This window comes from Phocoena phocoena, chromosome 10, assembly GCF_963924675.1.
Source record: "Phocoena phocoena chromosome 10, mPhoPho1.1, whole genome shotgun sequence".
Taxonomy (NCBI): Eukaryota; Metazoa; Chordata; class Mammalia; order Artiodactyla; family Phocoenidae; genus Phocoena; species Phocoena phocoena.
This window is the reverse complement of record NC_089228.1, coordinates 57,922,645-57,993,246: the sequence shown is the minus strand read 5'-3', so window position 1 is coordinate 57,993,246 and position 70,602 is coordinate 57,922,645.

Genomic DNA, 70,602 nt, shown 5'->3' with positions numbered 1-70,602 from the left:
CAGGCAGCGTTCGTCACAGCGGTGCTTTAAGTGTGGGAAGCATTTCTGGTGCCTTAGGGCAAAGAGGTCTGCACTGGGATCCAAGATGTACAGGGCGGACCGCCCGTCGCTTCTGGGACCTGAGAGCAGTGTTCGGCTGAGGACAACCGCATGCCGAAAGAAGGGCAGTAAAGGCCTTCTTTTCCTAAGCATCCAGCATGCGGCAAGTGAAACAACTCAAGTATCTCCCTTCTAACGCACCTTGGAAGTGCAAACTAGAGAAAGACACACAGCAGGGTGAATGCTCTGTGTGGTCCCTTTTGAAAGTAAGGCTGCGAGGGAAACTTTATTTTCCTCATCGGGATTTACAGAGCTGCGGGCTCAGTTCTCCCCAAGAGACACAGTGGCTGCACAGCTTCTCTCCGTAACACAATTGCCAACGTGACGACGTGCGTTTCTAGGAAAGAAACTGGGAGGCTGCCGTTCCTTGGTAGGTGGTCATCCTTCAGTCTTCGTCGTCAGGGAATGGGCCCGCCACAGGGGGCCTCTAGCCTCAAGCTAACGTCCAGGTCTCCTCATGACAGAGTTAGGGAAGCAACGGATTGCACAGAGCCTTAGTCCCTGTGGTTCTTGAACTCTAGGAAACACATCAGCTCTCTTTTCGACTCGCGGGTCTGCACTAGGTTCCGAAACGTACTGCAAAAGGGGCTGCCTGTGTCTTCGGGGAGCCGTGAGCCATCCAGCGTCGGGAACAGCTAGACGCCGACCGATGGGCACTGAAAGGGCTTCGTTGTTTAGACACCAACTAGGTTTCAACAAGCTACTTGCGGTAGCTTGAAAGCAACCCAGTCATCACCGTTCCATGCCCTCCTTCGCGCCAAGGGTGTCTGCACTCTGGAGGAACCCTGAGCTGCACTGGAAAATACAGTTAGCCTACCACTGCTCCTGGGAACTACTCCGTGACGTCTGTGTACCTCAAGCGGCCACTACACTTTAAGTCCCGCTTCAAAACCTACAGGGTTTTCCTGAACTGGGGGAGCGTCTAGAGAAGTATTGTCACCTAGGCCTACCTAAGCCATCACCTTGATATCCTTACACCACAGTCAGGACTCCCAGCATGGCAATGGTTACTAGTGTCACGATCCACTGTGTCCACTGGATGTACAAGAGAGAGTCAGATACGACTTGGTAATATGCTGCTTTGTCCTGCTGGAAACGGAGGCTTCCTGGGAAAGGTGATTTTCCTCATTGGAAAGTGGAGATCGTCTGCGGCCCCAGGGTTACCTGGTAAACACTGTTGTTGCCCACCTTCTCTTTGCTGCACAATCGTCTTTGGGAGGCCAAGTTACCTTCCACGAAAGAACACTTGGCTTTCAATTCCTGCCGCGTCCTCATCCCTCAAACATGGTTCGTGAGTACGCCCACAGCCCTGGACGACTGGCCTTAAGCCCACCTTCTACTTCTCTCGGCACAGACGTAGGTGGGCCGCAGGCTCACGGCAGCGTTTTTTCAAAGCGGTGCTTTAAACCTAGGAAGCGTTTCTGGCGTCTTAGGACGCGGGGGTCTGCACTAGGATCCAAGATGTAAACGACGGACTGCCCGTCCTTTCTGGGCCTTGTGGGCAACGCTCAGTTGAGGGCAACTATAGGCCGAAAGGAGGGCTGTGAAGGGCGTCCTTTGTCAAAGGGCTAGCATGCGGCAAGTTGAAACAAGTGTAGTAGCTCCGTCCTATGCGCGCCTTGGACGCGCAACGGAGAGACGGAAACAGCAGGGTAACGGCTCTGGGGTCCATTTGGAAACGGAGGCTTGAAGCGGAACTTGATTTTCCTCGTTGGGAGTTAGAGAGCTGCGGGCTCAGTTCTCCCTGGGAAACAGTGTTGTTGCACAGTTGCCGTTGGGATGACAAGTGAGTTTCCTGGAAGGGGGTTGGATGTTGCCGTTCCTCGGTGAGTGCTCATGCTGCGGTGGTCCTCGGGGAAGGGGAGAACCGCACGGGGCCTCTAGCCTTAAGCTAATGTTCAGGTTCTCTCATGAAAGAGGTAGGCATGCAACAGACTCCATGCAGCCTTGGTCCCTGGCTTTCTTGAACTCTAGGAAGCATATCAGGTCTCTCTTGAGTCGCGGGTCTGCACTAGGATCCGAAACGGACGGAAAGGGCCTCCTGTTGTCTTCAGGGAGTTGTGAGCAAGGCACCGCCGGGAGCAGCTAGATGCCGAGTCATGGGCAGTGAAGGGCTTCGTCGGAGAAACACCTAGGTTGGGATAGCTTGGAAACAGCCAGCTCTCAGCGTTCTGTTCATTCCTTCGTGCCAAACGTGTCTGCTTTTCTGCCAAACCCAGAGCGCACGAAACGTACGATGAGTCGACCCCGCCTTCAGGGAACTCGCACGTGACGGAATTTACCCCAGGCGGCCCCTGGAATTTAAGTAAGTGTAGCCTGAAAAATTTTCAGGGTCTCCCTTGAAAGCCAGGTATTCCGGAGATACATCGCACACCCAGGCCTCACTCACCCAGGACTTGCTAATCCTTTCACCACAATCACGCCCCCCCCCCCGGTATCACAGAGTTGTTTACTCACTAAACTGCAGCGTGAGACGCTGTGCCCTCGCCTTGGAAACTGAAGCGTGATGGGAAGTTTATTCGGCACCCTGGAATGTCGACACGCGGCCTCAAGGTTACCGGATGAACAGTGTAGCGTAGGCCTATCTTTTCTTCATTGCAGAACTGCCCTTGTGAGGACTAGCGATGTTTGGTTTTTTGTTTTTTTTTTTTTCTTTCCGTGAGGCAAACGTTGCCTTTCAGTCCCTGCTACGTGCTCATCCCTCAGCAATCGTCGGTGAGTAAGCCAAACATACAGGAGGACTGGCCCCAAGCTAAGGTACTGTTTTGTTCGTCACACAGATAGGCAGGCAGCAGGTTCCAGGCAGCGTTCGTCACAGCGGTGCTTTAAGTGTGGGAAGCATTTCTGGTGCCTTAGGGCAAAGAGGTCTGCACTGGGATCCAAGATGTACAGGGCGGACCGCCCGTCGCTTCTGGGACCTGAGAGCAGTGTTCGGCTGAGGACAACCGCATGCCGAAAGAAGGGCAGTAAAGGCCTTCTTTTGCTAAGCATCCAGCATGCGGCAAGTGAAACAACTCAAGTATCTCCCTTCTAACGCACCTTGGAAGTGCAAACTAGAGAAAGACACACAGCAGGGTGAATGCTCTGTGTGGTCCCTTTTGAAAGTAAGGCTGCGAGGGAAACTTTATTTTCCTCATCGGGATTTACAGAGCTGCGGGCTCAGTTCTCCCCAAGAGACACAGTGGCTGCACAGCTTCTCTCCGTAACACAATTGCCAACGTGATGACGTGCGTTTCTAGGAAAGAAACTGGGAGGCTGCCGTTCCTTGGTAGGTGGTCATCCTTCAGTCTTCGTCGTCAGGGAATGGGCCCGCCACAGGGGGCCTCTAGCCTCAAGCTAACGTCCAGGTCTCTTCATGACAGAGTTAGGGAAGCAACGGATTGCACAGAGCCTTAGTCCCTGTGGTTCTTGAACTCTAGGAAACACATCAGCTCTCTTTTCGACTCGCGGGTCTGCACTAGGTTCCGAAACGTACTGCAAAAGGGGCTGCCTGTGTCTTCGGGGAGCCGTGAGCCATCCAGCGTCGGGAACAGCTAGACGCCGACCGATGGGCACTGAAAGGGCTTCGTTGTTTAGACACCAACTAGGTTTCAACAAGCTACTTGCGGTAGCTTGAAAGCAACCCAGTCATCACCGTTCCATGCCCTCCTTCGCGCCAAGGGTGTCTGCACTCTGGAGGAACCCTGAGATGCACTGGAAAATACAGTTAGCCTATCACTGCTCCTGGGAACTACTCTGTGACGTCTGTGTGCCTCAAGCGACCACTACACTTTAAGTCCCGCTTCAAAACCTACAGGGTTTTCCTGAACTGGTGGAGCGTCTAGAGAAGTATTGTCACCTAGGCCTACCTAAGCCATCACCTTGATATCCTTACACCACAGTCAGGACTCCAAGCATGGCAATGGTTACTAGTGTCACGATCCACTGTGTCCACTGGATGTACAAGAGAGAGTCAGATACGACTTGGTAATATGCTGCTTTGTCCTGCTGGAAACGGAGGCTTCCTGGGAAAGGTGATTTTCCTCATTGGAAAGTGGAGATCGTCTGCGGCCCCAGGGTTACCTGGTAAACACTGTTGTTGCCCACCTTCTCTTTGCTGCACAATCGTCTTTGGGAGGCCTAGTTACCTTCCACGAAAGAACACTTGGCTTTCAATTCCTGCCGCGTCCTCATCCCTCAAACATGGTTCGTGAGTACGCCCACAGCCCTGGACGACTGGCCTCAAGCCCACCTTCTACTTCTCTCGGCACAGACGTAGGCGGGCCGCAGGCTCACGGCAGCGTTTTTTCAAAGCGGTGCTTTAAACCTAGGAAGCGTTTCTGGCGTCTTAGGACGCGGGGGTCTGCACTAGGATCCAAGATGTAAACGACGGACTGCCCGTCCTTTCTGGGCCTTGTGGGCAACGCTCAGTTGAGGGCAACTATAGGCCGAAAGGAGGGCTGTGAAGGGCGTCCTTTGTCAAAGGGCTAGCATGCGGCAAGTTGAAACAAGTGTAGTAGCTCCGTCCTATGTGCGCCTTGGACGCGCAACGGAGAGACGGAAACAGCAGGGTAACGGCTCTGCGGTCCATTTGGAAACGGAGGCTTGAAGCGGAACTTGATTTTCCTCGTTGGGAGTTAGAGAGCTGCGGGCTCAGTTCTCCCTGGGAAACAGTGTTGTCGCACAGTTGCCGTTGGGATGACAAGTGAGTTTCCTGGAAGGGAGTTGGATGTTGCCGTTCCTCGGTGAGTGCTCATGCTGCGGTGGTCCTCGGGGAAGGGGAGAACCGCACGGGGCCTCTAGCCTTAAGCTAATGTTCAGGTTCTCTCATGAAAGAGGTAGGCATGCAACAGACTCCATGCAGCCTTGGTCCCTGGCTTTCTTGAACTCTAGGAAGCATATCAGGTCTCTCTTGAGTCGCGGGTCTGCACTAGGATCCGAAACGGACGGAAAGGGCCTCCTGTTGTCTTCAGGGAGTTGTGAGCAAGGCACCGCCGGGAGCAGCTAGATGCCGAGTCATGGGCAGTGAAGGGCTTCGTCGGAGAAACACCTAGGTTGGGATAGCTTGGAAACAGCCAGCTCTCAGCGTTCTGTTCATTCCTTCGTGCCAAACGTGTCTGCTTTTCTGCCAAACCCAGAGCGCACGAAACGTACGATGAGTCGACCCCGCCTTCAGGGAACTCGCACGTGACGGAATTTACCCCAGGCGGCCCCTGGAATTTAAGTAAGTGTAGCCTGAAAAATTTTCAGGATCTCCCTTGAAAGCCAGGTATTCCGGAGATACATCGCACACCCAGGCCTCACTCACCCAGGACTTGCTAATCCTTTCACCACAATCACGACCCCCCCCCCCGTATCACAGAGTTGTTTACTCACTAAACTGCAGCGTGAGACGCTGTGCCCTCGCCTTGGAAACTGAAGCGTGATGGGAAGTTTATTCGGCACCCTGGAATGTCGACACGCGGCCTCAAGGTTACCGGATGAACAGTGTAGCGTAGGCCTATCTTTTCTTCATTGCAGAACTGCCCTTGTGAGGACTAGCGATGTTTGGTTTTTTGTTTTTTTCTTTCCGTGAGGCAAACGTTGCCTTTCAGTCCCTGCTATGTGCTCATCCCTCAGCAATCGTCGGTGAGTAAGCCAAACATACTGGAGGACTGGCCCCAAGCTAAGGTACTGTTTTGTTCGTCACACAGATAGGCAGGCAGCAGGTTCCAGGCAGCGTTCGTCACAGCGGTGCTTTAAGTGTGGGAAGCATTTCTGGTGCCTTAGGGCAAAGAGGTCTGCACTGGGATCCAAGAAGTACAGGGCGGACCGCCCGTCGCTTCTGGGACCTGAGAGCAGTGTTCGGCTGAGGACAACCGCATGCTGAAAGAAGGGCAGTAAAGGCCTTCTTTTGCTAAGCATCCAGCATGCGGCAAGTGAAACAACTCAAGTATCTCCCTTCTAACGCACCTTGGAAGTGCAAACTAGAGAAAGACACACAGCAGGGTGAATGCTCTGTGTGGTCCCTTTTGAAAGTAAGGCTGCGAGGGAAACTTTATTTTCCTCATCGGGATTTACAGAGCTGCGGGCTCAGTTCTCCCCAAGAGACACAGTGGCTGCACAGCTTCTCTCCGTAACACAATTGCCAACGTGAAGACGTGCGTTTCTAGGAAAGAAACTGGGAGGCTGCCGTTCCTTGGTAGGTGGTCATCCTTCAGTCTTCGTCGTCAGGGAATGGGCCCGCCACAGGGGGCCTCTAGCCTCAAGCTAACGTCCAGGTCTCCTCATGACAGAGTTAGGGAAGCAACGGATTGCACAGAGCCTTAGTCCCTGTGGTTCTTGAACTCTAGGAAACACATCAGCTCTCTTTTCGACTCGCGGGTCTGCACTAGGTTCCGAAACGTACTGCAAAAGGGGCTGCCTGTGTCTTCGGGGAGCCGTGAGCCATCCAGCGTCGGGAACAGCTAGACGCCGACCGATGGGCACTGAAAGGGCTTCGTTGTTTAGACACCAACTAGGTTTCAACAAGCTACTTGCGGTAGCTTGAAAGCAACCCAGTCATCACCGTTCCATGCCCTCCTTCGTGCCAAGGGTGTCTGCACTCTGGAGGAACCCTGAGCTGCACTGGAAAATACAGTTAGCCTACCACTGCTCCTGGGAACTACTCCGTGACGTCTGTGTACCTCAAGCGGCCACTACACTTTAAGTCCCGCTTCAAAACCTACAGGGTTTTCCTGAACTGGTGGAGCGTCTAGAGAAGTATTGTCACCTAGGCCTACCTAAGCCATCACCTTGATATCCTTACACCACAGTCAGGACTCCCAGCATGGCAATGGTTACTAGTGTCACGATCCACTGTGTCCACTGGATGTACAAGAGAGAGTCAGATACGACTTGGTAATATGCTGCTTTGTCCTGCTGGAAACGGAGGCTTCCTGGGAAAGGTGATTTTCCTCATTGGAAAGTGGAGATCGTCTGCGGCCCCAGGGTTACCTGGTAAACACTGTTGTTGCCCACCTTCTCTTTGCTGCACAAGCGTCTTTGGGAGGCCAAGTTACCTTCCACGAAAGAACACTTGGCTTTCAATTCCTGCCGCGTCCTCATCCCTCAAACATGGTTCGTGAGTACGCCCACAGCCCTGGACGACTGGCCTCAAGCCCACCTTCTACTTCTCTCGGCACAGACATAGGCGGGCCGCAGGCTCACGGCAGCGTTTTTTCAAAGCGGTGCTTTAAACCTAGGAAGCGTTTCTGGCGTCTTAGGACGCGGGGGTCTGCACTAGGATCCAAGATGTAAACGACGGACTGCCCGTCCTTTCTGGGCCTTGTGGGCAACGCTCAGTTGAGGGCAACTATAGGCCGAAAGGAGGGCTGTGAAGGGCGTCCTTTGTCAAAGGGCTAGCATGCGGCAAGTTGAAACAAGTGTAGTAGCTCCGTCCTATGCGCGCCTTGGACGCGCAACGGAGAGACGGAAACAGCAGGGTAACGGCTCTGCGGTCCATTTGGAAACGGAGGCTTGAAGCGGAACTTGATTTTCCTCGTTGGGAGTTAGAGAGCTGCGGGCTCAGTTCTCCCTGGGAAACAGTGTTGTCGCACAGTTGCCGTTGGGATGACAAGTGAGTTTCCTGGAAGGGAGTTGGATGTTGCCGTTCCTCGGTGAGTGCTCATGCTGCGGTGGTCCTCGGGGAAGGGGAGAACCGCACGGGGCCTCTAGCCTTAAGCTAATGTTCAGGTTCTCTCATGAAAGAGGTAGGCATGCAACAGACTCCATGCAGCCTTGGTCCCTGGCTTTCTTGAACTCTAGGAAGCATATCAGGTCTCTCTTGAGTCGCGGGTCTGCACTAGGATCCGAAACGGACGGAAAGGGCCTCCTGTTGTCTTCAGGGAGTTGTGAGCAAGGCACCGCCGGGAGCAGCTAGATGCCGAGTCATGGGCAGTGAAGGGCTTCGTCGGAGAAACACCTAGGTTGGGATAGCTTGGAAACAGCCAGCTCTCAGCGTTCTGTTCATTCCTTCGTGCCAAACGTGTCTGCTTTTCTGCCAAACCCAGAGCGCACGAAACGTACGATGAGTCGACCCCGCCTTCAGGGAACTCGCACGTGACGGAATTTACCCCAGGCGGCCCCTGGATTTTAAGTAAGTGTAGCCTGAAAATTTTTCAGGGTCTCCCTTGAAAGCCAGGTATTCCAGAGATACATCGCACACCCAGGCCTCACTCACCCAGGACTTGCTAATCCTTTCACCACAATCACGACCACCCCCCCCCGCCCCGTATCACAGAGTTCTTTACTCACTAAACTGCAGCGTGAGACGCTGTGCCCTCGCCTTGGAAACTGAAGCGTGATGGGAAGTTTATTCGGCACCCTGGAATGTCGACACGCGGCCTCAAGGTTACCGGATGAACAGTGTAGCGTAGGCCTATCTTTTCTTCATTGCAGAACTGCCCTTGTGAGGACTAGCGATGTTTGGTTTTTTGTTTTTTTTTTTTTTTCTTTCCGTGAGGCAAACGTTGCCTTTCAGTCCCTGCTATGTGCTCATCCCTCAGCAATCGTCGGTGAGTAAGCCAAACATACAGGAGGACTGGCCCCAAGCTAAGGTACTGTTTTGTTCGTCACACAGATAGGCAGGCAGCAGGTTCCAGGCAGCGTTCGTCACAGCGGTGCTTTAAGTGTGGGAAGCATTTCTGGTGCCTTAGGGCAAAGAGGTCTGCACTGGGATCCAAGATGTACAGGGCGGACCGCCCGTCGCTTCTGGGACCTGAGAGCAGTGTTCGGCTGAGGACAACCGCATGCCGAAAGAAGGGCAGTAAAGGCCTTCTTTTGCTAAGCATCCAGCATGCGGCAAGTGAAACAACTCAAGTATCTCCCTTCTAACGCACCTTGGAAGTGCAAACTAGAGAAAGACACACAGCAGGGTGAATGCTCTGTGTGGTCCCTTTTGAAAGTAAGGCTGCGAGGGAAACTTTATTTTCCTCATCGGGATTTACAGAGCTGCGGGCTCAGTTCTCCCCAAGAGACACAGTGGCTGCACAGCTTCTCTCCGTAACACAATTGCCAACGTGATGACGTGCGTTTCTAGGAAAGAAACTGGGAGGCTGCCGTTCCTTGGTAGGTGGTCATCCTTCAGTCTTCGTCGTCAGGGAATGGGCCCGCCACAGGGGGCCTCTAGCCTCAAGCTAACGTCCAGGTCTCTTCATGACAGAGTTAGGGAAGCAACGGATTGCACAGAGCCTTAGTCCCTGTGGTTCTTGAACTCTAGGAAACACATCAGCTCTCTTTTCGACTCGCGGGTCTGCACTAGGTTCCGAAACGTACTGCAAAAGGGGCTGCCTGTGTCTTCGGGGAGCCGTGAGCCATCCAGCGTCGGGAACAGCTAGACGCCGACCGATGGGCACTGAAAGGGCTTCGTTGTTTAGACACCAACTAGGTTTCAACAAGCTACTTGCGGTAGCTTGAAAGCAACCCAGTCATCACCGTTCCATGCCCTCCTTCGCGCCAAGGGTGTCTGCACTCTGGAGGAACCCTGAGATGCACTGGAAAATACAGTTAGCCTATCACTGCTCCTGGGAACTACTCTGTGACGTCTGTGTGCCTCAAGCGACCACTACACTTTAAGTCCCGCTTCAAAACCTACAGGGTTTTCCTGAACTGGTGGAGCGTCTAGAGAAGTATTGTCACCTAGGCCTACCTAAGCCATCACCTTGATATCCTTACACCACAGTCAGGACTCCAAGCATGGCAATGGTTACTAGTGTCATGATCCACTGTGTCCACTGGATGTACAAGAGAGAGTCAGATACGACTTGGTAATATGCTGCTTTGTCCTGCTGGAAACGGAGGCTTCCTGGGAAAGGTGATTTTCCTCATTGGAAAGTGGAGATCGTCTGCGGCCCCAGGGTTACCTGGTAAACACTGTTGTTGCCCACCTTCTCTTTGCTGCACAATCGTCTTTGGGAGGCCTAGTTACCTTCCACGAAAGAACACTTGGCTTTCAATTCCTGCCGCGTCCTCATCCCTCAAACATGGTTCGTGAGTACGCCCACAGCCCTGGACGACTGGCCTCAAGCCCACCTTCTACTTCTCTCGGCACAGACGTAGGCGGGCCGCAGGCTCACGGCAGCGTTTTTTCAAAGCGGTGCTTTAAACCTAGGAAGCGTTTCTGGCGTCTTAGGACGCGGGGGTCTGCACTAGGATCCAAGATGTAAACGACGGACTGCCCGTCCTTTCTGGGCCTTGTGGGCAACGCTCAGTTGAGGGCAACTATAGGCCGAAAGGAGGGCTGTGAAGGGCGTCCTTTGTCAAAGGGCTAGCATGCGGCAAGTTGAAACAAGTGTAGTAGCTCCGTCCTATGTGCGCCTTGGACGCGCAACGGAGAGACGGAAACAGCAGGGTAACGGCTCTGCGGTCCATTTGGAAACGGAGGCTTGAAGCGGAACTTGATTTTCCTCGTTGGGAGTTAGAGAGCTGCGGGCTCAGTTCTCCCTGGGAAACAGTGTTGTCGCACAGTTGCCGTTGGGATGACAAGTGAGTTTCCTGGAAGGGAGTTGGATGTTGCCGTTCCTCGGTGAGTGCTCATGCTGCGGTGGTCCTCGGGGAAGGGGAGAACCGCACGGGGCCTCTAGCCTTAAGCTAATGTTCAGGTTCTCTCATGAAAGAGGTAGGCATGCAACAGACTCCATGCAGCCTTGGTCCCTGGCTTTCTTGAACTCTAGGAAGCATATCAGGTCTCTCTTGAGTCGCGGGTCTGCACTAGGATCCGAAACGGACGGAAAGGGCCTCCTGTTGTCTTCAGGGAGTTGTGAGCAAGGCACCGCCGGGAGCAGCTAGATGCCGAGTCATGGGCAGTGAAGGGCTTCGTCGGAGAAACACCTAGGTTGGGATAGCTTGGAAACAGCCAGCTCTCAGCGTTCTGTTCATTCCTTCGTGCCAAACGTGTCTGCTTTTCTGCCAAACCCAGAGCGCACGAAACGTACGATGAGTCGACCCCGCCTTCAGGGAACTCGCACGTGACGGAATTTACCCCAGGCGGCCCCTGGAATTTAAGTAAGTGTAGCCTGAAAAATTTTCAGGATCTCCCTTGAAAGCCAGGTATTCCGGAGATACATCGCACACCCAGGCCTCACTCACCCAGGACTTGCTAATCCTTTCACCACAATCACGACCCCCCCCCCCGTATCACAGAGTTGTTTACTCACTAAACTGCAGCGTGAGACGCTGTGCCCTCGCCTTGGAAACTGAAGCGTGATGGGAAGTTTATTCGGCACCCTGGAATGTCGACACGCGGCCTCAAGGTTACCGGATGAACAGTGTAGCGTAGGCCTATCTTTTCTTCATTGCAGAACTGCCCTTGTGAGGACTAGCGATGTTTGGTTTTTTGTTTTTTTCTTTCCGTGAGGCAAACGTTGCCTTTCAGTCCCTGCTATGTGCTCATCCCTCAGCAATCGTCGGTGAGTAAGCCAAACATACTGGAGGACTGGCCCCAAGCTAAGGTACTGTTTTGTTCGTCACACAGATAGGCAGGCAGCAGGTTCCAGGCAGCGTTCGTCACAGCGGTGCTTTAAGTGTGGGAAGCATTTCTGGTGCCTTAGGGCAAAGAGGTCTGCACTGGGATCCAAGAAGTACAGGGCGGACCGCCCGTCGCTTCTGGGACCTGAGAGCAGTGTTCGGCTGAGGACAACCGCATGCTGAAAGAAGGGCAGTAAAGGCCTTCTTTTGCTAAGCATCCAGCATGCGGCAAGTGAAACAACTCAAGTATCTCCCTTCTAACGCACCTTGGAAGTGCAAACTAGAGAAAGACACACAGCAGGGTGAATGCTCTGTGTGGTCCCTTTTGAAAGTAAGGCTGCGAGGGAAACTTTATTTTCCTCATCGGGATTTACAGAGCTGCGGGCTCAGTTCTCCCCAAGAGACACAGTGGCTGCACAGCTTCTCTCCGTAACACAATTGCCAACGTGAAGACGTGCGTTTCTAGGAAAGAAACTGGGAGGCTGCCGTTCCTTGGTAGGTGGTCATCCTTCAGTCTTCGTCGTCAGGGAATGGGCCCGCCACAGGGGGCCTCTAGCCTCAAGCTAACGTCCAGGTCTCCTCATGACAGAGTTAGGGAAGCAACGGATTGCACAGAGCCTTAGTCCCTGTGGTTCTTGAACTCTAGGAAACACATCAGCTCTCTTTTCGACTCGCGGGTCTGCACTAGGTTCCGAAACGTACTGCAAAAGGGGCTGCCTGTGTCTTCGGGGAGCCGTGAGCCATCCAGCGTCGGGAACAGCTAGACGCCGACCGATGGGCACTGAAAGGGCTTCGTTGTTTAGACACCAACTAGGTTTCAACAAGCTACTTGCGGTAGCTTGAAAGCAACCCAGTCATCACCGTTCCATGCCCTCCTTCGTGCCAAGGGTGTCTGCACTCTGGAGGAACCCTGAGCTGCACTGGAAAATACAGTTAGCCTACCACTGCTCCTGGGAACTACTCCGTGACGTCTGTGTACCTCAAGCGGCCACTACACTTTAAGTCCCGCTTCAAAACCTACAGGGTTTTCCTGAACTGGTGGAGCGTCTAGAGAAGTATTGTCACCTAGGCCTACCTAAGCCATCACCTTGATATCCTTACACCACAGTCAGGACTCCCAGCATGGCAATGGTTACTAGTGTCACGATCCACTGTGTCCACTGGATGTACAAGAGAGAGTCAGATACGACTTGGTAATATGCTGCTTTGTCCTGCTGGAAACGGAGGCTTCCTGGGAAAGGTGATTTTCCTCATTGGAAAGTGGAGATCGTCTGCGGCCCCAGGGTTACCTGGTAAACACTGTTGTTGCCCACCTTCTCTTTGCTGCACAAGCGTCTTTGGGAGGCCAAGTTACCTTCCACGAAAGAACACTTGGCTTTCAATTCCTGCCGCGTCCTCATCCCTCAAACATGGTTCGTGAGTACGCCCACAGCCCTGGACGACTGGCCTCAAGCCCACCTTCTACTTCTCTCGGCACAGACATAGGCGGGCCGCAGGCTCACGGCAGCGTTTTTTCAAAGCGGTGCTTTAAACCTAGGAAGCGTTTCTGGCGTCTTAGGACGCGGGGGTCTGCACTAGGATCCAAGATGTAAACGACGGACTGCCCGTCCTTTCTGGGCCTTGTGGGCAACGCTCAGTTGAGGGCAACTATAGGCCGAAAGGAGGGCTGTGAAGGGCGTCCTTTGTCAAAGGGCTAGCATGCGGCAAGTTGAAACAAGTGTAGTAGCTCCGTCCTATGCGCGCCTTGGACGCGCAACGGAGAGACGGAAACAGCAGGGTAACGGCTCTGCGGTCCATTTGGAAACGGAGGCTTGAAGCGGAACTTGATTTTCCTCGTTGGGAGTTAGAGAGCTGCGGGCTCAGTTCTCCCTGGGAAACAGTGTTGTCGCACAGTTGCCGTTGGGATGACAAGTGAGTTTCCTGGAAGGGAGTTGGATGTTGCCGTTCCTCGGTGAGTGCTCATGCTGCGGTGGTCCTCGGGGAAGGGGAGAACCGCACGGGGCCTCTAGCCTTAAGCTAATGTTCAGGTTCTCTCATGAAAGAGGTAGGCATGCAACAGACTCCATGCAGCCTTGGTCCCTGGCTTTCTTGAACTCTAGGAAGCATATCAGGTCTCTCTTGAGTCGCGGGTCTGCACTAGGATCCGAAACGGACGGAAAGGGCCTCCTGTTGTCTTCAGGGAGTTGTGAGCAAGGCACCGCCGGGAGCAGCTAGATGCCGAGTCATGGGCAGTGAAGGGCTTCGTCGGAGAAACACCTAGGTTGGGATAGCTTGGAAACAGCCAGCTCTCAGCGTTCTGTTCATTCCTTCGTGCCAAACGTGTCTGCTTTTCTGCCAAACCCAGAGCGCACGAAACGTACGATGAGTCGACCCCGCCTTCAGGGAACTCGCACGTGACGGAATTTACCCCAGGCGGCCCCTGGATTTTAAGTAAGTGTAGCCTGAAAATTTTTCAGGGTCTCCCTTGAAAGCCAGGTATTCCAGAGATACATCGCACACCCAGGCCTCACTCACCCAGGACTTGCTAATCCTTTCACCACAATCACGACCACCCCCCCCCGCCCCGTATCACAGAGTTCTTTACTCACTAAACTGCAGCGTGAGACGCTGTGCCCTCGCCTTGGAAACTGAAGCGTGATGGGAAGTTTATTCGGCACCCTGGAATGTCGACACGCGGCCTCAAGGTTACCGGATGAACAGTGTAGCGTAGGCCTATCTTTTCTTCATTGCAGAACTGCCCTTGTGAGGACTAGCGATGTTTGGTTTTTTGTTTTTTTTTTTTTTTCTTTCCGTGAGGCAAACGTTGCCTTTCAGTCCCTGCTATGTGCTCATCCCTCAGCAATCGTCGGTGAGTAAGCCAAACATACAGGAGGACTGGCCCCAAGCTAAGGTACTGTTTTGTTCGTCACACAGATAGGCAGGCAGCAGGTTCCAGGCAGCGTTCGTCACAGCGGTGCTTTAAGTGTGGGAAGCATTTCTGGTGCCTTAGGGCAAAGAGGTCTGCACTGGGATCCAAGATGTACAGGGCGGACCGCCCGTCGCTTCTGGGACCTGAGAGCAGTGTTCGGCTGAGGACAACCGCATGCCGAAAGAAGGGCAGTAAAGGCCTTCTTTTGCTAAGCATCCAGCATGCGGCAAGTGAAACAACTCAAGTATCTCCCTTCTAACGCACCTTGGAAGTGCAAACTAGAGAAAGACACACAGCAGGGTGAATGCTCTGTGTGGTCCCTTTTGAAAGTAAGGCTGCGAGGGAAACTTTATTTTCCTCATCGGGATTTACAGAGCTGCGGGCTCAGTTCTCCCCAAGAGACACAGTGGCTGCACAGCTTCTCTCCGTAACACAATTGCCAACGTGATGACGTGCGTTTCTAGGAAAGAAACTGGGAGGCTGCCGTTCCTTGGTAGGTGGTCATCCTTCAGTCTTCGTCGTCAGGGAATGGGCCCGCCACAGGGGGCCTCTAGCCTCAAGCTAACGTCCAGGTCTCTTCATGACAGAGTTAGGGAAGCAACGGATTGCACAGAGCCTTAGTCCCTGTGGTTCTTGAACTCTAGGAAACACATCAGCTCTCTTTTCGACTCGCGGGTCTGCACTAGGTTCCGAAACGTACTGCAAAAGGGGCTGCCTGTGTCTTCGGGGAGCCGTGAGCCATCCAGCGTCGGGAACAGCTAGACGCCGACCGATGGGCACTGAAAGGGCTTCGTTGTTTAGACACCAACTAGGTTTCAACAAGCTACTTGCGGTAGCTTGAAAGCAACCCAGTCATCACCGTTCCATGCCCTCCTTCGCGCCAAGGGTGTCTGCACTCTGGAGGAACCCTGAGATGCACTGGAAAATACAGTTAGCCTATCACTGCTCCTGGGAACTACTCTGTGACGTCTGTGTGCCTCAAGCGACCACTACACTTTAAGTCCCGCTTCAAAACCTACAGGGTTTTCCTGAACTGGTGGAGCGTCTAGAGAAGTATTGTCACCTAGGCCTACCTAAGCCATCACCTTGATATCCTTACACCACAGTCAGGACTCCAAGCATGGCAATGGTTACTAGTGTCATGATCCACTGTGTCCACTGGATGTACAAGAGAGAGTCAGATACGACTTGGTAATATGCTGCTTTGTCCTGCTGGAAACGGAGGCTTCCTGGGAAAGGTGATTTTCCTCATTGGAAAGTGGAGATCGTCTGCGGCCCCAGGGTTACCTGGTAAACACTGTTGTTGCCCACCTTCTCTTTGCTGCACAATCGTCTTTGGGAGGCCTAGTTACCTTCCACGAAAGAACACTTGGCTTTCAATTCCTGCCGCGTCCTCATCCCTCAAACATGGTTCGTGAGTACGCCCACAGCCCTGGACGACTGGCCTCAAGCCCACCTTCTACTTCTCTCGGCACAGACGTAGGCGGGCCGCAGGCTCACGGCAGCGTTTTTTCAAAGCGGTGCTTTAAACCTAGGAAGCGTTTCTGGCGTCTTAGGACGCGGGGGTCTGCACTAGGATCCAAGATGTAAACGACGGACTGCCCGTCCTTTCTGGGCCTTGTGGGCAACGCTCAGTTGAGGGCAACTATAGGCCGAAAGGAGGGCTGTGAAGGGCGTCCTTTGTCAAAGGGCTAGCATGCGGCAAGTTGAAACAAGTGTAGTAGCTCCGTCCTATGTGCGCCTTGGACGCGCAACGGAGAGACGGAAACAGCAGGGTAACGGCTCTGCGGTCCATTTGGAAACGGAGGCTTGAAGCGGAACTTGATTTTCCTCGTTGGGAGTTAGAGAGCTGCGGGCTCAGTTCTCCCTGGGAAACAGTGTTGTCGCACAGTTGCCGTTGGGATGACAAGTGAGTTTCCTGGAAGGGAGTTGGATGTTGCCGTTCCTCGGTGAGTGCTCATGCTGCGGTGGTCCTCGGGGAAGGGGAGAACCGCACGGGGCCTCTAGCCTTAAGCTAATGTTCAGGTTCTCTCATGAAAGAGGTAGGCATGCAACAGACTCCATGCAGCCTTGGTCCCTGGCTTTCTTGAACTCTAGGAAGCATATCAGGTCTCTCTTGAGTCGCGGGTCTGCACTAGGATCCGAAACGGACGGAAAGGGCCTCCTGTTGTCTTCAGGGAGTTGTGAGCAAGGCACCGCCGGGAGCAGCTAGATGCCGAGTCATGGGCAGTGAAGGGCTTCGTCGGAGAAACACCTAGGTTGGGATAGCTTGGAAACAGCCAGCTCTCAGCGTTCTGTTCATTCCTTCGTGCCAAACGTGTCTGCTTTTCTGCCAAACCCAGAGCGCACGAAACGTACGATGAGTCGACCCCGCCTTCAGGGAACTCGCACGTGACGGAATTTACCCCAGGCGGCCCCTGGAATTTAAGTAAGTGTAGCCTGAAAAATTTTCAGGATCTCCCTTGAAAGCCAGGTATTCCGGAGATACATCGCACACCCAGGCCTCACTCACCCAGGACTTGCTAATCCTTTCACCACAATCACGACCCCCCCCCCCGTATCACAGAGTTGTTTACTCACTAAACTGCAGCGTGAGACGCTGTGCCCTCGCCTTGGAAACTGAAGCGTGATGGGAAGTTTATTCGGCACCCTGGAATGTCGACACGCGGCCTCAAGGTTACCGGATGAACAGTGTAGCGTAGGCCTATCTTTTCTTCATTGCAGAACTGCCCTTGTGAGGACTAGCGATGTTTGGTTTTTTGTTTTTTTCTTTCCGTGAGGCAAACGTTGCCTTTCAGTCCCTGCTATGTGCTCATCCCTCAGCAATCGTCGGTGAGTAAGCCAAACATACTGGAGGACTGGCCCCAAGCTAAGGTACTGTTTTGTTCGTCACACAGATAGGCAGGCAGCAGGTTCCAGGCAGCGTTCGTCACAGCGGTGCTTTAAGTGTGGGAAGCATTTCTGGTGCCTTAGGGCAAAGAGGTCTGCACTGGGATCCAAGAAGTACAGGGCGGACCGCCCGTCGCTTCTGGGACCTGAGAGCAGTGTTCGGCTGAGGACAACCGCATGCTGAAAGAAGGGCAGTAAAGGCCTTCTTTTGCTAAGCATCCAGCATGCGGCAAGTGAAACAACTCAAGTATCTCCCTTCTAACGCACCTTGGAAGTGCAAACTAGAGAAAGACACACAGCAGGGTGAATGCTCTGTGTGGTCCCTTTTGAAAGTAAGGCTGCGAGGGAAACTTTATTTTCCTCATCGGGATTTACAGAGCTGCGGGCTCAGTTCTCCCCAAGAGACACAGTGGCTGCACAGCTTCTCTCCGTAACACAATTGCCAACGTGAAGACGTGCGTTTCTAGGAAAGAAACTGGGAGGCTGCCGTTCCTTGGTAGGTGGTCATCCTTCAGTCTTCGTCGTCAGGGAATGGGCCCGCCACAGGGGGCCTCTAGCCTCAAGCTAACGTCCAGGTCTCCTCATGACAGAGTTAGGGAAGCAACGGATTGCACAGAGCCTTAGTCCCTGTGGTTCTTGAACTCTAGGAAACACATCAGCTCTCTTTTCGACTCGCGGGTCTGCACTAGGTTCCGAAACGTACTGCAAAAGGGGCTGCCTGTGTCTTCGGGGAGCCGTGAGCCATCCAGCGTCGGGAACAGCTAGACGCCGACCGATGGGCACTGAAAGGGCTTCGTTGTTTAGACACCAACTAGGTTTCAACAAGCTACTTGCGGTAGCTTGAAAGCAACCCAGTCATCACCGTTCCATGCCCTCCTTCGTGCCAAGGGTGTCTGCACTCTGGAGGAACCCTGAGCTGCACTGGAAAATACAGTTAGCCTACCACTGCTCCTGGGAACTACTCCGTGACGTCTGTGTACCTCAAGCGGCCACTACACTTTAAGTCCCGCTTCAAAACCTACAGGGTTTTCCTGAACTGGTGGAGCGTCTAGAGAAGTATTGTCACCTAGGCCTACCTAAGCCATCACCTTGATATCCTTACACCACAGTCAGGACTCCCAGCATGGCAATGGTTACTAGTGTCACGATCCACTGTGTCCACTGGATGTACAAGAGAGAGTCAGATACGACTTGGTAATATGCTGCTTTGTCCTGCTGGAAACGGAGGCTTCCTGGGAAAGGTGATTTTCCTCATTGGAAAGTGGAGATCGTCTGCGGCCCCAGGGTTACCTGGTAAACACTGTTGTTGCCCACCTTCTCTTTGCTGCACAAGCGTCTTTGGGAGGCCAAGTTACCTTCCACGAAAGAACACTTGGCTTTCAATTCCTGCCGCGTCCTCATCCCTCAAACATGGTTCGTGAGTACGCCCACAGCCCTGGACGACTGGCCTCAAGCCCACCTTCTACTTCTCTCGGCACAGACATAGGCGGGCCGCAGGCTCACGGCAGCGTTTTTTCAAAGCGGTGCTTTAAACCTAGGAAGCGTTTCTGGCGTCTTAGGACGCGGGGGTCTGCACTAGGATCCAAGATGTAAACGACGGACTGCCCGTCCTTTCTGGGCCTTGTGGGCAACGCTCAGTTGAGGGCAACTATAGGCCGAAAGGAGGGCTGTGAAGGGCGTCCTTTGTCAAAGGGCTAGCATGCGGCAAGTTGAAACAAGTGTAGTAGCTCCGTCCTATGCGCGCCTTGGACGCGCAACGGAGAGACGGAAACAGCAGGGTAACGGCTCTGCGGTCCATTTGGAAACGGAGGCTTGAAGCGGAACTTGATTTTCCTCGTTGGGAGTTAGAGAGCTGCGGGCTCAGTTCTCCCTGGGAAACAGTGTTGTCGCACAGTTGCCGTTGGGATGACAAGTGAGTTTCCTGGAAGGGAGTTGGATGTTGCCGTTCCTCGGTGAGTGCTCATGCTGCGGTGGTCCTCGGGGAAGGGGAGAACCGCACGGGGCCTCTAGCCTTAAGCTAATGTTCAGGTTCTCTCATGAAAGAGGTAGGCATGCAACAGACTCCATGCAGCCTTGGTCCCTGGCTTTCTTGAACTCTAGGAAGCATATCAGGTCTCTCTTGAGTCGCGGGTCTGCACTAGGATCCGAAACGGACGGAAAGGGCCTCCTGTTGTCTTCAGGGAGTTGTGAGCAAGGCACCGCCGGGAGCAGCTAGATGCCGAGTCATGGGCAGTGAAGGGCTTCGTCGGAGAAACACCTAGGTTGGGATAGCTTGGAAACAGCCAGCTCTCAGCGTTCTGCTCATTCCTTCGTGCCAAACGTGTCTGCTTTTCTGCCAAACCCAGAGCGCACGAAACGTACGATGAGTCGACCCCGCCTTCAGGGAACTCGCACGTGACGGAATTTACCCCAGGCGGCCCCTGGATTTTAAGTAAGTGTAGCCTGAAAATTATTCAGGGTCTCCCTTGAAAGCCAGGTATTCCGGAGATACATCGCACACCCAGGCCTCACTCACCCAGGACTTGCTAATCCTTTCACCACAATCACGACCACCCCCCCCCGCCCCGTATCACAGAGTTCTTTACTCACTAAACTGCAGCGTGAGACGCTGTGCCCTCGCCTTGGAAACTGAAGCGTGATGGGAAGTTTATTCGGCACCCTGGAATGTCGACACGCGGCCTCAAGGTTACCGGATGAACAGTGTAGCGTAGGCCTATCTTTTCTTCATTGCAGAACTGCACTTGTGAGGACTAGCGATGTTTGGTTTTTTGTTTTTTTTTTTTTTTCTTTCCGTGAGGCAAAAACGTTGCCTTTCAGTCCCTGCTATGTGCTCATCCCTCAGCAATCGTCGGTGAGTAAGCCAAACATACAGGAGGACTGGCCCCAAGCTAAGGTACTGTTTTGTTCGTCACACAGATAGGCAGGCAGCAGGTTCCAGGCAGCGTTCGTCACAGCGGTGCTTTAAGTGTGGGAAGCATTTCTGGTGCCTTAGGGCAAAGAGGTCTGCACTGGGATCCAAGATGTACAGGGCGGACCGCCCGTCGCTTCTGGGACCTGAGAGCAGTGTTCGGCTGAGGACAACCGCATGCCGAAAGAAGGGCAGTAAAGGCCTTCTTTTCCTAAGCATCCAGCATGCGGCAAGTGAAACAACTCAAGTATCTCCCTTCTAACGCACCTTGGAAGTGCAAACTAGAGAAAGACACACAGCAGGGTGAATGCTCTGTGTGGTCCCTTTTGAAAGTAAGGCTGCGAGGGAAACTTTATTTTCCTCATCGGGATTTACAGAGCTGCGGGCTCAGTTCTCCCCAAGAGACACAGTGGCTGCACAGCTTCTCTCCGTAACACAATTGCCAACGTGACGACGTGCGTTTCTAGGAAAGAAACTGGGAGGCTGCCGTTCCTTGGTAGGTGGTCATCCTTCAGTCTTCGTCGTCAGGGAATGGGCCCGCCACAGGGGGCCTCTAGCCTCAAGCTAACGTCCAGGTCTCCTCATGACAGAGTTAGGGAAGCAACGGATTGCACAGAGCCTTAGTCCCTGTGGTTCTTGAACTCTAGGAAACACATCAGCTCTCTTTTCGACTCGCGGGTCTGCACTAGGTTCCGAAACGTACTGCAAAAGGGGCTGCCTGTGTCTTCGGGGAGCCGTGAGCCATCCAGCGTCGGGAACAGCTAGACGCCGACCGATGGGCACTGAAAGGGCTTCGTTGTTTAGACACCAACTAGGTTTCAACAAGCTACTTGCGGTAGCTTGAAAGCAACCCAGTCATCACCGTTCCATGCCCTCCTTCGCGCCAAGGGTGTCTGCACTCTGGAGGAACCCTGAGCTGCACTGGAAAATACAGTTAGCCTACCACTGCTCCTGGGAACTACTCCGTGACGTCTGTGTACCTCAAGCGGCCACTACACTTTAAGTCCCGCTTCAAAACCTACAGGGTTTTCCTGAACTGGGGGAGCGTCTAGAGAAGTATTGTCACCTAGGCCTACCTAAGCCATCACCTTGATATCCTTACACCACAGTCAGGACTCCCAGCATGGCAATGGTTACTAGTGTCACGATCCACTGTGTCCACTGGATGTACAAGAGAGAGTCAGATACGACTTGGTAATATGCTGCTTTGTCCTGCTGGAAACGGAGGCTTCCTGGGAAAGGTGATTTTCCTCATTGGAAAGTGGAGATCGTCTGCGGCCCCAGGGTTACCTGGTAAACACTGTTGTTGCCCACCTTCTCTTTGCTGCACAATCGTCTTTGGGAGGCCAAGTTACCTTCCACGAAAGAACACTTGGCTTTCAATTCCTGCCGCGTCCTCATCCCTCAAACATGGTTCGTGAGTACGCCCACAGCCCTGGACGACTGGCCTTAAGCCCACCTTCTACTTCTCTCGGCACAGACGTAGGTGGGCCGCAGGCTCACGGCAGCGTTTTTTCAAAGCGGTGCTTTAAACCTAGGAAGCGTTTCTGGCGTCTTAGGACGCGGGGGTCTGCACTAGGATCCAAGATGTAAACGACGGACTGCCCGTCCTTTCTGGGCCTTGTGGGCAACGCTCAGTTGAGGGCAACTATAGGCCGAAAGGAGGGCTGTGAAGGGCGTCCTTTGTCAAAGGGCTAGCATGCGGCAAGTTGAAACAAGTGTAGTAGCTCCGTCCTATGCGCGCCTTGGACGCGCAACGGAGAGACGGAAACAGCAGGGTAACGGCTCTGGGGTCCATTTGGAAACGGAGGCTTGAAGCGGAACTTGATTTTCCTCGTTGGGAGTTAGAGAGCTGCGGGCTCAGTTCTCCCTGGGAAACAGTGTTGTTGCACAGTTGCCGTTGGGATGACAAGTGAGTTTCCTGGAAGGGGGTTGGATGTTGCCGTTCCTCGGTGAGTGCTCATGCTGCGGTGGTCCTCGGGGAAGGGGAGAACCGCACGGGGCCTCTAGCCTTAAGCTAATGTTCAGGTTCTCTCATGAAAGAGGTAGGCATGCAACAGACTCCATGCAGCCTTGGTCCCTGGCTTTCTTGAACTCTAGGAAGCATATCAGGTCTCTCTTGAGTCGCGGGTCTGCACTAGGATCCGAAACGGACGGAAAGGGCCTCCTGTTGTCTTCAGGGAGTTGTGAGCAAGGCACCGCCGGGAGCAGCTAGATGCCGAGTCATGGGCAGTGAAGGGCTTCGTCGGAGAAACACCTAGGTTGGGATAGCTTGGAAACAGCCAGCTCTCAGCGTTCTGTTCATTCCTTCGTGCCAAACGTGTCTGCTTTTCTGCCAAACCCAGAGCGCACGAAACGTACGATGAGTCGACCCCGCCTTCAGGGAACTCGCACGTGACGGAATTTACCCCAGGCGGCCCCTGGATTTTAAGTAAGTGTAGCCTGAAAATTATTCAGGGTCTCCCTTGAAAGCCAGGTATTCCGGAGATACATCGCACACCCAGGCCTCACTCACCCAGGACTTGCTAATCCTTTCACCACAATCACGACCACCCCCCCCCGCCCCGTATCACAGAGTTCTTTACTCACTAAACTGCAGCGTGAGACGCTGTGCCCTCGCCTTGGAAACTGAAGCGTGATGGGAAGTTTATTCGGCACCCTGGAATGTCGACACGCGGCCTCAAGGTTACCGGATGAACAGTGTAGCGTAGGCCTATCTTTTCTTCATTGCAGAACTGCACTTGTGAGGACTAGCGATGTTTGGTTTTTTGTTTTTTTTTTTTTTTCTTTCCGTGAGGCAAAAACGTTGCCTTTCAGTCCCTGCTATGTGCTCATCCCTCAGCAATCGTCGGTGAGTAAGCCAAACATACAGGAGGACTGGCCCCAAGCTAAGGTACTGTTTTGTTCGTCACACAGATAGGCAGGCAGCAGGTTCCAGGCAGCGTTCGTCACAGCGGTGCTTTAAGTGTGGGAAGCATTTCTGGTGCCTTAGGGCAAAGAGGTCTGCACTGGGATCCAAGATGTACAGGGCGGACCGCCCGTCGCTTCTGGGACCTGAGAGCAGTGTTCGGCTGAGGACAACCGCATGCCGAAAGAAGGGCAGTAAAGGCCTTCTTTTCCTAAGCATCCAGCATGCGGCAAGTGAAACAACTCAAGTATCTCCCTTCTAACGCACCTTGGAAGTGCAAACTAGAGAAAGACACACAGCAGGGTGAATGCTCTGTGTGGTCCCTTTTGAAAGTAAGGCTGCGAGGGAAACTTTATTTTCCTCATCGGGATTTACAGAGCTGCGGGCTCAGTTCTCCCCAAGAGACACAGTGGCTGCACAGCTTCTCTCCGTAACACAATTGCCAACGTGACGACGTGCGTTTCTAGGAAAGAAACTGGGAGGCTGCCGTTCCTTGGTAGGTGGTCATCCTTCAGTCTTCGTCGTCAGGGAATGGGCCCGCCACAGGGGGCCTCTAGCCTCAAGCTAACGTCCAGGTCTCCTCATGACAGAGTTAGGGAAGCAACGGATTGCACAGAGCCTTAGTCCCTGTGGTTCTTGAACTCTAGGAAACACATCAGCTCTCTTTTCGACTCGCGGGTCTGCACTAGGTTCCGAAACGTACTGCAAAAGGGGCTGCCTGTGTCTTCGGGGAGCCGTGAGCCATCCAGCGTCGGGAACAGCTAGACGCCGACCGATGGGCACTGAAAGGGCTTCGTTGTTTAGACACCAACTAGGTTTCAACAAGCTACTTGCGGTAGCTTGAAAGCAACCCAGTCATCACCGTTCCATGCCCTCCTTCGCGCCAAGGGTGTCTGCACTCTGGAGGAACCCTGAGCTGCACTGGAAAATACAGTTAGCCTACCACTGCTCCTGGGAACTACTCCGTGACGTCTGTGTACCTCAAGCGGCCACTACACTTTAAGTCCCGCTTCAAAACCTACAGGGTTTTCCTGAACTGGGGGAGCGTCTAGAGAAGTATTGTCACCTAGGCCTACCTAAGCCATCACCTTGATATCCTTACACCACAGTCAGGACTCCCAGCATGGCAATGGTTACTAGTGTCACGATCCACTGTGTCCACTGGATGTACAAGAGAGAGTCAGATACGACTTGGTAATATGCTGCTTTGTCCTGCTGGAAACGGAGGCTTCCTGGGAAAGGTGATTTTCCTCATTGGAAAGTGGAGATCGTCTGCGGCCCCAGGGTTACCTGGTAAACACTGTTGTTGCCCACCTTCTCTTTGCTGCACAATCGTCTTTGGGAGGCCAAGTTACCTTCCACGAAAGAACACTTGGCTTTCAATTCCTGCCGCGTCCTCATCCCTCAAACATGGTTCGTGAGTACGCCCACAGCCCTGGACGACTGGCCTTAAGCCCACCTTCTACTTCTCTCGGCACAGACGTAGGTGGGCCGCAGGCTCACGGCAGCGTTTTTTCAAAGCGGTGCTTTAAACCTAGGAAGCGTTTCTGGCGTCTTAGGACGCGGGGGTCTGCACTAGGATCCAAGATGTAAACGACGGACTGCCCGTCCTTTCTGGGCCTTGTGGGCAACGCTCAGTTGAGGGCAACTATAGGCCGAAAGGAGGGCTGTGAAGGGCGTCCTTTGTCAAAGGGCTAGCATGCGGCAAGTTGAAACAAGTGTAGTAGCTCCGTCCTATGCGCGCCTTGGACGCGCAACGGAGAGACGGAAACAGCAGGGTAACGGCTCTGGGGTCCATTTGGAAACGGAGGCTTGAAGCGGAACTTGATTTTCCTCGTTGGGAGTTAGAGAGCTGCGGGCTCAGTTCTCCCTGGGAAACAGTGTTGTTGCACAGTTGCCGTTGGGATGACAAGTGAGTTTCCTGGAAGGGGGTTGGATGTTGCCGTTCCTCGGTGAGTGCTCATGCTGCGGTGGTCCTCGGGGAAGGGGAGAACCGCACGGGGCCTCTAGCCTTAAGCTAATGTTCAGGTTCTCTCATGAAAGAGGTAGGCATGCAACAGACTCCATGCAGCCTTGGTCCCTGGCTTTCTTGAACTCTAGGAAGCATATCAGGTCTCTCTTGAGTCGCGGGTCTGCACTAGGATCCGAAACGGACGGAAAGGGCCTCCTGTTGTCTTCAGGGAGTTGTGAGCAAGGCACCGCCGGGAGCAGCTAGATGCCGAGTCATGGGCAGTGAAGGGCTTCGTCGGAGAAACACCTAGGTTGGGATAGCTTGGAAACAGCCAGCTCTCAGCGTTCTGTTCATTCCTTCGTGCCAAACGTGTCTGCTTTTCTGCCAAACCCAGAGCGCACGAAACGTACGATGAGTCGACCCCGCCTTCAGGGAACTCGCACGTGACGGAATTTACCCCAGGCGGCCCCTGGAATTTAAGTAAGTGTAGCCTGAAAAATTTTCAGGGTCTCCCTTGAAAGCCAGGTATTCCGGAGATACATCGCACACCCAGGCCTCACTCACCCAGGACTTGCTAATCCTTTCACCACAATCACGCCCCCCCCCCCGGTATCACAGAGTTGTTTACTCACTAAACTGCAGCGTGAGACGCTGTGCCCTCGCCTTGGAAACTGAAGCGTGATGGGAAGTTTATTCGGCACCCTGGAATGTCGACACGCGGCCTCAAGGTTACCGGATGAACAGTGTAGCGTAGGCCTATCTTTTCTTCATTGCAGAACTGCCCTTGTGAGGACTAGCGATGTTTGGTTTTTTGTTTTTTTTTTTTTCTTTCCGTGAGGCAAACGTTGCCTTTCAGTCCCTGCTACGTGCTCATCCCTCAGCAATCGTCGGTGAGTAAGCCAAACATACAGGAGGACTGGCCCCAAGCTAAGGTACTGTTTTGTTCGTCACACAGATAGGCAGGCAGCAGGTTCCAGGCAGCGTTCGTCACAGCGGTGCTTTAAGTGTGGGAAGCATTTCTGGTGCCTTAGGGCAAAGAGGTCTGCACTGGGATCCAAGATGTACAGGGCGGACCGCCCGTCGCTTCTGGGACCTGAGAGCAGTGTTCGGCTGAGGACAACCGCATGCCGAAAGAAGGGCAGTAAAGGCCTTCTTTTGCTAAGCATCCAGCATGCGGCAAGTGAAACAACTCAAGTATCTCCCTTCTAACGCACTTGGAAGTGCAAACTAGAGAAAGACACACAGCAGGGTGAATGCTCTGTGTGGTCCCTTTTGAAAGTAAGGCTGCGAGGGAAACTTTATTTTCCTCATCGGGATTTACAGAGCTGCGGGCTCAGTTCTCCCCAAGAGACACAGTGGCTGCACAGCTTCTCTCCGTAACACAATTGCCAACGTGATGACGTGCGTTTCTAGGAAAGAAACTGGGAGGCTGCCGTTCCTTGGTAGGTGGTCATCCTTCAGTCTTCGTCGTCAGGGAATGGGCCCGCCACAGGGGGCCTCTAGCCTCAAGCTAACGTCCAGGTCTCTTCATGACAGAGTTAGGGAAGCAACGGATTGCACAGAGCCTTAGTCCCTGTGGTTCTTGAACTCTAGGAAACACATCAGCTCTCTTTTCGACTCGCGGGTCTGCACTAGGTTCCGAAACGTACTGCAAAAGGGGCTGCCTGTGTCTTCGGGGAGCCGTGAGCCATCCAGCGTCGGGAACAGCTAGACGCCGACCGATGGGCACTGAAAGGGCTTCGTTGTTTAGACACCAACTAGGTTTCAACAAGCTACTTGCGGTAGCTTGAAAGCAACCCAGTCATCACCGTTCCATGCCCTCCTTCGCGCCAAGGGTGTCTGCACTCTGGAGGAACCCTGAGATGCACTGGAAAATACAGTTAGCCTATCACTGCTCCTGGGAACTACTCTGTGACGTCTGTGTGCCTCAAGCGACCACTACACTTTAAGTCCCGCTTCAAAACCTACAGGGTTTTCCTGAACTGGTGGAGCGTCTAGAGAAGTATTGTCACCTAGGCCTACCTAAGCCATCACCTTGATATCCTTACACCACAGTCAGGACTCCAAGCATGGCAATGGTTACTAGTGTCACGATCCACTGTGTCCACTGGATGTACAAGAGAGAGTCAGATACGACTTGGTAATATGCTGCTTTGTCCTGCTGGAAACGGAGGCTTCCTGGGAAAGGTGATTTTCCTCATTGGAAAGTGGAGATCGTCTGCGGCCCCAGGGTTACCTGGTAAACACTGTTGTTGCCCACCTTCTCTTTGCTGCACAATCGTCTTTGGGAGGCCTAGTTACCTTCCACGAAAGAACACTTGGCTTTCAATTCCTGCCGCGTCCTCATCCCTCAAACATGGTTCGTGAGTACGCCCACAGCCCTGGACGACTGGCCTCAAGCCCACCTTCTACTTCTCTCGGCACAGACGTAGGCGGGCCGCAGGCTCACGGCAGCGTTTTTTCAAAGCGGTGCTTTAAACCTAGGAAGCGTTTCTGGCGTCTTAGGACGCGGGGGTCTGCACTAGGATCCAAGATGTAAACGACGGACTGCCCGTCCTTTCTGGGCCTTGTGGGCAACGCTCAGTTGAGGGCAACTATAGGCCGAAAGGAGGGCTGTGAAGGGCGTCCTTTGTCAAAGGGCTAGCATGCGGCAAGTTGAAACAAGTGTAGTAGCTCCGTCCTATGTGCGCCTTGGACGCGCAACGGAGAGACGGAAACAGCAGGGTAACGGCTCTGCGGTCCATTTGGAAACGGAGGCTTGAAGCGGAACTTGATTTTCCTCGTTGGGAGTTAGAGAGCTGCGGGCTCAGTTCTCCCTGGGAAACAGTGTTGTCGCACAGTTGCCGTTGGGATGACAAGTGAGTTTCCTGGAAGGGAGTTGGATGTTGCCGTTCCTCGGTGAGTGCTCATGCTGCGGTGGTCCTCGGGGAAGGGGAGAACCGCACGGGGCCTCTAGCCTTAAGCTAATGTTCAGGTTCTCTCATGAAAGAGGTAGGCATGCAACAGACTCCATGCAGCCTTGGTCCCTGGCTTTCTTGAACTCTAGGAAGCATATCAGGTCTCTCTTGAGTCGCGGGTCTGCACTAGGATCCGAAACGGACGGAAAGGGCCTCCTGTTGTCTTCAGGGAGTTGTGAGCAAGGCACCGCCGGGAGCAGCTAGATGCCGAGTCATGGGCAGTGAAGGGCTTCGTCGGAGAAACACCTAGGTTGGGATAGCTTGGAAACAGCCAGCTCTCAGCGTTCTGTTCATTCCTTCGTGCCAAACGTGTCTGCTTTTCTGCCAAACCCAGAGCGCACGAAACGTACGATGAGTCGACCCCGCCTTCAGGGAACTCGCACGTGACGGAATTTACCCCAGGCGGCCCCTGGAATTTAAGTAAGTGTAGCCTGAAAAATTTTCAGGATCTCCCTTGAAAGCCAGGTATTCCGGAGATACATCGCACACCCAGGCCTCACTCACCCAGGACTTGCTAATCCTTTCACCACAATCACGACCCCCCCCCCCGTATCACAGAGTTGTTTACTCACTAAACTGCAGCGTGAGACGCTGTGCCCTCGCCTTGGAAACTGAAGCGTGATGGGAAGTTTATTCGGCACCCTGGAATGTCGACACGCGGCCTCAAGGTTACCGGATGAACAGTGTAGCGTAGGCCTATCTTTTCTTCATTGCAGAACTGCCCTTGTGAGGACTAGCGATGTTTGGTTTTTTGTTTTTTTCTTTCCGTGAGGCAAACGTTGCCTTTCAGTCCCTGCTATGTGCTCATCCCTCAGCAATCGTCGGTGAGTAAGCCAAACATACTGGAGGACTGGCCCCAAGCTAAGGTACTGTTTTGTTCGTCACACAGATAGGCAGGCAGCAGGTTCCAGGCAGCGTTCGTCACAGCGGTGCTTTAAGTGTGGGAAGCATTTCTGGTGCCTTAGGGCAAAGAGGTCTGCACTGGGATCCAAGAAGTACAGGGCGGACCGCCCGTCGCTTCTGGGACCTGAGAGCAGTGTTCGGCTGAGGACAACCGCATGCTGAAAGAAGGGCAGTAAAGGCCTTCTTTTGCTAAGCATCCAGCATGCGGCAAGTGAAACAACTCAAGTATCTCCCTTCTAACGCACCTTGGAAGTGCAAACTAGAGAAAGACACACAGCAGGGTGAATGCTCTGTGTGGTCCCTTTTGAAAGTAAGGCTGCGAGGGAAACTTTATTTTCCTCATCGGGATTTACAGAGCTGCGGGCTCAGTTCTCCCCAAGAGACACAGTGGCTGCACAGCTTCTCTCCGTAACACAATTGCCAACGTGAAGACGTGCGTTTCTAGGAAAGAAACTGGGAGGCTGCCGTTCCTTGGTAGGTGGTCATCCTTCAGTCTTCGTCGTCAGGGAATGGGCCCGCCACAGGGGGCCTCTAGCCTCAAGCTAACGTCCAGGTCTCCTCATGACAGAGTTAGGGAAGCAACGGATTGCACAGAGCCTTAGTCCCTGTGGTTCTTGAACTCTAGGAAACACATCAGCTCTCTTTTCGACTCGCGGGTCTGCACTAGGTTCCGAAACGTACTGCAAAAGGGGCTGCCTGTGTCTTCGGGGAGCCGTGAGCCATCCAGCGTCGGGAACAGCTAGACGCCGACCGATGGGCACTGAAAGGGCTTCGTTGTTTAGACACCAACTAGGTTTCAACAAGCTACTTGCGGTAGCTTGAAAGCAACCCAGTCATCACCGTTCCATGCCCTCCTTCGTGCCAAGGGTGTCTGCACTCTGGAGGAACCCTGAGCTGCACTGGAAAATACAGTTAGCCTACCACTGCTCCTGGGAACTACTCCGTGACGTCTGTGTACCTCAAGCGGCCACTACACTTTAAGTCCCGCTTCAAAACCTACAGGGTTTTCCTGAACTGGTGGAGCGTCTAGAGAAGTATTGTCACCTAGGCCTACCTAAGCCATCACCTTGATATCCTTACACCACAGTCAGGACTCCCAGCATGGCAATGGTTACTAGTGTCACGATCCACTGTGTCCACTGGATGTACAAGAGAGAGTCAGATACGACTTGGTAATATGCTGCTTTGTCCTGCTGGAAACGGAGGCTTCCTGGGAAAGGTGATTTTCCTCATTGGAAAGTGGAGATCGTCTGCGGCCCCAGGGTTACCTGGTAAACACTGTTGTTGCCCACCTTCTCTTTGCTGCACAAGCGTCTTTGGGAGGCCAAGTTACCTTCCACGAAAGAACACTTGGCTTTCAATTCCTGCCGCGTCCTCATCCCTCAAACATGGTTCGTGAGTACGCCCACAGCCCTGGACGACTGGCCTCAAGCCCACCTTCTACTTCTCTCGGCACAGACATAGGCGGGCCGCAGGCTCACGGCAGCGTTTTTTCAAAGCGGTGCTTTAAACCTAGGAAGCGTTTCTGGCGTCTTAGGACGCGGGGGTCTGCACTAGGATCCAAGATGTAAACGACGGACTGCCCGTCCTTTCTGGGCCTTGTGGGCAACGCTCAGTTGAGGGCAACTATAGGCCGAAAGGAGGGCTGTGAAGGGCGTCCTTTGTCAAAGGGCTAGCATGCGGCAAGTTGAAACAAGTGTAGTAGCTCCGTCCTATGCGCGCCTTGGACGCGCAACGGAGAGACGGAAACAGCAGGGTAACGGCTCTGCGGTCCATTTGGAAACGGAGGCTTGAAGCGGAACTTGATTTTCCTCGTTGGGAGTTAGAGAGCTGCGGGCTCAGTTCTCCCTGGGAAACAGTGTTGTCGCACAGTTGCCGTTGGGATGACAAGTGAGTTTCCTGGAAGGGAGTTGGATGTTGCCGTTCCTCGGTGAGTGCTCATGCTGCGGTGGTCCTCGGGGAAGGGGAGAACCGCACGGGGCCTCTAGCCTTAAGCTAATGTTCAGGTTCTCTCATGAAAGAGGTAGGCATGCAACAGACTCCATGCAGCCTTGGTCCCTGGCTTTCTTGAACTCTAGGAAGCATATCAGGTCTCTCTTGAGTCGCGGGTCTGCACTAGGATCCGAAACGGACGGAAAGGGCCTCCTGTTGTCTTCAGGGAGTTGTGAGCAAGGCACCGCCGGGAGCAGCTAGATGCCGAGTCATGGGCAGTGAAGGGCTTCGTCGGAGAAACACCTAGGTTGGGATAGCTTGGAAACAGCCAGCTCTCAGCGTTCTGTTCATTCCTTCGTGCCAAACGTGTCTGCTTTTCTGCCAAACCCAGAGCGCACGAAACGTACGATGAGTCGACCCCGCCTTCAGGGAACTCGCACGTGACGGAATTTACCCCAGGCGGCCCCTGGATTTTAAGTAAGTGTAGCCTGAAAATTTTTCAGGGTCTCCCTTGAAAGCCAGGTATTCCAGAGATACATCGCACACCCAGGCCTCACTCACCCAGGACTTGCTAATCCTTTCACCACAATCACGACCACCCCCCCCCGCCCCGTATCACAGAGTTCTTTACTCACTAAACTGCAGCGTGAGACGCTGTGCCCTCGCCTTGGAAACTGAAGCGTGATGGGAAGTTTATTCGGCACCCTGGAATGTCGACACGCGGCCTCAAGGTTACCGGATGAACAGTGTAGCGTAGGCCTATCTTTTCTTCATTGCAGAACTGCCCTTGTGAGGACTAGCGATGTTTGGTTTTTTGTTTTTTTTTTTTTTTCTTTCCGTGAGGCAAACGTTGCCTTTCAGTCCCTGCTATGTGCTCATCCCTCAGCAATCGTCGGTGAGTAAGCCAAACATACAGGAGGACTGGCCCCAAGCTAAGGTACTGTTTTGTTCGTCACACAGATAGGCAGGCAGCAGGTTCCAGGCAGCGTTCGTCACAGCGGTGCTTTAAGTGTGGGAAGCATTTCTGGTGCCTTAGGGCAAAGAGGTCTGCACTGGGATCCAAGATGTACAGGGCGGACCGCCCGTCGCTTCTGGGACCTGAGAGCAGTGTTCGGCTGAGGACAACCGCATGCCGAAAGAAGGGCAGTAAAGGCCTTCTTTTGCTAAGCATCCAGCATGCGGCAAGTGAAACAACTCAAGTATCTCCCTTCTAACGCACCTTGGAAGTGCAAACTAGAGAAAGACACACAGCAGGGTGAATGCTCTGTGTGGTCCCTTTTGAAAGTAAGGCTGCGAGGGAAACTTTATTTTCCTCATCGGGATTTACAGAGCTGCGGGCTCAGTTCTCCCCAAGAGACACAGTGGCTGCACAGCTTCTCTCCGTAACACAATTGCCAACGTGATGACGTGCGTTTCTAGGAAAGAAACTGGGAGGCTGCCGTTCCTTGGTAGGTGGTCATCCTTCAGTCTTCGTCGTCAGGGAATGGGCCCGCCACAGGGGGCCTCTAGCCTCAAGCTAACGTCCAGGTCTCTTCATGACAGAGTTAGGGAAGCAACGGATTGCACAGAGCCTTAGTCCCTGTGGTTCTTGAACTCTAGGAAACACATCAGCTCTCTTTTCGACTCGCGGGTCTGCACTAGGTTCCGAAACGTACTGCAAAAGGGGCTGCCTGTGTCTTCGGGGAGCCGTGAGCCATCCAGCGTCGGGAACAGCTAGACGCCGACCGATGGGCACTGAAAGGGCTTCGTTGTTTAGACACCAACTAGGTTTCAACAAGCTACTTGCGGTAGCTTGAAAGCAACCCAGTCATCACCGTTCCATGCCCTCCTTCGCGCCAAGGGTGTCTGCACTCTGGAGGAACCCTGAGATGCACTGGAAAATACAGTTAGCCTATCACTGCTCCTGGGAACTACTCTGTGACGTCTGTGTGCCTCAAGCGACCACTACACTTTAAGTCCCGCTTCAAAACCTACAGGGTTTTCCTGAACTGGTGGAGCGTCTAGAGAAGTATTGTCACCTAGGCCTACCTAAGCCATCACCTTGATATCCTTACACCACAGTCAGGACTCCAAGCATGGCAATGGTTACTAGTGTCATGATCCACTGTGTCCACTGGATGTACAAGAGAGAGTCAGATACGACTTGGTAATATGCTGCTTTGTCCTGCTGGAAACGGAGGCTTCCTGGGAAAGGTGATTTTCCTCATTGGAAAGTGGAGATCGTCTGCGGCCCCAGGGTTACCTGGTAAACACTGTTGTTGCCCACCTTCTCTTTGCTGCACAATCGTCTTTGGGAGGCCTAGTTACCTTCCACGAAAGAACACTTGGCTTTCAATTCCTGCCGCGTCCTCATCCCTCAAACATGGTTCGTGAGTACGCCCACAGCCCTGGACGACTGGCCTCAAGCCCACCTTCTACTTCTCTCGGCACAGACGTAGGCGGGCCGCAGGCTCACGGCAGCGTTTTTTCAAAGCGGTGCTTTAAACCTAGGAAGCGTTTCTGGCGTCTTAGGACGCGGGGGTCTGCACTAGGATCCAAGATGTAAACGACGGACTGCCCGTCCTTTCTGGGCCTTGTGGGCAACGCTCAGTTGAGGGCAACTATAGGCCGAAAGGAGGGCTGTGAAGGGCGTCCTTTGTCAAAGGGCTAGCATGCGGCAAGTTGAAACAAGTGTAGTAGCTCCGTCCTATGTGCGCCTTGGACGCGCAACGGAGAGACGGAAACAGCAGGGTAACGGCTCTGCGGTCCATTTGGAAACGGAGGCTTGAAGCGGAACTTGATTTTCCTCGTTGGGAGTTAGAGAGCTGCGGGCTCAGTTCTCCCTGGGAAACAGTGTTGTCGCACAGTTGCCGTTGGGATGACAAGTGAGTTTCCTGGAAGGGAGTTGGATGTTGCCGTTCCTCGGTGAGTGCTCATGCTGCGGTGGTCCTCGGGGAAGGGGAGAACCGCACGGGGCCTCTAGCCTTAAGCTAATGTTCAGGTTCTCTCATGAAAGAGGTAGGCATGCAACAGACTCCATGCAGCCTTGGTCCCTGGCTTTCTTGAACTCTAGGAAGCATATCAGGTCTCTCTTGAGTCGCGGGTCTGCACTAGGATCCGAAACGGACGGAAAGGGCCTCCTGTTGTCTTCAGGGAGTTGTGAGCAAGGCACCGCCGGGAGCAGCTAGATGCCGAGTCATGGGCAGTGAAGGGCTTCGTCGGAGAAACACCTAGGTTGGGATAGCTTGGAAACAGCCAGCTCTCAGCGTTCTGTTCATTCCTTCGTGCCAAACGTGTCTGCTTTTCTGCCAAACCCAGAGCGCACGAAACGTACGATGAGTCGACCCCGCCTTCAGGGAACTCGCACGTGACGGAATTTACCCCAGGCGGCCCCTGGAATTTAAGTAAGTGTAGCCTGAAAAATTTTCAGGATCTCCCTTGAAAGCCAGGTATTCCGGAGATACATCGCACACCCAGGCCTCACTCACCCAGGACTTGCTAATCCTTTCACCACAATCACGACCCCCCCCCCCGTATCACAGAGTTGTTTACTCACTAAACTGCAGCGTGAGACGCTGTGCCCTCGCCTTGGAAACTGAAGCGTGATGGGAAGTTTATTCGGCACCCTGGAATGTCGACACGCGGCCTCAAGGTTACCGGATGAACAGTGTAGCGTAGGCCTATCTTTTCTTCATTGCAGAACTGCCCTTGTGAGGACTAGCGATGTTTGGTTTTTTGTTTTTTTCTTTCCGTGAGGCAAACGTTGCCTTTCAGTCCCTGCTATGTGCTCATCCCTCAGCAATCGTCGGTGAGTAAGCCAAACATACTGGAGGACTGGCCCCAAGCTAAGGTACTGTTTTGTTCGTCACACAGATAGGCAGGCAGCAGGTTCCAGGCAGCGTTCGTCACAGCGGTGCTTTAAGTGTGGGAAGCATTTCTGGTGCCTTAGGGCAAAGAGGTCTGCACTGGGATCCAAGAAGTACAGGGCGGACCGCCCGTCGCTTCTGGGACCTGAGAGCAGTGTTCGGCTGAGGACAACCGCATGCTGAAAGAAGGGCAGTAAAGGCCTTCTTTTGCTAAGCATCCAGCATGCGGCAAGTGAAACAACTCAAGTATCTCCCTTCTAACGCACCTTGGAAGTGCAAACTAGAGAAAGACACACAGCAGGGTGAATGCTCTGTGTGGTCCCTTTTGAAAGTAAGGCTGCGAGGGAAACTTTATTTTCCTCATCGGGATTTACAGAGCTGCGGGCTCAGTTCTCCCCAAGAGACACAGTGGCTGCACAGCTTCTCTCCGTAACACAATTGCCAACGTGAAGACGTGCGTTTCTAGGAAAGAAACTGGGAGGCTGCCGTTCCTTGGTAGGTGGTCATCCTTCAGTCTTCGTCGTCAGGGAATGGGCCCGCCACAGGGGGCCTCTAGCCTCAAGCTAACGTCCAGGTCTCCTCATGACAGAGTTAGGGAAGCAACGGATTGCACAGAGCCTTAGTCCCTGTGGTTCTTGAACTCTAGGAAACACATCAGCTCTCTTTTCGACTCGCGGGTCTGCACTAGGTTCCGAAACGTACTGCAAAAGGGGCTGCCTGTGTCTTCGGGGAGCCGTGAGCCATCCAGCGTCGGGAACAGCTAGACGCCGACCGATGGGCACTGAAAGGGCTTCGTTGTTTAGACACCAACTAGGTTTCAACAAGCTACTTGCGGTAGCTTGAAAGCAACCCAGTCATCACCGTTCCATGCCCTCCTTCGTGCCAAGGGTGTCTGCACTCTGGAGGAACCCTGAGCTGCACTGGAAAATACAGTTAGCCTACCACTGCTCCTGGGAACTACTCCGTGACGTCTGTGTACCTCAAGCGGCCACTACACTTTAAGTCCCGCTTCAAAACCTACAGGGTTTTCCTGAACTGGTGGAGCGTCTAGAGAAGTATTGTCACCTAGGCCTACCTAAGCCATCACCTTGATATCCTTACACCACAGTCAGGACTCCCAGCATGGCAATGGTTACTAGTGTCACGATCCACTGTGTCCACTGGATGTACAAGAGAGAGTCAGATACGACTTGGTAATATGCTGCTTTGTCCTGCTGGAAACGGAGGCTTCCTGGGAAAGGTGATTTTCCTCATTGGAAAGTGGAGATCGTCTGCGGCCCCAGGGTTACCTGGTAAACACTGTTGTTGCCCACCTTCTCTTTGCTGCACAAGCGTCTTTGGGAGGCCAAGTTACCTTCCACGAAAGAACACTTGGCTTTCAATTCCTGCCGCGTCCTCATCCCTCAAACATGGTTCGTGAGTACGCCCACAGCCCTGGACGACTGGCCTCAAGCCCACCTTCTACTTCTCTCGGCACAGACATAGGCGGGCCGCAGGCTCACGGCAGCGTTTTTTCAAAGCGGTGCTTTAAACCTAGGAAGCGTTTCTGGCGTCTTAGGACGCGGGGGTCTGCACTAGGATCCAAGATGTAAACGACGGACTGCCCGTCCTTTCTGGGCCTTGTGGGCAACGCTCAGTTGAGGGCAACTATAGGCCGAAAGGAGGGCTGTGAAGGGCGTCCTTTGTCAAAGGGCTAGCATGCGGCAAGTTGAAACAAGTGTAGTAGCTCCGTCCTATGCGCGCCTTGGACGCGCAACGGAGAGACGGAAACAGCAGGGTAACGGCTCTGCGGTCCATTTGGAAACGGAGGCTTGAAGCGGAACTTGATTTTCCTCGTTGGGAGTTAGAGAGCTGCGGGCTCAGTTCTCCCTGGGAAACAGTGTTGTCGCACAGTTGCCGTTGGGATGACAAGTGAGTTTCCTGGAAGGGAGTTGGATGTTGCCGTTCCTCGGTGAGTGCTCATGCTGCGGTGGTCCTCGGGGAAGGGGAGAACCGCACGGGGCCTCTAGCCTTAAGCTAATGTTCAGGTTCTCTCATGAAAGAGGTAGGCATGCAACAGACTCCATGCAGCCTTGGTCCCTGGCTTTCTTGAACTCTAGGAAGCATATCAGGTCTCTCTTGAGTCGCGGGTCTGCACTAGGATCCGAAACGGACGGAAAGGGCCTCCTGTTGTCTTCAGGGAGTTGTGAGCAAGGCACCGCCGGGAGCAGCTAGATGCCGAGTCATGGGCAGTGAAGGGCTTCGTCGGAGAAACACCTAGGTTGGGATAGCTTGGAAACAGCCAGCTCTCAGCGTTCTGTTCATTCCTTCGTGCCAAACGTGTCTGCTTTTCTGCCAAACCCAGAGCGCACGAAACGTACGATGAGTCGACCCCGCCTTCAGGGAACTCGCACGTGACGGAATTTACCCCAGGCGGCCCCTGGATTTTAAGTAAGTGTAGCCTGAAAATTTTTCAGGGTCTCCCTTGAAAGCCAGGTATTCCAGAGATACATCGCACACCCAGGCCTCACTCACCCAGGACTTGCTAATCCTTTCACCACAATCACGACCACCCCCCCCCGCCCCGTATCACAGAGTTCTTTACTCACTAAACTGCAGCGTGAGACGCTGTGCCCTCGCCTTGGAAACTGAAGCGTGATGGGAAGTTTATTCGGCACCCTGGAATGTCGACACGCGGCCTCAAGGTTACCGGATGAACAGTGTAGCGTAGGCCTATCTTTTCTTCATTGCAGAACTGCCCTTGTGAGGACTAGCGATGTTTGGTTTTTTGTTTTTTTTTTTTTTTCTTTCCGTGAGGCAAACGTTGCCTTTCAGTCCCTGCTATGTGCTCATCCCTCAGCAATCGTCGGTGAGTAAGCCAAACATACAGGAGGACTGGCCCCAAGCTAAGGTACTGTTTTGTTCGTCACACAGATAGGCAGGCAGCAGGTTCCAGGCAGCGTTCGTCACAGCGGTGCTTTAAGTGTGGGAAGCATTTCTGGTGCCTTAGGGCAAAGAGGTCTGCACTGGGATCCAAGATGTACAGGGCGGACCGCCCGTCGCTTCTGGGACCTGAGAGCAGTGTTCGGCTGAGGACAACCGCATGCCGAAAGAAGGGCAGTAAAGGCCTTCTTTTGCTAAGCATCCAGCATGCGGCAAGTGAAACAACTCAAGTATCTCCCTTCTAACGCACCTTGGAAGTGCAAACTAGAGAAAGACACACAGCAGGGTGAATGCTCTGTGTGGTCCCTTTTGAAAGTAAGGCTGCGAGGGAAACTTTATTTTCCTCATCGGGATTTACAGAGCTGCGGGCTCAGTTCTCCCCAAGAGACACAGTGGCTGCACAGCTTCTCTCCGTAACACAATTGCCAACGTGACGACGTGCGTTTCTAGGAAAGAAACTGGGAGGCTGCCGTTCCTTGGTAGGTGGTCATCCTTCAGTCTTCGTCGTCAGGGAATGGGCCCGCCACAGGGGGCCTCTAGCCTCAAGCTAACGTCCAGGTCTCCTCATGACAGAGTTAGGGAAGCAACGGATTGCACAGAGCCTTAGTCCCTGTGGTTCTTGAACTCTAGGAAACACATCAGCTCTCTTTTCGACTCGCGGGTCTGCACTAGGTTCCGAAACGTACTGCAAAAGGGGCTGCCTGTGTCTTCGGGGAGCCGTGAGCCATCCAGCGTCGGGAACAGCTAGACGCCGACCGATGGGCACTGAAAGGGCTTCGTTGTTTAGACACCAACTAGGTTTCAACAAGCTACTTGCGGTAGCTTGAAAGCAACCCAGTCATCACCGTTCCATGCCCTCCTTCGCGCCAAGGGTGTCTGCACTCTGGAGGAACCCTGAGCTGCACTGGAAAATACAGTTAGCCTACCACTGCTCTTGGGAACTACTCCGTGACGTCTGTGTACCTCAAGCGGCCACTACACTTTAAGTCCCGCTTCAAAACCTACAGGGTTTTCCTGAACTGGTGGAGCGTCTAGAGAAGTATTGTCACCTAGGCCTACCTAAGCCATCACCTTGATATCCTTACACCACAGTCAGGACTCCCAGCATGGCAATGGTTACTAGTGTCACGATCCACTGTGTCCACTGGATGTACAAGAGAGAGTCAGATACGACTTGGTAATATGCTGCTTTGTCCTGCTGGAAACGGAGGCTTCCTGGGAAAGGTGATTTTCCTCATTGGAAAGTGGAGATCGTCTGCGGCCCCAGGGTTACCTGGTAAACACTGTTGTTGCCCACATTCTCTTTGCTGCACAAGCGTCTTTGGGAGGCCAAGTTACCTTCCACGAAAGAACACTTGGCTTTCAATTCCTGCCGCGTCCTCATCCCTCAAACATGGTTCGTGAGTACGCCCACAGCCCTGGACGACTGGCCTCAAGCCCACCTTCTACTTCTCTCGGCACAGACGTAGGCGGGCCGCAGGCTCACGGCAGCGTTTTTTCAAAGCGGTGCTTTAAACCTAGGAAGCGTTTCTGGCGTCTTAGGACGCGGGGGTCTGCACTAGGATCCAAGATGTAAACGACGGACTGCCCGTCCTTTCTGGGCCTTGTGGGCAACGCTCAGTTGAGGGCAACTATAGGCCGAAAGGAGGGCTGTGAAGGGCGTCCTTTGTCAAAGGGCTAGCATGCGGCAAGTTGAAACAAGTGTAGTAGCTCCGTCCTATGCGCGCCTTGGACGCGCAACGGAGAGACGGAAACAGCAGGGTAACGGCTCTGCGGTCCATTTGGAAACGGAGGCTTGAAGCGGAACTTGATTTTCCTCGTTGGGAGTTAGAGAGCTGCGGGCTCAGTTCTCCCTGGGAAACAGTGTTGTCGCACAGTTGCCGTTGGGATGACAAGTGAGTTTCCTGGAAGGGAGTTGGATGTTGCCGTTCCTCGGTGAGTGCTCATGCTGCGGTGGTCCTCGGGGAAGGGGAGAACCGCACGGGGCCTCTAGCCTTAAGCTAATGTTCAGGTTCTCTCATGAAAGAGGTAGGCATGCAACAGACTCCATGCAGCCTTGGTCCCTGGCTTTCTTGAACTCTAGGAAGCATATCAGGTCTCTCTTGAGTCGCGGGTCTGCACTAGGATCCGAAACGGACGGAAAGGGCCTCCTGTTGTCTTCAGGGAGTTGTGAGCAAGGCACCGCCGGGAGCAGCTAGATGCCGAGTCATGGGCAGTGAAGGGCTTCGTCGGAGAAACACCTAGGTTGGGATAGCTTGGAAACAGCCAGCTCTCAGCGTTCTGTTCATTCCTTCGTGCCAAACGTGTCTGCTTTTCTGCCAAACCCAGAGCGCACGAAACGTACGATGAGTCGACCCCGCCTTCAGGGAACTCGCACGTGACGGAATTTACCCCAGGCGGCCCCTGGAATTTAAGTAAGTGTAGCCTGAAAAATTTTCAGGATCTCCCTTGAAAGCCAGGTATTCCGGAGATACATCGCACACCCAGGCCTCACTCACCCAGGACTTGCTAATCCTTTCACCACAATCACGACCCCCCCCCCCGTATCACAGAGTTGTTTACTCACTAAACTGCAGCGTGAGACGCTGTGCCCTCGCCTTGGAAACTGAAGCGTGATGGGAAGTTTATTCGGCACCCTGGAATGTCGACACGCGGCCTCAAGGTTACCGGATGAACAGTGTAGCGTAGGCCTATCTTTTCTTCATTGCAGAACTGCCCTTGTGAGGACTAGCGATGTTTGGTTTTTTGTTTTTTTCTTTCCGTGAGGCAAACGTTGCCTTTCAGTCCCTGCTATGTGCTCATCCCTCAGCAATCGTCGGTGAGTAAGCCAAACATACTGGAGGACTGGCCCCAAGCTAAGGTACTGTTTTGTTCGTCACACAGATAGGCAGGCAGCAGGTTCCAGGCAGCGTTCGTCACAGCGGTGCTTTAAGTGTGGGAAGCATTTCTGGTGCCTTAGGGCAAAGAGGTCTGCACTGGGATCCAAGAAGTACAGGGCGGACCGCCCGTCGCTTCTGGGACCTGAGAGCAGTGTTCGGCTGAGGACAACCGCATGCTGAAAGAAGGGCAGTAAAGGCCTTCTTTTGCTAAGCATCCAGCATGCGGCAAGTGAAACAACTCAAGTATCTCCCTTCTAACGCACCTTGGAAGTGCAAACTAGAGAAAGACACACAGCAGGGTGAATGCTCTGTGTGGTCCCTTTTGAAAGTAAGGCTGCGAGGGAAACTTTATTTTCCTCATCGGGATTTACAGAGCTGCGGGCTCAGTTCTCCCCAAGAGACACAGTGGCTGCACAGCTTCTCTCCGTAACACAATTGCCAACGTGAAGACGTGCGTTTCTAGGAAAGAAACTGGGAGGCTGCCGTTCCTTGGTAGGTGGTCATCCTTCAGTCTTCGTCGTCAGGGAATGGGCCCGCCACAGGGGGCCTCTAGCCTCAAGCTAACGTCCAGGTCTCCTCATGACAGAGTTAGGGAAGCAACGGATTGCACAGAGCCTTAGTCCCTGTGGTTCTTGAACTCTAGGAAACACATCAGCTCTCTTTTCGACTCGCGGGTCTGCACTAGGTTCCGAAACGTACTGCAAAAGGGGCTGCCTGTGTCTTCGGGGAGCCGTGAGCCATCCAGCGTCGGGAACAGCTAGACGCCGACCGATGGGCACTGAAAGGGCTTCGTTGTTTAGACACCAACTAGGTTTCAACAAGCTACTTGCGGTAGCTTGAAAGCAACCCAGTCATCACCGTTCCATGCCCTCCTTCGTGCCAAGGGTGTCTGCACTCTGGAGGAACCCTGAGCTGCACTGGAAAATACAGTTAGCCTACCACTGCTCCTGGGAACTACTCCGTGACGTCTGTGTACCTCAAGCGGCCACTACACTTTAAGTCCCGCTTCAAAACCTACAGGGTTTTCCTGAACTGGTGGAGCGTCTAGAGAAGTATTGTCACCTAGGCCTACCTAAGCCATCACCTTGATATCCTTACACCACAGTCAGGACTCCCAGCATGGCAATGGTTACTAGTGTCACGATCCACTGTGTCCACTGGATGTACAAGAGAGAGTCAGATACGACTTGGTAATATGCTGCTTTGTCCTGCTGGAAACGGAGGCTTCCTGGGAAAGGTGATTTTCCTCATTGGAAAGTGGAGATCGTCTGCGGCCCCAGGGTTACCTGGTAAACACTGTTGTTGCCCACATTCTCTTTGCTGCACAAGCGTCTTTGGGAGGCCAAGTTACCTTCCACGAAAGAACACTTGGCTTTCAATTCCTGCCGCGTCCTCATCCCTCAAACATGGTTCGTGAGTACGCCCACAGCCCTGGACGACTGGCCTCAAGCCCACCTTCTACTTCTCTCGGCACAGACGTAGGCGGGCCGCAGGCTCACGGCAGCGTTTTTTCAAAGCGGTGCTTTAAACCTAGGAAGCGTTTCTGGCGTCTTAGGACGCGGGGGTCTGCACTAGGATCCAAGATGTAAACGACGGACTGCCCGTCCTTTCTGGGCCTTGTGGGCAACGCTCAGTTGAGGGCAACTATAGGCCGAAAGGAGGGCTGTGAAGGGCGTCCTTTGTCAAAGGGCTAGCATGCGGCAAGTTGAAACAAGTGTAGTAGCTCCGTCCTATGCGCGCCTTGGACGCGCAACGGAGAGACGGAAACAGCAGGGTAACGGCTCTGCGGTCCATTTGGAAACGGAGGCTTGAAGCGGAACTTGATTTTCCTCGTTGGGAGTTAGAGAGCTGCGGGCTCAGTTCTCCCTGGGAAACAGTGTTGTCGCACAGTTGCCGTTGGGATGACAAGTGAGTTTCCTGGAAGGGAGTTGGATGTTGCCGTTCCTCGGTGAGTGCTCATGCTGCGGTGGTCCTCGGGGAAGGGGAGAACCGCACGGGGCCTCTAGCCTTAAGCTAATGTTCAGGTTCTCTCATGAAAGAGGTAGGCATGCAACAGACTCCATGCAGCCTTGGTCCCTGGCTTTCTTGAACTCTAGGAAGCATATCAGGTCTCTCTTGAGTCGCGGGTCTGCACTAGGATCCGAAACGGACGGAAAGGGCCTCCTGTTGTCTTCAGGGAGTTGTGAGCAAGGCACCGCCGGGAGCAGCTAGATGCCGAGTCATGGGCAGTGAAGGGCTTCGTCGGAGAAACACCTAGGTTGGGATAGCTTGGAAACAGCCAGCTCTCAGCGTTCTGTTCATTCCTTCGTGCCAAACGTGTCTGCTTTTCTGCCAAACCCAGAGCGCACGAAACGTACGATGAGTCGACCCCGCCTTCAGGGAACTCGCACGTGACGGAATTTACCCCAGGCGGCCCCTGGATTTTAAGTAAGTGTAGCCTGAAAATTTTTCAGGGTCTCCCTTGAAAGCCAGGTATTCCAGAGATACATCGCACACCCAGGCCTCACTCACCCAGGACTTGCTAATCCTTTCACCACAATCACGACCACCCCCCCCCGCCCCGTATCACAGAGTTCTTTACTCACTAAACTGCAGCGTGAGACGCTGTGCCCTCGCCTTGGAAACTGAAGCGTGATGGGAAGTTTATTCGGCACCCTGGAATGTCGACACGCGGCCTCAAGGTTACCGGATGAACAGTGTAGCGTAGGCCTATCTTTTCTTCATTGCAGAACTGCCCTTGTGAGGACTAGCGATGTTTGGTTTTTTGTTTTTTTTTTTTTTTCTTTCCGTGAGGCAAACGTTGCCTTTCAGTCCCTGCTATGTGCTCATCCCTCAGCAATCGTCGGTGAGTAAGCCAAACATACAGGAGGACTGGCCCCAAGCTAAGGTACTGTTTTGTTCGTCACACAGATAGGCAGGCAGCAGGTTCCAGGCAGCGTTCGTCACAGCGGTGCTTTAAGTGTGGGAAGCATTTCTGGTGCCTTAGGGCAAAGAGGTCTGCACTGGGATCCAAGATGTACAGGGCGGACCGCCCGTCGCTTCTGGGACCTGAGAGCAGTGTTCGGCTGAGGACAACCGCATGCCGAAAGAAGGGCAGTAAAGGCCTTCTTTTGCTAAGCATCCAGCATGCGGCAAGTGAAACAACTCAAGTATCTCCCTTCTAACGCACCTTGGAAGTGCAAACTAGAGAAAGACACACAGCAGGGTGAATGCTCTGTGTGGTCCCTTTTGAAAGTAAGGCTGCGAGGGAAACTTTATTTTCCTCATCGGGATTTACAGAGCTGCGGGCTCAGTTCTCCCCAAGAGACACAGTGGCTGCACAGCTTCTCTCCGTAACACAATTGCCAACGTGACGACGTGCGTTTCTAGGAAAGAAACTGGGAGGCTGCCGTTCCTTGGTAGGTGGTCATCCTTCAGTCTTCGTCGTCAGGGAATGGGCCCGCCACAGGGGGCCTCTAGCCTCAAGCTAACGTCCAGGTCTCCTCATGACAGAGTTAGGGAAGCAACGGATTGCACAGAGCCTTAGTCCCTGTGGTTCTTGAACTCTAGGAAACACATCAGCTCTCTTTTCGACTCGCGGGTCTGCACTAGGTTCCGAAACGTACTGCAAAAGGGGCTGCCTGTGTCTTCGGGGAGCCGTGAGCCATCCAGCGTCGGGAACAGCTAGACGCCGACCGATGGGCACTGAAAGGGCTTCGTTGTTTAGACACCAACTAGGTTTCAACAAGCTACTTGCGGTAGCTTGAAAGCAACCCAGTCATCACCGTTCCATGCCCTCCTTCGCGCCAAGGGTGTCTGCACTCTGGAGGAACCCTGAGCTGCACTGGAAAATACAGTTAGCCTACCACTGCTCTTGGGAACTACTCCGTGACGTCTGTGTACCTCAAGCGGCCACTACACTTTAAGTCCCGCTTCAAAACCTACAGGGTTTTCCTGAACTGGTGGAGCGTCTAGAGAAGTATTGTCACCTAGGCCTACCTAAGCCATCACCTTTATATCCTTACACCACAGTCAGGACTCCCAGCATGGCAATGGTTACTAGTGTCACGATCCACTGTGTCCACTGGATGTACAAGAGAGAGTCAGATACGACTTGGTAATATGCTGCTTTGTCCTGCTGGAAACGGAGGCTTCCTGGGAAAGGTGATTTTCCTCATTGGAAAGTGGAGATCGTCTGCGGCCCCAGGGTTACCTGGTAAACACTGTTGTTGCCCACATTCTCTTTGCTGCACAAGCGTCTTTGGGAGGCCAAGTTACCTTCCACGAAAGAACACTTGGCTTTCAATTCCTGCCGCGTCCTCATCCCTCAAACATGGTTCGTGAGTACGCCCACAGCCCTGGACGACTGGCCTCAAGCCCACCTTCTACTTCTCTCGGCACAGACGTAGGCGGGCCGCAGGCTCACGGCAGCGTTTTTTCAAAGCGGTGCTTTAAACCTAGGAAGCGTTTCTGGCGTCTTAGGACGCGGGGGTCTGCACTAGGATCCAAGATGTAAACGACGGACTGCCCGTCCTTTCTGGGCCTTGTGGGCAACGCTCAGTTGAGGGCAACTATAGGCCGAAAGGAGGGCTGTGAAGGGCGTCCTTTGTCAAAGGGCTAGCATGCGGCAAGTTGAAACAAGTGTAGTAGCTCCGTCCTATGCGCGCCTTGGACGCGCAACGGAGAGACGGAAACAGCAGGGTAACGGCTCTGCAGTCCATTTGGAAACGGAGGCTTGAAGCGGAACTTGATTTTCCTCGTTGGGAGTTAGAGAGCTGCGGGCTCAGTTCTCCCTGGGAAACAGTGTTGTCGCACAGTTGCCGTTGGGATGACAAGTGAGTTTCCTGGAAGGGAGTTGGATGTTGCCGTTCCTCGGTGAGTGCTCATGCTGCGGTGGTCCTCGGGGAAGGGGAGAACCGCACGGGGCCTCTAGCCTTAAGCTAATGTTCAGGTTCTCTCATGAAAGAGGTAGGCATGCAACAGACTCCATGCAGCCTTGGTCCCTGGCTTTCTTGAACTCTAGGAAGCATATCAGGTCTCTCTTGAGTCGCGGGTCTGCACTAGGATCCGAAACGGACGGAAAGGGCCTCCTGTTGTCTTCAGGGAGTTGTGAGCAAGGCACCGCCGGGAGCAGCTAGATGCCGAGTCATGGGCAGTGAAGGGCTTCGTCGGAGAAACACCTAGGTTGGGATAGCTTGGAAACAGCCAGCTCTCAGCGTTCTGTTCATTCCTTCGTGCCAAACGTGTCTGCTTTTCTGCCAAACCCAGAGCGCACGAAACGTACGATGAGTCGACCCCGCCTTCAGGGAACTCGCACGTGACGGAATTTACCCCAGGCGGCCCCTGGAATTTAAGTAAGTGTAGCCTGAAAAATTTTCAGGGTCTCCCTTGAAAGCCAGGTATTCCGGAGATACATCGCACACCCAGGCCTCACTCACCCAGGACTTGCTAATCCTTTCACCACAATCACGCCCCCCCCCCGTATCACAGAGTTGTTTACTCACTAAACTGCAGCGTGAGACGCTGTGCCCTCGCCTTGGAAACTGAAGCGTGATGGGAAGTTTATTCGGCACCCTGGAATGTCGACACGCGGCCTCAAGGTTACCGGATGAACAGTGTAGCGTAGGCCTATCTTTTCTTCATTGCAGAACTGCCCTTGTGAGGACTAGCGATGTTTGGTTTTTTGTTTTTTTTTTTTTCTTTCCGTGAGGCAAACGTTGCCTTTCAGTCCCTGCTACGTGCTCATCCCTCAGCAATCGTCGGTGAGTAAGCCAAACATACAGGAGGACTGGCCCCAAGCTAAGGTACTGTTTTGTTCGTCACACAGATAGGCAGGCAGCAGGTTCCAGGCAGCGTTCGTCACAGCGGTGCTTTAAGTGTGGGAAGCATTTCTGGTGCCTTAGGGCAAAGAGGTCTGCACTGGGATCCAAGATGTACAGGGCGGACCGCCCGTCGCTTCTGGGACCTGAGAGCAGTGTTCGGCTGAGGACAACCGCATGCCGAAAGAAGGGCAGTAAAGGCCTTCTTTTGCTAAGCATCCAGCATGCGGCAAGTGAAACAACTCAAGTATCTCCCTTCTAACGCACCTTGGAAGTGCAAACTAGAGAAAGACACACAGCAGGGTGAATGCTCTGTGTGGTCCCTTTTGAAAGTAAGGCTGCGAGGGAAACTTTATTTTCCTCATCGGGATTTACAGAGCTGCGGGCTCAGTTCTCCCCAAGAGACACAGTGGCTGCACAGCTTCTCTCCGTAACACAATTGCCAACGTGACGACGTGCGTTTCTAGGAAAGAAACTGGGAGGCTGCCGTTCCTTGGTAGGTGGTCATCCTTCAGTCTTCGTCGTCAGGGAATGGGCCCGCCACAGGGGGCCTCTAGCCTCAAGCTAACGTCCAGGTCTCCTCATGACAGAGTTAGGGAAGCAACGGATTGCACAGAGCCTTAGTCCCTGTGGTTCTTGAACTCTAGGAAACACATCAGCTCTCTTTTCGACTCGCGGGTCTGCACTAGGTTCCGAAACGTACTGCAAAAGGGGCTGCCTGTGTCTTCGGGGAGCCGTGAGCCATCCAGCGTCGGGAACAGCTAGACGCCGACCGATGGGCACTGAAAGGGCTTCGTTGTTTAGACACCAACTAGGTTTCAACAAGCTACTTGCGGTAGCTTGAAAGCAACCCAGTCATCACCGTTCCATGCCCTCCTTCGTGCCAAGGGTGTCTGCACTCTGGAGGAACCCTGAGCTGCACTGGAAAATACAGTTAGCCTACCACTGCTCCTGGGAACTACTCCGTGACGTCTGTGTACCTCAAGCGGCCACTACACTTTAAGTCCCGCTTCAAAACCTACAGGGTTTTCCTGAACTGGTGGAGCGTCTAGAGAAGTATTGTCACCTAGGCCTACCTAAGCCATCACCTTGATATCCTTACACCACAGTCAGGACTCCCAGCATGGCAATGGTTACTAGTGTCACGATCCACTGTGTCCACTGGATGTACAAGAGAGAGTCAGATACGACTTGGTAATATGCTGCTTTGTCCTGCTGGAAACGGAGGCTTCCTGGGAAAGGTGATTTTCCTCATTGGAAAGTGGAGATCGTCTGCGGCCCCAGGGTTACCTGGTAAACACTGTTGTTGCCCACCTTCTCTTTGCTGCACAAGCGTCTTTGGGAGGCCAAGTTACCTTCCACGAAAGAACACTTGGCTTTCAATTCCTGCCGCGTCCTCATCCCTCAAACATGGTTCGTGAGTACGCCCACAGCCCTGGACGACTGGCCTCAAGCCCACCTTCTACTTCTCTCGGCACAGACGTAGGCGGGCCGCAGGCTCACGGCAGCGTTTTTTCAAAGCGGTGCTTTAAACCTAGGAAGCGTTTCTGGCGTCTTAGGACGCGGGGGTCTGCACTAGGATCCAAGATGTAAACGACGGACTGCCCGTCCTTTCTGGGCCTTGTGGGCAACGCTCAGTTGAGGGCAACTATAGGCCGAAAGGAGGGCTGTGAAGGGCGTCCTTTGTCAAAGGGCTAGCATGCGGCAAGTTGAAACAAGTGTAGTAGCTCCGTCCTATGCGCGCCTTGGACGCGCAACGGAGAGACGGAAACAGCAGGGTAACGGCTCTGCGGTCCATTTGGAAACGGAGGCTTGAAGCGGAACTTGATTTTCCTCGTTGGGAGTTAGAGAGCTGCGGGCTCAGTTCTCCCTGGGAAACAGTGTTGTCGCACAGTTGCCGTTGGGATGACAAGTGAGTTTCCTGGAAGGGAGTTGGATGTTGCCGTTCCTCGGTGAGTGCTCATGCTGCGGTGGTCCTCGGGGAAGGGGAGAACCGCACGGGGCCTCTAGCCTTAAGCTAATGTTCAGGTTCTCTCATGAAAGAGGTAGGCATGCAACAGACTCCATGCAGCCTTGGTCCCTGGCTTTCTTGAACTCTAGGAAGCATATCAGGTCTCTCTTGAGTCGCGGGTCTGCACTAGGATCCGAAACGGATGGAAAGGGCCTCCTGTTGTCTTCAGGGAGTTGTGAGCAAGGCACCGCCGGGAGCAGCTAGATGCCGAGTCATGGGCAGTGAAGGGCTTCGTCGGAGAAACACCTAGGTTGGGATAGCTTGGAAACAGCCAGCTCTCAGCGTTCTGTTCATTCCTTCGTGCCAAACGTGTCTGCTTTTCTGCCAAACCCAGAGCGCACGAAACGTACGATGAGTCGACCCCGCCTTCAGGGAACTCGCACGTGACGGAATTTACCCCAGGCGGCCCCTGGATTTTAAGTAAGTGTAGCCTGAAAATTTTTCAGGGTCTCCCTTGAAAGCCAGGTATTCCAGAGATACATCGCACACCCAGGCCTCACTCACCCAGGACTTGCTAATCCTTTCACCACAATCACGACCACCCCCCCCGCCCCGTATCACAGAGTTCTTTACTCACTAAACTGCAGCGTGAGACGCTGTGCCCTCGCCTTGGAAACTGAAGCGTGATGGGAAGTTTATTCGGCACCCTGGAATGTCGACACGCGGCCTCAAGGTTACCGGATGAACAGTGTAGCGTAGGCCTATCTTTTCTTCATTGCAGAACTGCCCTTGTGAGGACTAGCGATGTTTGGTTTTTTGTTTTTTTTTTTTTTTCTTTCCGTGAGGCAAACGTTGCCTTTCAGTCCCTGCTATGTGCTCATCCCTCAGCAATCGTCGGTGAGTAAGCCAAACATACAGGAGGACTGGCCCCAAGCTAAGGTACTGTTTTGTTCGTCACACAGATAGGCAGGCAGCAGGTTCCAGGCAGCGTTCGTCACAGCGGTGCTTTAAGTGTGGGAAGCATTTCTGGTGCCTTAGGGCAAAGAGGTCTGCACTGGGATCCAAGATGTACAGGGCGGACCGCCCGTCGCTTCTGGGACCTGAGAGCAGTGTTCGGCTGAGGACAACCGCATGCCGAAAGAAGGGCAGTAAAGGCCTTCTTTTGCTAAGCATCCAGCATGCGGCAAGTGAAACAACTCAAGTATCTCCCTTCTAACGCACCTTGGAAGTGCAAACTAGAGAAAGACACACAGCAGGGTGAATGCTCTGTGTGGTCCCTTTTGAAAGTAAGGCTGCGAGGGAAACTTTATTTTCCTCATCGGGATTTACAGAGCTGCGGGCTCAGTTCTCCCCAAGAGACACAGTGGCTGCACAGCTTCTCTCCGTAACACAATTGCCAACGTGACGACGTGCGTTTCTAGGAAAGAAACTGGGAGGCTGCCGTTCCTTGGTAGGTGGTCATCCTTCAGTCTTCGTCGTCAGGGAATGGGCCCGCCACAGGGGGCCTCTAGCCTCAAGCTAACGTCCAGGTCTCCTCATGACAGAGTTAGGGAAGCAACGGATTGCACAGAGCCTTAGTCCCTGTGGTTCTTGAACTCTAGGAAACACATCAGCTCTCTTTTCGACTCGCGGGTCTGCACTAGGTTCCGAAACGTACTGCAAAAGGGGCTGCCTGTGTCTTCGGGGAGCCGTGAGCCATCCAGCGTCGGGAACAGCTAGACGCCGACCGATGGGCACTGAAAGGGCTTCGTTGTTTAGACACCAACTAGGTTTCAACAAGCTACTTGCGGTAGCTTGAAAGCAACCCAGTCATCACCGTTCCATGCCCTCCTTCGCGCCAAGGGTGTCTGCACTCTGGAGGAACCCTGAGCTGCACTGGAAAATACAGTTAGCCTACCACTGCTCTTGGGAACTACTCCGTGACGTCTGTGTACCTCAAGCGGCCACTACACTTTAAGTCCCGCTTCAAAACCTACAGGGTTTTCCTGAACTGGTGGAGCGTCTAGAGAAGTATTGTCACCTAGGCCTACCTAAGCCATCACCTTGATATCCTTACACCACAGTCAGGACTTCCAGCATGGCAATGGTTACTAGTGTCACGATCCACTGTGTCCACTGGATGTACAAGAGAGAGTCAGATACGACTTGGTAATATGCTGCTTTGTCCTGCTGGAAACGGAGGCTTCCTGGGAAAGGTGATTTTCCTCATTGGAAAGTGGAGATCGTCTGCGGCCCCAGGGTTACCTGGTAAACACTGTTGTTGCCCACATTCTCTTTGCTGCACAAGCGTCTTTGGGAGGCCAAGTTACCTTCCACGAAAGAACACTTGGCTTTCAATTCCTGCCGCGTCCTCATCCCTCAAACATGGTTCGTGAGTACGCCCACAGCCCTGGACGACTGGCCTCAAGCCCACCTTCTACTTCTCTCGGCACAGACGTAGGCGGGCCGCAGGCTCACGGCAGCGTTTTTTCAAAGCGGTGCTTTAAACCTAGGAAGCGTTTCTGGCGTCTTAGGACGCGGGGGTCTGCACTAGGATCCAAGATGTAAACGACGGACTGCCCGTCCTTTCTGGGCCTTGTGGGCAACGCTCAGTTGAGGGCAACTATAGGCCGAAAGGAGGGCTGTGAAGGGCGTCCTTTGTCAAAGGGCTAGCATGCGGCAAGTTGAAACAAGTGTAGTAGCTCCGTCCTATGCGCGCCTTGGACGCGCAACGGAGAGACGGAAACAGCAGGGTAACGGCTCTGCGGTCCATTTGGAAACGGAGGCTTGAAGCGGAACTTGATTTTCCTCGTTGGGAGTTAGAGAGCTGCGGGCTCAGTTCTCCCTGGGAAACAGTGTTGTCGCACAGTTGCCGTTGGGATGACAAGTGAGTTTCCTGGAAGGGAGTTGGATGTTGCCGTTCCTCGGTGAGTGCTCATGCTGCGGTGGTCCTCGGGGAAGGGGAGAACCGCACGGGGCCTCTAGCCTTAAGCTAATGTTCAGGTTCTCTCATGAAAGAGGTAGGCATGCAACAGACTCCATGCAGCCTTGGTCCCTGGCTTTCTTGAACTCTAGGAAGCATATCAGGTCTCTCTTGAGTCGCGGGTCTGCACTAGGATCCGAAACGGACGGAAAGGGCCTCCTGTTGTCTTCAGGGAGTTGTGAGCAAGGCACCGCCGGGAGCAGCTAGATGCCGAGTCATGGGCAGTGAAGGGCTTCGTCGGAGAAACACCTAGGTTGGGATAGCTTGGAAACAGCCAGCTCTCAGCGTTCTGTTCATTCCTTCGTGCCAAACGTGTCTGCTTTTCTGCCAAACCCAGAGCGCACGAAACGTACGATGAGTCGACCCCGCCTTCAGGGAACTCGCACGTGACGGAATTTACCCCAGGCGGCCCCTGGAATTTAAGTAAGTGTAGCCTGAAAAATTTTCAGGATCTCCCTTGAAAGCCAGGTATTCCGGAGATACATCGCACACCCAGGCCTCACTCACCCAGGACTTGCTAATCCTTTCACCACAATCACGACCCCCCCCCCCGTATCACAGAGTTGTTTACTCACTAAACTGCAGCGTGAGACGCTGTGCCCTCGCCTTGGAAACTGAAGCGTGATGGGAAGTTTATTCGGCACCCTGGAATGTCGACACGCGGCCTCAAGGTTACCGGATGAACAGTGTAGCGTAGGCCTATCTTTTCTTCATTGCAGAACTGCCCTTGTGAGGACTAGCGATGTTTGGTTTTTTGTTTTTTTCTTTCCGTGAGGCAAACGTTGCCTTTCAGTCCCTGCTATGTGCTCATCCCTCAGCAATCGTCGGTGAGTAAGCCAAACATACAGGAGGACTGGCCCCAAGCTAAGGTACTGTTTTGTTCGTCACACAGATAGGCAGGCAGCAGGTTCCAGGCAGCGTTCGTCACAGCGGTGCTTTAAGTGTGGGAAGCATTTCTGGTGCCTTAGGGCAAAGAGGTCTGCACTGGGATCCAAGATGTACAGGGCGGACCGCCCGTCGCTTCTGGGACCTGAGAGCAGTGTTCGGCTGAGGACAACCGCATGCCGAAAGAAGGGCAGTAAAGGCCTTCTTTTGCTAAGCATCCAGCATGCGGCAAGTGAAACAACTCAAGTATCTCCCTTCTAACGCACCTTGGAAGTGCAAACTAGAGAAAGACACACAGCAGGGTGAATGCTCTGTGTGGTCCCTTTTGAAAGTAAGGCTGCGAGGGAAACTTTATTTTCCTCATCGGGATTTACAGAGCTGCGGGCTCAGTTCTCCCCAAGAGACACAGTGGCTGCACAGCTTCTCTCCGTAACACAATTGCCAACGTGACGACGTGCGTTTCTAGGAAAGAAACTGGGAGGCTGCCGTTCCTTGGTAGGTGGTCATCCTTCAGTCTTCGTCGTCAGGGAATGGGCCCGCCACAGGGGGCCTCTAGCCTCAAGCTAACGTCCAGGTCTCCTCATGACAGAGTTAGGGAAGCAACGGATTGCACAGAGCCTTAGTCCCTGTGGTTCTTGAACTCTAGGAAACACATCAGCTCTCTTTTCGACTCGCGGGTCTGCACTAGGTTCCGAAACGTACTGCAAAAGGGGCTGCCTGTGTCTTCGGGGAGCCGTGAGCCATCCAGCGTCGGGAACAGCTAGACGCCGACCGATGGGCACTGAAAGGGCTTCGTTGTTTAGACACCAACTAGGTTTCAACAAGCTACTTGCGGTAGCTTGAAAGCAACCCAGTCATCACCGTTCCATGCCCTCCTTCGCGCCAAGGGTGTCTGCACTCTGGAGGAACCCTGAGCTGCACTGGAAAATACAGTTAGCCTACCACTGCTCCTGGGAACTACTCCGTGACGTCTGTGTACCTCAAGCGGCCACTACACTTTAAGTCCCGCTTCAAAACCTACAGGGTTTTCCTGAACTGGGGGAGCGTCTAGAGAAGTATTGTCACCTAGGCCTACCTAAGCCATCACCTTGATATCCTTACACCACAGTCAGGACTCCCAGCATGGCAATGGTTACTAGTGTCACGATCCACTGTGTCCACTGGATGTACAAGAGAGAGTCAGATACGACTTGGTAATATGCTGCTTTGTCCTGCTGGAAACGGAGGCTTCCTGGGAAAGGTGATTTTCCTCATTGGAAAGTGGAGATCGTCTGCGGCCCCAGGGTTACCTGGTAAACACTGTTGTTGCCCACCTTCTCTTTGCTGCACAATCGTCTTTGGGAGGCCAAGTTACCTTCCACGAAAGAACACTTGGCTTTCAATTCCTGCCGCGTCCTCATCCCTCAAACATGGTTCGTGAGTACGCCCACAGCCCTGGACGACTGGCCTCAAGCCCACCTTCTACTTCTCTCGGCACAGACGTAGGTGGGCCCCAGGCTCACGGCAGCGTTTTTTCAAAGCGGTGCTTTAAACCTAGGAAGCGTTTCTGGCGTCTTAGGACGCGGGGGTCTGCACTAGGATCCAAGATGTAAACGACGGACTGCCCGTCCTTTCTGGGCCTTGTGGGCAACGCTCAGTTGAGGGCAACTCTAGGCCGAAAGGAGGGCTGTGAAGGGCGTCCTTTGTCAAAGGGCTAGCATGCGGCAAGTTGAAACAAGTGTAGTAGCTCCGTCCTATGCGCGCCTTGGACGCGCAACGGAGAGGCGGAAACAGCAGGGTAACGGCTCTGGGGTCCATTTGGAAACGGAGGCTTGAAGCGGAACTTGATTTTCCTCGTTGGGAGTTAGAGAGCTGCGGGCTCAGTTCTCCCTGGGAAACAGTGTTGTTGCACAGTTGCCGTTGGGATGACAAGTGAGTTTCCTGGAAGGGGGTTGGATGTTGCCGTTCCTCGGTGAGTGCTCATGCTGCGGTGGTCCTCGGGGAAGGGGAGAACCGCACGGGGCCTCTAGCCTTAAGCTAATGTTCAGGTTCTCTCATGAAAGAGGTAGGCATGCAACAGACTCCATGCAGCCTTGGTCCCTGGCTTTCTTGAACTCTAGGAAGCATATCAGGTCTCTCTTGAGTCGCGGGTCTGCACTAGGATCCGAAACGGACGGAAAGGGCCTCCTGTTGTCTTCAGGGAGTTGTGAGCAAGGCACCGCCGGGAGCAGCTAGATGCCGAGTCATGGGCAGTGAAGGGCTTCGTCGGAGAAACACCTAGGTTGGGATAGCTTGGAAACAGCCAGCTCTCAGCGTTCTGTTCATTCCTTCGTGCCAAACGTGTCTGCTTTTCTGCCAAAGCCAGAGCGCACGAAACGTACGATGAGTCGACCCCGCCTTCAGGGAACTCGCACGTGACGGAATTTACCCCAGGCGGCCCCTGGAATTTAAGTAAGTGTAGCCTGAAAAATTTTCAGGGTCTCCCTTGAAAGCCAGGTATTCCGGAGATACATCGCACACCCAGGCCTCACTCACCCAGGACTTGCTAATCCTTTCACCACAATCACGCCCCCCCCCCGTATCACAGAGTTGTTTACTCACTAAACTGCAGCGTGAGACGCTGTGCCCTCGCCTTGGAAACTGAAGCGTGATGGGAAGTTTATTCGGCACCCTGGAATGTCGACACGCGGCCTCAAGGTTACCGGATGAACAGTGTAGCGTAGGCCTATCTTTTCTTCATTGCAGAACTGCCCTTGTGAGGACTAGCGATGTTTGGTTTTTTGTTTTTTTTTTTTTCTTTCCGTGAGGCAAACGTTGCCTTTCAGTCCCTGCTACGTGCTCATCCCTCAGCAATCGTCGGTGAGTAAGCCAAACATACAGGAGGACTGGCCCCAAGCTAAGGTACTGTTTTGTTCGTCACACAGATAGGCAGGCAGCAGGTTCCAGGCAGCGTTCGTCACAGCGGTGCTTTAAGTGTGGGAAGCATTTCTGGTGCCTTAGGGCAAAGAGGTCTGCACTGGGATCCAAGATGTACAGGGCGGACCGCCCGTCGCTTCTGGGACCTGAGAGCAGTGTTCGGCTGAGGACAACCGCATGCCGAAAGAAGGGCAGTAAAGGCCTTCTTTTGCTAAGCATCCAGCATGCGGCAAGTGAAACAACTCAAGTATCTCCCTTCTAACGCACCTTGGAAGTGCAAACTAGAGAAAGACACACAGCAGGGTGAATGCTCTGTGTGGTCCCTTTTGAAAGTAAGGCTGCGAGGGAAACTTTATTTTCCTCATCGGGATTTACAGAGCTGCGGGCTCAGTTCTCCCCAAGAGACACAGTGGCTGCACAGCTTCTCTCCGTAACACAATTGCCAACGTGACGACGTGCGTTTCTAGGAAAGAAACTGGGAGGCTGCCGTTCCTTGGTAGGTGGTCATCCTTCAGTCTTCGTCGTCAGGGAATGGGCCCGCCACAGGGGGCCTCTAGCCTCAAGCTAACGTCCAGGTCTCCTCATGACAGAGTTAGGGAAGCAACGGATTGCACAGAGCCTTAGTCCCTGTGGTTCTTGAACTCTAGGAAACACATCAGCTCTCTTTTCGACTCGCGGGTCTGCACTAGGTTCCGAAACGTACTGCAAAAGGGGCTGCCTGTGTCTTCGGGGAGCCGTGAGCCATCCAGCGTCGGGAACAGCTAGACGCCGACCGATGGGCACTGAAAGGGCTTCGTTGTTTAGACACCAACTAGGTTTCAACAAGCTACTTGCGGTAGCTTGAAAGCAACCCAGTCATCACCGTTCCATGCCCTCCTTCGCGCCAAGGGTGTCTGCACTCTGGAGGAACCCTGAGCTGCACTGGAAAATACAGTTAGCCTACCACTGCTCCTGGGAACTACTCCGTGACGTCCGTGTACCTCAAGCGGCCACTACACTTTAAGTCCCGCTTCAAAACCTACAGGGTTTTCCTGAACTGGGGGAGCGTCTAGAGAAGTATTGTCACCTAGGCCTACCTAAGCCATCACCTTGATATCCTTACACCACAGTCAGGACTCCCAGCATGGCAATGGTTACTAGTGTCACGATCCACTGTGTCCACTGGATGTACAAGAGAGAGTCAGATACGACTTGGTAATATGCTGCTTTGTCCTGCTGGAAACGGAGGCTTCCTGGGAAAGGTGATTTTCCTCATTGGAAAGTGGAGATCGTCTGCGGCCCCAGGGTTACCTGGTAAACACTGTTGTTGCCCACCTTCTCTTTGCTGCACAAGCGTCTTTGGGAGGCCAAGTTACCTTCCACGAAAGAACACTTGGCTTTCAATTCCTGCCGCGTCCTCATCCCTCAAACATGGTTCGTGAGTACGCCCACAGCCCTGGACGACTGGCCTCAAGCCCACCTTCTACTTCTCTCGGCACAGACGTAGGCGGGCCGCAGGCTCACGGCAGCGTTTTTTCAAAGCGGTGCTTTAAACCTAGGAAGCGTTTCTGGCGTCTTAGGACGCGGGGGTCTGCACTAGGATCCAAGATGTAAACGACGGACTGCCCGTCCTTTCTGGGCCTTGTGGGCAACGCTCAGTTGAGGGCAACTATAGGCCGAAAGGAGGGCTGTGAAGGGCGTCCTTTGTCAAAGGGCTAGCATGCGGCAAGTTGAAACAAGTGTAGTAGCTCCGTCCTATGCGCGCCTTGGACGCGCAACGGAGAGACGGAAACAGCAGAGTAACGGCTCTGCGGTCCATTTGGAAACGGAGGCTTGAAGCGGAACTTGATTTTCCTCGTTGGGAGTTAGAGAGCTGCGGGCTCAGTTCTCCCTGGGAAACAGTGTGGTTGCACAGTTGCCGTTGGGATGACAAGTGAGTTTCCTGGAAGGGGGTTGGATGTTGCCGTTCCTCGGTGAGTGCTCATGCTGCGGTGGTCCTCGGGGAAGGGGAGAACCGCACGGGGCCTCTAGCCTTAAGCTAATGTTCAGGTTCTCTCATGAAAGAGGTAGGCATGCAACAGACTCCATGCAGCCTTGGTCCCTGGCTTTCTTGAACTCTAGGAAGCATATCAGGTCTCTCTTGAGTCGCGGGTCTGCACTAGGATCCGAAACGGACGGAAAGGGCCTCCTGTTGTCTTCAGGGAGTTGTGAGCAAGGCACCGCCGGGAGCAGCTAGATGCCGAGTCATGGGCAGTGAAGGGCTTCGTCGGAGAAACACCTAGGTTGGGATAGCTTGGAAACAGCCAGCTCTCAGCGTTCTGTTCATTCCTTCGTGCCAAACGTGTCTGCTTTTCTGCCAAACACAGAGCGCACGAAACGTACGATGAGTCGACCCCGCCTTCAGGGAACTCGCACGTGACGGAATTTACCCCAGGCGGCCCCTGGAATTTAAGTAAGTGTAGCCTGAAAATTTTTCAGGGTCTCCATTGAAAGGCAGGTATTCCGGAGATACATCGCACACCCAGGCCTCACTCACCCAGGACTTGCTAATCCTTTCACCACAATCAGGCCCCGCCCCCCCCGTATCACAGAGTTGTTTACTCACTAAACTGCAGCGTGAGATGCTGTGCCCTCGCCTTGGAAACTGAAGCGTGATGGGAAGTTTATTAGGCACCCTGGAATGTCGACACGCGGCCTCAAGGTTACCGGATGAACAGTGTAGCGTAGGCCTATCTTTTCTTCATTGCAGAACTGCCCTTGTGAGGACTAGCGATGTTTGGTTTTTTGTTTTTTTTTTTTTCTTTCCGTGAGGCAAACGTTGCCTTTCAGTCCCTGCTACGTGCTCATCCCTCAGCAATCGTCGGTGAGTAAGCCAAACATACAGGAGGACTGGCCCCAAGCTAAGGTACTGTTTTGTTCGTCACACAGATAGGCAGGCAGCAGGTTCCAGGCAGCGTTCGTCACAGCGGTGCTTTAAGTGTGGGAAGCATTTCTGGTGCCTTAGGGCAAAGAGGTCTGCACTGGGATCCAAGATGTACAGGGCGGACCGCCCGTCGCTTCTGGGACCTGAGAGCAGTGTTCGGCTGAGGACAACCGCATGCCGAAAGAAGGGCAGTAAAGGCCTTCTTTTGCTAAGCATCCAGCATGCGGCAAGTGAAACAACTCAAGTATCTCCCTTCTAACGCACCTTGGAAGTGCAAACTAGAGAAAGACACACAGCAGGGTGAATGCTCTGTGTGGTCCCTTTTGAAAGTAAGGCTGCGAGGGAAACTTTATTTTCCTCATCGGGATTTACAGAGCTGCGGGCTCAGTTCTCCCCAAGAGACACAGTGGCTGCACAGCTTCTCTCCGTAACACAATTGCCAACGTGATGACGTGCGTTTCTAGGAAAGAAACTGGGAGGCTGCCGTTCCTTGGTAGGTGGTCATCCTTCAGTCTTCGTCGTCAGGGAATGGGCCCGCCACAGGGGGCCTCTAGCCTCAAGCTAACGTCCAGGTCTCCTCATGACAGAGTTAGGGAAGCAACGGATTGCACAGAGCCTTAGTCCCTGTGGTTCTTGAACTCTAGGAAACACATCAGCTCTCTTTTCGACTCGCGGGTCTGCACTAGGTTCCGAAACGTACTGCAAAAGGGGCTGCCTGTGTCTTCGGGGAGCCGTGAGCCATCCAGCGTCGGGAACAGCTAGACGCCGACCGATGGGCACTGAAAGGGCTTCGTTGTTTAGACACCAACTAGGTTTCAACAAGCTACTTGCGGTAGCTTGAAAGCAACCCAGTCATCACCGTTCCATGCCCTCCTTCGCGCCAAGGGTGTCTGCACTCTGGAGGAACCCTGAGCTGCACTGGAAAATACAGTTAGCCTACCACTGCTCCTGGGAACTACTCCGTGACGTCTGTGTACCTCAAGCGGCCACTACACTTTAAGTCCCGCTTCAAAACCTACAGGGTTTTCCTGAACTGGTGGAGCGTCTAGAGAAGTATTGTCACCTAGGCCTACCTAAGCCATCACCTTGATATCCTTACACCACAGTCAGGACTCCCAGCATGGCAATGGTTACTAGTGTCACGATCCACTGTGTCCACTGGATGTACAAGAGAGAGTCAGATACGACTTGGTAATATGCTGCTTTGTCCTGCTGGAAACGGAGGCTTCCTGGGAAAGGTGATTTTCCTCATTGGAAAGTGGAGATCGTCTGCGGCCCCAGGGTTACCTGGTAAACACTGTTGTTGCCCACCTTCTCTTTGCTGCACAATCGTCTTTGGGAGGCCAAGTTACCTTCCACGAAAGAACACTTGGCTTTCAATTCCTGCCGCGTCCTCATCCCTCAAACATGGTTCGTGAGTACGCCCACAGCCCTGGACGACTGGCCTCAAGCCCACCTTCTACTTCTCTCGGCACAGACGTAGGCGGGCCGTAGGCTCACGGCAGCGTTTTTTCAAAGCGGTGCTTTAAACCTAGGAAGCGTTTCTGGCGTCTTAGGACGCGGGGGTCTGCACTAGGATCCAAGATGTAAACGACGGACTGCCCGTCCTTTCTGGGCCTTGTGGGCAACGCTCAGTTGAGGGCAACTATAGGCCGAAAGGAGGGCTGTGAAGGGCGTCCTTTGTCAAAGGGCTAGCATGCGGCAAGTTGAAACAAGTGTAGTAGCTCCGTCCTATGCGCGCCTTGGACGCGCAACGGAGAGACGGAAACAGCAGGGTAACGTCCCTGCGGTCCATTTGGAAACGGAGGCTTGAAGCGGAACTTGATTTTCCTCGTTGGGTGTTAGAGAGCTGCGGGCTCAGTTCTCCCTGGGAAACAGTGTTGTCGCACAGTTGCCGTTGGGATGACAAGTGAGTTTCCTGGAAGGGAGTTGGATGTTGCCGTTCCTCGGTGAGTGCTCATGCTGCGGTGGTCCTCGGGGAAGGGGAGAACCGCACGGGGCCTCTAGCCTTAAGCTAATGTTCAGGTTCTCTCATGAAAGAGGTAGGCATGCAACAGACTCCATGAAGCCTTGGTCCCTGGCTTTCTTGAACTCTAGGAAGCATATCAGGTCTCTCTTGAGTCGCGGGTCTGCACTAGGATCCGAAACGGACGGAAAGGGCCTCCTGTTGTCTTCAGGGAGTTGTGAGCAAGGCACCGCCGGGAGCAGCTAGATGCCGAGTCATGGGCAGTGAAGGGCTTCGTCGGAGAAACACCTAGGTTGGGATAGCTTGGAAACAGCCAGCTCTCAGCGTTCTGTTCATTCCTTCGTGCCAAACGTGTCTGCTTTTCTGCCAAACCCAGAGCGCACGAAACGTACGATGAGTCGACCCCGCCTTCAGGGAACTCGCACGTGACGGAATTTACCCCAGGCGGCCCCTGGAATTTAAGTAAGTGTAGCCTGAAAAATTTTCAGGGTCTCCCTTGAAAGCCAGGTATTCCGGAGATACATCGCACACCCAGGCCTCACTCACCCAGGACTTGCTAATCCTTTCACCACAATCACGACCCCCCCCCCGTATCACAGAGTTGTTTACTCACTAAACTGCAGCGTGAGACGCTGTGCCCTCGCCTTGGAAACTGAAGCGTGATGGGAAGTTTATTCGGCACCCTGGAATGTCGACACGCGGCCTCAAGGTTACCGGATGAACACTGTAGCGTAGGCCTATCTTTTCTTCATTGCAGAACTGCCCTTGTGAGGACTAGCGATGTTTGGTTTTTTGTTTTTTTTTTTTTTTTCTTTCCGTGAGGCAAACGTTGCCTTTCAGTCCCTGCTATGTGCTCATCCCTCAGCAATCGTCGGTGAGTAAGCCAAACATACTGGAGGACTGGCCCCAAGCTAAGGTACTGTTTTGTTCGTCACACAGATAGGCAGGCAGCAGGTTCCAGGCAGCGTTCGTCACAGCGGTGCTTTAAGTGTGGGAAGCATTTCTGGTGCCTTAGGGCAAAGAGGTCTGCACTGGGATCCAAGAAGTACAGGGCGGACCGCCCGTCGCTTCTGGGACCTGAGAGCAGTGTTCGGCTGAGGACAACCGCATGCTGAAAGAAGGGCAGTAAAGGCCTTCTTTTGCTAAGCATCCAGCATGCGGCAAGTGAAACAACTCAAGTATCTCCCTTCTAACGCACCTTGGAAGTTCAAACTAGAGAAAGACACACAGCAGGGTGAATGCTCTGTGTGGTCCCTTTTGAAAGTAAGGCTGCGAGGGAAACTTTATTTTCCTCATCGGGATTTACAGAGCTGCGGGCTCAGTTCTCCCCAAGAGACACAGTGGCTGCACAGCTTCTCTCCGTAACACAATTGCCAACGTGATGACGTGCGTTTCTAGGAAAGAAACTGGGAGGCTGCCGTTCCTTGGTAGGTGGTCATCCTTCAGTCTTCGTCGTCAGGGAATGGGCCCGCCACAGGGGGCCTCTAGCCTCAAGCTAACGTCCAGGTCTCCTCATGACAGAGTTAGGGAAGCAACGGATTGCACAGAGCCTTAGTCCCTGTGGTTCTTGAACTCTAGGAAACACATCAGCTCTCTTTTCGACTCGCGGGTCTGCACTAGGTTCCGAAACGTACTGCAAAAGGGGCTGCCTGTGTCTTCGGGGAGCCGTGAGCCATCCAGCGTCGGGAACAGCTAGACGCCGACCGATGGGCACTGAAAGGGCTTCGTTGTTTAGACACCAACTAGGTTTCAACAAGCTACTTGCGGTAGCTTGAAAGCAACCCAGTCATCACCGTTCCATGCCCTCCTTCGCGCCAAGGGTGTCTGCACTCTGGAGGAACCCTGAGCTGCACTGGAAAATACAGTTAGCCTACCACTGCTCCTGGGAACTACTCCGTGACGTCTGTGTACCTCAAGCGGCCACTACACTTTAAGTCCCGCTTCAAAACCTACAGGGTTTTCCTGAACTGGTGGAGCGTCTAGAGAAGTATTGTCACCTAGGCCTACCTAAGCCATCACCTTGATATCCTTACACCACAGTCAGGACTCCCAGCATGGCAATGGTTACTAGTGTCACGATCCACTGTGTCCACTGGATGTACAAGAGAGAGTCAGATACGACTTGGTAATATGCTGCTTTGTCCTGCTGGAAACGGAGGCTTCCTGGGAAAGGTGATTTTCCTCATTGGAAAGTGGAGATCGTCTGCGGCCCCAGGGTTACCTGGTAAACACTGTTGTTGCCCACCTTCTCTTTGCTGCACAATCGGCTTTGGGAGGCCAAGTTACCTTCCACGAAAGAACACTTGGCTTTCAATTCCTGCCGCGTCCTCATCCCTCAAACATGGTTCGTGAGTACGCCCACAGCCCTGGACGACTGGCCTCAAGCCCACCTTCTACTTCTCTCGGCACAGACGTAGGCGGGCCGCAGGCTCACGGCAGCGTTTTTTCAAAGCGGTGCTTTAAACCTAGGAAGCGTTTCTGGCGTCTTAGGACGCGGGGGTCTGCACTAGGATCCAAGATGTAAACGACGGACTGCCCGTCCTTTCTGGGCCTTGTGGGCAACGCTCAGTTGAGGGCAACTATAGGCCGAAAGGAGGGCTGTGAAGGGTGTCCTTTGTCAAAGGGCTAGCATGCGGCAAGTTGAAACAAGTGTAGTAGCTCCGTCCTATGCGCGCCTTGGACGCGCAACGGAGAGACGGAAACAGCAGGGTAACGTCCCTGCGGTCCATTTGGAAACGGAGGCTTGAAGCGGAACTTGATTTTCCTCGTTGGGAGTTAGAGAGCTGCGGGCTCAGTTCTCCCTGGGAAACAGTGTTGTCGCACAGTTGCCGTTGGGATGACAAGTGAGTTTCCTGGAAGGGAGTTGGATGTTGCCGTTCCTCGGTGAGTGCTCATGCTGCGGTGGTCCTCGGGGAAGGGGAGAACCGCACGGGGCCTCTAGCCTTAAGCTAATGTTCAGGTTCTCTCATGAAAGAGGTAGGCATGCAACAGACTCCATGAAGCCTTGGTCCCTGGCTTTCTTGAACTCTAGGAAGCATATCAGGTCTCTCTTGAGTCGCGGGTCTGCACTAGGATCCGAAACGGACGGAAAGGGCCTCCTGTTGTCTTCAGGGAGTTGTTAGCAAGGCACCGCCGGGAGCAGCTAGATGCCGAGTCATGGGCAGTGAAGGGCTTCGTCGGAGAAACACCTAGGTTGGGATAGCTTGGAAACAGCCAGCTCTCAGCGTTCTGTTCATTCCTTCGTGCCAAACGTGTCTGCTTTTCTGCCAAACCCAGAGCGCACGAAACGTACGATGAGTCGACCCCGCCTTCAGGGAACTCGCACGTGACGGAATTTACCCCAGGCGGCCCCTGGAATTTAAGTAAGTGTAGCCTGAAAAATTTTCAGGGTCTCCCTTGAAAGCCAGGTATTCCGGAGATACATCGCACACCCAGGCCTCACTCACCCAGGACTTGCTAATCCTTTCACCACAATCACGACCCCCCCCCCCCGTATCACAGAGTTGTTTACTCACTAAACTGCAGCGTGAGACGCTGTGCCCTCGCCTTGGAAACTGAAGCGTGATGGGAAGTTTATTCGGCACCCTGGAATGTCGACACGCGGCCTCAAGGTTACCGGATGAACACTGTAGCGTAGGCCTATCTTTTCTTCATTGCAGAACTGCCCTTGTGAGGACTAGCGATGTTTGGTTTTTTGTTTTTTTTTTTTTTTTCTTTCCGTGAGGCAAACGTTGCCTTTCAGTCCCTGCTATGTGCTCATCCCTCAGCAATCGTCGGTGAGTAAGCCAAACATACTGGAGGACTGGCCCCAAGCTAAGGTACTGTTTTGTTCGTCACACAGATAGGCAGGCAGCAGGTTCCAGGCAGCGTTCGTCACAGCGGTGCTTTAAGTGTGGGAAGCATTTCTGGTGCCTTAGGGCAAAGAGGTCTGCACTGGGATCCAAGAAGTACAGGGCGGACCGCCCGTCGCTTCTGGGACCTGAGAGCAGTGTTCGGCTGAGGACAACCGCATGCTGAAAGAAGGGCAGTAAAGGCCTTCTTTTGCTAAGCATCCAGCATGCGGCAAGTGAAACAACTCAAGTATCTCCCTTCTAACGCACCTTGGAAGTGCAAACTAGAGAAAGACACACAGCAGGGTGAATGCTCTGTGTGGTCCCTTTTGAAAGTAAGGCTGCGAGGGAAACTTTATTTTCCTCATCGGGATTTACAGAGCTGCGGGCTCAGTTCTCCCCAAGAGACACAGTGGCTGCACAGCTTCTCTCCGTAACACAATTGCCAACGTGATGACGTGCGTTTCTAGGAAAGAAACTGGGAGGCTGCCGTTCCTTGGTAGGTGGTCATCCTTCAGTCTTCGTCGTCAGGGAATGGGCCCGCCACAGGGGGCCTCTAGCCTCAAGCTAACGTCCAGGTCTCCTCATGACAGAGTTAGGGAAGCAACGGATTGCACAGAGCCTTAGTCCCTGTGGTTCTTGAACTCTAGGAAACACATCAGCTCTCTTTTCGACTCGCGGGTCTGCACTAGGTTCCGAAACGTACTGCAAAAGGGGCTGCCTGTGTCTTCGGGGAGCCGTGAGCCATCCAGCGTCGGGAACAGCTAGACGCCGACCGATGGGCACTGAAAGGGCTTCGTTGTTTAGACACCAACTAGGTTTCAACAAGCTACTTGCGGTAGCTTGAAAGCAACCCAGTCATCACCGTTCCATGCCCTCCTTCGCGCCAAGGGTGTCTGCACTCTGGAGGAACCCTGAGCTGCACTGGAAAATACAGTTAGCCTACCACTGCTCCTGGGAACTACTCCGTGACGTCTGTGTACCTCAAGCGGCCACTACACTTTAAGTCCCGCTTCAAAACCTACAGGGTTTTCCTGAACTGGTGGAGCGTCTAGAGAAGTATTGTCACCTAGGCCTACCTAAGCCATCACCTTGATATCCTTACACCACAGTCAGGACTCCCAGCATGGCAATGGTTACTAGTGTCACGATCCACTGTGTCCACTGGATGTACAAGAGAGAGTCAGATACGACTTGGTAATATGCTGCTTTGTCCTGCAGGAAACGGAGGCTTCCTGGGAAAGGTGATTTTCCTCATTGGAAAGTGGAGATCGTCTGCGGCCCCAGGGTTACCTGGTAAACACTGTTGTTGCCCACCTTCTCTTTGCTGCACAATCGGCTTTGGGAGGCCAAGTTACCTTCCACGAAAGAACACTTGGCTTTCAATTCCTGCCGCGTCCTCATCCCTCAAACATGGTTCGTGAGTACGCCCACAGCCCTGGACGACTGGCCTCAAGCCCACCTTCTACTTCTCTCGGCACAGACGTAGGCGGGCCGCAGGCTCACGGCAGCGTTTTTTCAAAGCGGTGCTTTAAACCTAGGAAGCGTTTCTGGCGTCTTAGGACGCGGGGGTCTGCACTAGGATCCAAGATGTAAACGACGGACTGCCCGTCCTTTCTGGGCCTTGTGGGCAACGCTCAGTTGAGGGCAACTATAGGCCGAAAGGAGGGCTGTGAAGGGCGTCCTTTGTCAAAGGGCTAGCATGCGGCAAGTTGAAACAAGTGTAGTAGCTCCGTCCTATGCGCGCCTTGGACGCGCAACGGAGAGACGGAAACAGCAGAGTAACGGCTCTGCGGTCCATTTGGAAACGGAGGCTTGAAGCGGAACTTGATTTTCCTCGTTGGGAGTTAGAGAGCTGCGGGCTCAGTTCTCCCTGGGAAACAGTGTTGTTGCACAGTTGCCGTTGGGATGACAAGTGAGTTTCCTGGAAGGGAGTTGGATGTTGCCGTTCCTCGGTGAGTGCTCATGCTGCGGTGGTCCTCGGGGAAGGGGAGAACCGCACGGGGCCTCTAGCCTTAAGCTAATGTTCAGGTTCTCTCATGAAAGAGGTAGGCATGCAACAGACTCCATGCAGCCTTGGTCCCTGGCTTTCTTGAACTCTAGGAAGCATATCAGGTCTCTCTTGAGTCGCGGGTCTGCACTAGGATCCGAAACGGACGGAAAGGGCCTCCTGTTGTCTTCAGGGAGTTGTGAGCAAGGCACCGCCGGGAGCAGCTAGATGCCGAGTCATGGGCAGTGAAGGGCTTCGTCGGAGAAACACCTAGGTTGGGATAGCTTGGAAACAGCCAGCTCTCAGCGTTCTGTTCATTCCTTCGTGCCAAACGTGTCTGCTTTTCTGCCAAACCCAGAGCGCACGATACGTACGATGAGTCGACCCCGCCTTCAGGGAACTCGCACGTGACGGAATTTACCCCAGGCGGCCCCTGGAATTTAAGTAAGTGTAGCCTGAAAAATTTTCAGGGTCTCCCTTGAAAGCCAGGTATTCCGGAGATACATCGCACACCCAGGCCTCACTCACCCAGGACTTGCTAATCCTTTCACCACAATCACGACCCCCCCCCCCGTATCACAGAGTTGTTTACTCACTAAACTGCAGCGTGAGACGCTGTGCCCTCGCCTTGGAAACTGAAGCGTGATGGGAAGTTTATTCGGCACCCTGGAATGTCGACACGCGGCCTCAAGGTTACCGGATGAACACTGTAGCGTAGGCCTATCTTTTCTTCATTGCAGAACTGCCCTTGTGAGGACTAGCGATGTTTGGTTTTTTGTTTTTTTTTTTTTTTCTTTCCGTGAGGCAAACGTTGCCTTTCAGTCCCTGCTATGTGCTCATCCCTCAGCAATCGTCGGTGAGTAAGCCAAACATACTGGAGGACTGGCCCCAAGCTAAGGTACTGTTTTGTTCGTCACACAGATAGGCAGGCAGCAGGTTCCAGGCAGCGTTCGTCACAGCGGTGCTTTAAGTGTGGGAAGCATTTCTGGTGCCTTAGGGCAAAGAGGTCTGCACTGGGATCCAAGAAGTACAGGGCGGACCGCCCGTCGCTTCTGGGACCTGAGAGCAGTGTTCGGCTGAGGACAACCGCATGCTGAAAGAAGGGCAGTAAAGGCCTTCTTTTGCTAAGCATCCAGCATGCGGCAAGTGAAACAACTCAAGTATCTCCCTTCTAACGCACCTTGGAAGTGCAAACTAGAGAAAGACACACAGCAGGGTGAATGCTCTGTGTGGTCCCTTTTGAAAGTAAGGCTGCGAGGGAAACTTTATTTTCCTCATCGGGATTTACAGAGCTGCGGGCTCAGTTCTCCCCAAGAGACACAGTGGCTGCACAGCTTCTCTCCGTAACACAATTGCCAACGTGAAGACATGCGTTTCTAGGAAAGAAACTGGGAGGCTGCCGTTCCTTGGTAGGTGGTCATCCTTCAGTCTTCGTCGTCAGGGAATGGGCCCGCCACAGGGGGCCTCTAGCCTCAAGCTAACGTCCAGGTCTCCTCATGACAGAGTTAGGGAAGCAACGGATTGCACAGAGCCTTAGTCCCTGTGGTTCTTGAACTCTAGGAAACACATCAGCTCTCTTTTCGACTCGCGGGTCTGCACTAGGTTCCGAAACGTACTGCAAAAGGGGCTGCCTGTGTCTTCGGGGAGCCGTGAGCCATCCAGCGTCGGGAACAGCTAGACGCCGACCGATGGGCACTGAAAGGGCTTCGTTGTTTAGACACCAACTAGGTTTCAACAAGCTACTTGCGGTAGCTTGAAAGCAACCCAGTCATCACCGTTCCATGCCCTCCTTCGTGCCAAGGGTGTCTGCACTCTGGAGGAACCCTGAGCTGCACTGGAAAATACAGTTAGCCTACCACTGCTCCTGGGAACTACTCGGTGACGTCTGTGTACCTCAAGCGGCCACTACACTTTAAGTCCCGCTTCAAAACCTACAGGGTTTTCCTGAACTGGGGGAGCGTCTAGAGAAGTATTGTCACCTAGGCCTACCTAAGCCATCACCTTGATATCCTTACACCACAGTCAGGACTCCCAGCATGGCAATGGTTACTAGTGTCACGATCCACTGTGTCCACTGGATGTACAAGAGAGAGTCAGATACGACTTGGTAATATGCTGCTTTGTCCTGCTGGAAACGGAGGCTTCCTGGGAAAGGTGATTTTCCTCATTGGAAAGTGGAGATCGTCTGCGGCCCCAGGGTTACCTGGTAAACACTGTTGTTGCCCACATTCTCTTTGCTGCACAAGCGTCTTTGGGAGGCCAAGTTACCTTCCACGAAAGAACACTTGGCTTTCAATTCCTGCCGCGTCCTCATCCCTCAAACATGGTTCGTGAGTACGCCCACAGCCCTGGACGACTGGCCTCAAGCCCACCTTCTACTTCTCTCGGCACAGACGTAGGCGGGCCGCAGGCTCACGGCAGCGTTTTTTCAAAGCGGTGCTTTAAACCTAGGAAGCGTTTCTGGCGTCTTAGGACGCGGGGGTCTGCACTAGGATCCAAGATGTAAACGACGGACTGCCCGTCCTTTCTGGGCCTTGTGGGCAACGCTCAGTTGAGGGCAACTATAGGCCGAAAGGAGGGCTGTGAAGGGCGTCCTTTGTCAAAGGGCTAGCATGCGGCAAGTTGAAACAAGTGTAGTAGCTCCGTCCTATGCGCGCCTTGGACGCGCAACGGAGAGACGGAAACAGCAGGGTAACGGCTCTGCGGTCCATTTGGAAACGGAGGCTTGAAGCGGAACTTGATTTTCCTCGTTGGGAGTTAGAGAGCTGCGGGCTCAGTTCTCCCTGGGAAACAGTGTTGTCGCACAGTTGCCGTTGGGATGACAAGTGAGTTTCCTGGAAGGGAGTTGGATGTTGCCGTTCCTCGGTGAGTGCTCATGCTGCGGTGGTCCTCGGGGAAGGGGAGAACCGCACGGGGCCTCTAGCCTTAAGCTAATGTTCAGGTTCTCTCATGAAAGAGGTAGGCATGCAACAGACTCCATGCAGCCTTGGTCCCTGGCTTTCTTGAACTCTAGGAAGCATATCAGGTCTCTCTTGAGTCGCGGGTCTGCACTAGGATCCGAAACGGACGGAAAGGGCCTCCTGTTGTCTTCAGGGAGTTGTGAGCAAGGCACCGCCGGGAGCAGCTAGATGCCGAGTCATGGGCAGTGAAGGGCTTCGTCGGAGAAACACCTAGGTTGGGATAGCTTGGAAACAGCCAGCTCTCAGCGTTCTGCTCATTCCTTCGTGCCAAACGTGTCTGCTTTTCTGCCAAACCCAGAGCGCACGAAACGTACGATGAGTCGACCCCGCCTTCAGGGAACTCGCACGTGACGGAATTTACCCCAGGCGGCCCCTGGATTTTAAGTAAGTGTAGCCTGAAAATTTTTCAGGGTCTCCCTTGAAAGCCAGGTATTCCGGAGATACATCGCACACCCAGGCCTCACTCACCCAGGACTTGCTAATCCTTTCACCACAATCACGACCACCCCCCCCCGCCCCGTATCACAGAATTCTTTACTCACTAAACTGCAGCGTGAGACGCTGTGCCCTCGCCTTGGAAACTGAAGCGTGATGGGAAGTTTATTCGGCACCCTGGAATGTCGACACGCGGCCTCAAGGTTACCGGATGAACAGTGTAGCGTAGGCCTATCTTTTCTTCATTGCAGAACTGCCCTTGTGAGGACTAGCGATGTTTGGTTTTTTGTTTTTTTTTTTTTCTTTCCGTGAGGCAAACGTTGCCTTTCAGTCCCTGCTATGTGCTCATCCCTCAGCAATCGTCGGTGAGTAAGCCAAACATACAGGAGGACTGGCCCCAAGCTAAGGTACTGTTTTGTTCGTCACACAGATAGGCAGGCAGCAGGTTCCAGGCAGCGTTCGTCACAGCGGTGCTTTAAGTGTGGGAAGCATTTCTGGTGCCTTAGGGCAAAGAGGTCTGCACTGGGATCCAAGATGTACAGGGCGGACCGCCCGTCGCTTCTGGGACCTGAGAACAGTGTTCGGCTGAGGACAACCGCATGCCGAAAGAAGGGCAGTAAAGGCCTTCTTTTGCTAAGCATCCAGCATGCGGCAAGTGAAACAACTCAAGTATCTCCCTTCTAACGCACCTTGGAAGTGCAAACTAGAGAAAGACACACAGCAGGGTGAATGCTCTGTGTGGTCCCTTTTGAAAGTAAGGCTGCGAGGGAAACTTTATTTTCCTCATCGGGATTTACAGAGCTGCAGGCTCAGTTCTCCCCAAGAGACACAGTGGCTGCACAGCTTCTCTCCGTAACACAATTGCCAACGTGAAGACGTGCGTTTCTAGGAAAGCAACTGGGAGGCTGCCGTTCCTTGGTAGGTGGTCATCCTTCAGTCTTCGTCGTCAGGGAATGGGCCCGCCACAGGGGGCCTCTAGCCTCAAGCTAACGTCCAGGTCTCCTCATGACAGAGTTAGGGAAGCAACGGATTGCACAGAGCCTTAGTCCCTGTGGTTCTTGAACTCTAGGAAACACATCAGCTCTCTTTTCGACTCGCGGGTCTGCACTAGGTTCCGAAACGTACTGCAAAAGGGGCTGCCTGTGTCTTCGGGGAGCCGTGAGCCATCCAGCGTCGGGAACAGCTAGACGCCGACCGATGGGCACTGAAAGGGCTTCGTTGTTTAGACACCAACTAGGTTTCAACAAGCTACTTGCGGTAGCTTGAAAGCAACCCAGTCATCACCGTTCCATGCCCTCCTTCGCGCCAAGGGTGTCTGCACTCTGGAGGAACCCTGAGCTGCACTGGAAAATACAGTTAGCCTACCACTGCTCCTGGGAACTACTCCGTGACGTCTGTGTACCTCAAGCGGCCACTACACTTTAAGTCCCGCTTCAAAACCTACAGGGTTTTCCTGAACTGGTG